Source organism: Arvicola amphibius, chromosome 6, assembly GCF_903992535.2.
Source record: "Arvicola amphibius chromosome 6, mArvAmp1.2, whole genome shotgun sequence".
In the NCBI taxonomy this organism is placed as follows: Eukaryota; Metazoa; Chordata; class Mammalia; order Rodentia; family Cricetidae; genus Arvicola; species Arvicola amphibius.
This window is the reverse complement of record NC_052052.2, coordinates 149625606-149697304: the sequence shown is the minus strand read 5'-3', so window position 1 is coordinate 149697304 and position 71699 is coordinate 149625606. Positions and strand designations below refer to the sequence as shown.

At 44.6% G+C, this 71699-nt stretch overlaps 1 protein-coding gene across 1 annotated transcript; it reads left to right on the top strand.

Moving 5' to 3' along the window:
* The first annotated feature begins 22373 nt into the window (after nt 1-22373).
* Sptlc1 (serine palmitoyltransferase long chain base subunit 1) lies at nt 22374-67832 on the top strand. Its single transcript, XM_038334494.1, has 15 exons — nt 22374-22483; nt 25523-25630; nt 26269-26363; nt 31435-31528; nt 32061-32133; nt 45846-45978; nt 51232-51361; nt 54330-54419; nt 56487-56594; nt 57527-57622; nt 58338-58434; nt 59775-59829; nt 61274-61391; nt 64886-64959; nt 66548-67832. Exons 1-15 carry the CDS (start codon nt 22427-22429, stop codon nt 66639-66641), a joined length of 1422 nt encoding a protein of 473 aa, XP_038190422.1. The 5' UTR covers nt 22374-22426; the 3' UTR covers nt 66642-67832.
* The last annotated feature ends 3867 nt before the right edge of the window (nt 67833-71699 follow it).

Sequence of the window (71699 nt, the reverse complement as noted above, 5' to 3'; positions counted from 1 at the left end):
ACTATCTGGGAAGAGCTCTAAAAGATCCATACAGGAACCCCGACAGTTCCCTAGGTGACGTTCTCAAGGCCGTCTCTGAAACAGAGGTGGAAACTTACTGCATGAGACACCCAAGAAGTGCCCTGTGAAGTGTTTCCCTGGTGGGACCAGGAAAGAAACAGCTAGAACACTCCCTGAGAAACCACCCAAATAGTAAATGGAGGCAAACCAGGGACACTAAGGTGCCCGGGGGAATCTGTCGTGTGATGTGTGCAGACCATGCATTGGTCCCTTCTGAAATCTCAAAGCCAAATATGGAAACTTGAAAAAAAAATCATCCTTCAATGATTCAACCACTAGTACGAAAACTACTAATGTGCCTTCCTTCCTAGATCTGGACACTCAGATGCTGGAAACACATCTTCCGAGATACCTGGTGAAGCACAGATGGAGCCCGCCCCTCAGAGGCCTCACACCATACTTGTTTTCAACGTGAACACGGCTCCAGGTTTGCCCTTGCCGCAGCCCTCCAATGCCTCTTTGCACCTCTGGAACTCTCGGGACAACTCCGTTGTCCAAATGCCCAGTGTCCTCAGAGAACCTTTTAAGGACGCCTCAGAGAGAGTGAAGAAAAGAGCTTCCACTGTGGAATCTGTCCACACAGGACTGTCGTCCTGGCCTCCAGTCCAAATTCCTGGGAGAGACTCCACCTAGTGACTCTGGGCCCTCTGAACCCCTACACCTAACCAGGAGGACAATGCAACTTTGGTGCCCATCCCACAGAGCCTCATGGGTGCCCATCCCACAGAGCCTCATGGCAGAGGCTGGAAGAGTGGAATGGTTCTCGGATCTTGGACAGGCAACCCATTGCCGAATCCAGGCCTATTCAAGGAATCCTGTGAGTCACAGGAGGGTGAGGGTGTGGTGGATACCGAGAGGTGTGACTTAAGGGATGGCAGTTTGGAAGATCAGTGTGGCGTCCCAATTACCAAGTAGCAGGGATCCCAGGGAGCTGGAGGAGGCAGAGGAGGAAGAGTCCTGTGAGTGGGAACTCCCCGCGGAAGCTGGGGAGATGGCTAACTAACTCGCACATCAATTATGAATCACTGGAGACCATTGGAAGTCTGTTCCCTTCAAGAACTATATCCAAGGATCCAGAAGACTGGAGCCTGAGCCCACCTCACTGCTCGGCCACTGGCATTGTCCTACAGGACTGTGGCACACAACGTTCTTCTAAGGTTCTGCTTGCTACAGATATCCTGGCCTCCAGGGCATCCCAGTCCAGCTTCAAGACTGTGCCCTCTACAACCAAGTCACCCTTCCAGGATAGTTATCCTTTCTTCTTAAGAGAAGGGAATGTCTCCAAGATTTCAAGACCCCAAGAAGCATGGCATAGACATATCTTTGGTCCAAATAATGAAAAAACTGAATATAGAAGTACAGGCAGGAAATATGGCTTAGAGGGATGAGGCCTATCCAAGCCTACAAATCAAAGATGAAAAGAATTTTGGAGACAGGATAAAAGGCTTTTTGTTAGTTTTGACCCCGAAAGTCAGTGCAGGAAAACTCCCCACAAAAAGTCAAGGGCTTATCAGCCATGACACAAAGCTGAGGGTCTGTCTAGAGCAGATTCTTCGTGCCCTGGCAGGTCGCTGAAGGAAAGAACTTCATGACCTCTGTTTGATGGATTCTAGAGGAGAAATTGGGGGTTCACCATAGGTGTGCTCCCTCAACGAAAAACTTGCACCATGACCCATCCCAGTCTCCAGTGAGTAGGCCTGTCTGCCACCACGGCGTCCCTACAGCCCAGTCCAAGATCACACAAGGAAACACTAGCTGTGTTCTCCAAGCCAGCCGCAAGGTCAACCTTCCACAGACAGATGAGTGTCCTATGGTAACAACCAGGCCCTGGTGTCCAGAGAACCTGTGTCCCGAGCCAGCCTTTATCACCACAGTATAAGACTCCACATGTCTCAGGACCCCTGTCCACTGTCCTCAGCACCGCCTCTGCGGAAGTGTACTATCTGGAAAAGCAACTACTTTTCCAAACTTCCTTAATAAAAATTAATCCCATTCAAAAAAAATCTCCCCCCCCCACCACAAAACAAAAGGTGCTGTCTTCATCTTCCAAGCTAGGTGTTACTACCTTTGTCCCAGCCCTGCAGACACTACCTCCACATAAAATAGTGACAGGGACATGCCTGCATCTGGTCCACCATAGAGTCCTGTTTTGGAGGGGTTATGGCTCCACAAAGACGTGACAATGGTATTTAAGGTGTCACCGTTTTCCGTCCTTGATGGAGGACTCTCATTGGTTAATAAACTGCCTTGGCTTTTTGATAGGGCAGGATTTAGATAGGTGGAGTAGACAGAACAGAATGCTGGGAAGAAGTTAGTGAGACACCATGCCTCTCCTCTCGGAGACAGACGCCATGGATCTAGCCACCAGGTCAGACATGCTGAATCTTTCCCGGTAAGCCACCACCTCATGGTGTTACACACATTACTAAATATGGGTTAAAGCAAGATGTGAGAATTAGCTAATAAGAGGCTGAAACTAATGGGCCAGGCAGTATTTAAAAAAATACAGTTTCCGTGTAATTATTTTGGGTAAAGCTAGCTGGTGGCCGGGAGCTGGGCGGCAGGAAGCAGCCCACTGCTCCTTTCTACACATCCTTGTAGTCGGTGTCAATCATGTTATTACAAAAATAAAAGTGTTTGCTACTTTTTTAGGGGTTCTAAGTCAACCTTACAAGACCCAAACAAACAAGGAGTCTTTAGGTTGGGGGAGTCAGTTGTAAGTCAACCCTCTAAGACCCAGAGGAGAAGTCATTAACATGAGTGGCTAAGTCAACCTGGTAAGACACAAACAATATTTCTTTGAGGTGGCACTAACTCAGCCCTATAAGGCACCACCCTATGGGCCAGGTCACAATGTTTTTCTCCTGATTTACAGGAAACTATCCTTGGTGTAGCTGTGTACAAGGACACCAGAGAGCCAGCCCAGTGTTTCCCAAGTCACAAAGAGATGAAATACACACACAGAAATACCCTACAAAGATCCACACTGAAGCCCTGGTAAAGACCCCCTGACAAAGAGACTTCTGATGGTTGATACATCTTACAACATGCAAAAGTCACAAACCTCAGAAGCCGCACAAAGTTTTCAAAGAGTTTTTTTTTTTTTTGATAGAGACATTAAGGGAGACATTCTGAAACTTCCCAGAGTCCTAAGGTATAGATGTCACTCTGTTACTTCTGGGTGCCACACAGCTCTCCCTCACAGAGATATCACCCAGCCTTTCAGACCTCACACAGCACCCTCAGAAAGACAACCATAAGACCCCCAGACCTCTCATGATGCATAAAGATCATGCAGACTTCCAGAGACCTGGCATCATCCCTTGGAGTTCCACACAGATTATTGAGAGGTCTCCCAGAGAGATACCATGGGAAGACCTATTGAAAAGTCACACACAGTCACCAGGTGATGGCAGGCAGATTGTCATCGGGGCCTCATGCAGCCCTGTGACTCAAGAGAGACACGGAGATGGACTGCTTGGGGCATGGGGTTTATTAAACGAGAGATCCATTCCTTGGGCATGCAGACAATGTCTGATGGATGCTCTGAGGAGAGTTAAGGGTCTGCACCAGAGAGAGCATAATGGTGTTGGGGAGGGCACTGAAGGGAGGGCTCCTACTACAGACAGGGACTTCTCCTCATGCCTTTTTGAGTATGAGGGAGGTTTCACTAACAAGCCCACAGCCCGGCATTCTGATTCCCAGGCAGGAGGAAGGGAAAGGGGCAAGGAGCAGGATATGTGTCCATCAATACCCCTATGCTGTAAAATCACTTGTCATATGAGACATCCTGCCTGGCACATGAACTCTGTCGGCGGGGAAGTCAGAGACAGTGTCAATAGGGTGCTTCTCACTACTGTGAGAAGGGAAGGGCTGCTGTGGCTGCTGTGGCTGCTGTGGCTGCTGTGGCTGCTGTGGCTGCTGTGGCTGCTGTGGCTGCTGTGGCTGCTGTGGCTGCTGTGCCTGTTGTGCTTGCTGTGGCTGAGCAAGAGCTGGATTCTTACATCATAGTCTCACACAGCAGAGAGACCCTCCACAGATTCTACATGCTTTGCAGAACTGTCCACCCAGAAGATGAGAAAGTTCCACCTGACTCCTGAGTTCTGTCACAGAGAACATGAGAGAGAGAGAGAGAGAGAGAGAGAGAGAGAGAGAGAGAGAGAGAGAGAGAGAGAGAGAGAGAGAGAGAGAGAGAGAGAGAGAGAGAGATTCCACAGCGTCCCAGCCTTACAGTCATCCAGGCTCTTGGACACCAATGTAAAAGCAGTAAGAATGGTGGGTGCATTTAAAACCCTCAGACCTCTCCTAACCTCACACGGATTCTCAAGAATCAATCAATCATCCAGGGTCAGATTATGTGCTTTAGTACTAAGAACAACTTCTAGAGTAGGAGTTATGCAAACCACAGATCCTCTCCATGCTTCACATTGTCACAGGGGTCCCCTCCATCACTAGAGATTTGAGAGCAGGAGGATTCTGTACAGCGGGAGACATGGGTTTTGACTCCCAGCACCATCAGCTTCATGACTGGTTAAAAACCATTATCCTGTTTTTAAAGGAAAAAACAATGTTCACTGACTAAAAATTCCCTAACATGACACTGGGGCCTGAGAAGATGGTCCAGTCAGTGAAGTGATTGTCACACTAGCATGAGGACCCAAGTCTGATCCCTAGGAGGTAGAGGAACATCCTGTCATCCCTAAAGTAAAGACACATGTATCCCTAGAGCTTGCTAGTCAGCTGTTCTAGCCGATTCAGTGAGCGTCGGAGAAGAATTCATGACAACACTTGCTCCCTATGCCTTAGGTTCTTTTCTGTTGCTGTAACAATGCCACGATGAAGGCAACTTATAGATGAGACAGTTCATTTGGGGTTCACAGTTTCAGAGGAGGAGCCCATGACTATCATGGTGGGGACCATGGCAACAGGAAAGCAGATATAGTGCTGGAGCAGTAGTTGAGAGCATGTCCTGATCAACAAGCATGAAGCAGAAGGAGAGAGAGAGAGAGAGAGAGAGAGAGAGAGAGAACGCAAATGCTAACTGATGATGATACTGACTTTTGAAAGCTTTAAGCCCACCCCAGTGCCACACCTCCTCCAACAAGACCATACTTCCTAATCCTTCCCAAGGAATGTCATTAGCTTTGACCAAGCTTTCAAATACGTGAACCTATGGGGCTATTCTCATTCAAACCACCACATTCCTCTCCTACTTAGACTTGCAGCCACATCATAATGCAAAAATACGTTCAGTCCATTTTTTTAAAAGTCTCCATAGTCTCTAACAATCTCAACACTGTTCAAAAGTCTAAGATTTGGGGCAATATCTTAACTGTAATGCCTGTAAAATCCAAAAGCAAATCATACTTCCACATGCAATTGCACAAAACATACACTAGGGGGCTGGAGAGATGGCTCAGAGGTTAAAAGCGCTGGCTGCTCTTCCAAGGGTCCTGAGTTCAATTCCCAGCAACCACATGGTAGCTAACAACCATCTGTAATGAGATCTGGTGCCCTCTTCAGGTCTGCAGGCATGCGTGCAGACAGAACGCTGTATACATAATAAATAAATAAATCTTTTAAAAAACATACACTATCATTGCAAAAGGGAGTAAAGGGAGCAATGTGAGGAAATGTGGGCCAGAGCAAGTCTGAAATCCATTAGACTGGGAAACTCCGGGCTTAGATGGCTCTGTCCTTGTAGCTTTTCCAACTGCAACACACTTCTCTCTCTCGGCCTGTTTCTAGAGCCAGTTTGCAGCTCTTCTTAGCAGGTATCCGAAGGCTCTGGCATCTTCAACATCTTGGGGTCTCCAGCACAGTTCAGTCTTTACTTTCATAGCTTCACGCGGTGGCCTCTTTAGGCCTTCATGCAGGAACTCGCCTGGCCGCAGCAGCTTTCCTTAAGCCCAGAGGGAGGTTTTACAAACCACTTACTCCTGTGTCCTTCTTTAAAGCCGGAACTGCAAGGCTGATGCTGCCAAATTCTGCTGCCTGCCTGGGATGGGCTCTGAAGCCTCCAAAGGCTTTCCTTTTTACAAACTGTAATGCTAGCTGGGTGAAGTCTTGCCCTGAGGGTACCATGCCCTTTATTCTAATTCTCATCTGGCCTGTTATCCGTCTCAGTACAAGCCTTGACTACAGAGTTTTCCCCCTCCAACTGTACATTTGCATTTCCTTTGCCCTGCTTGCTCTTTTTCTTGAAGATGTGCATATCAGTGATTGATCTCTAATGGCCACATAAGAGAGCCAATAGTAAACTATCTTGAAATCTTCCCTTCCTATTAAAATCTATGAAATTAGTCCAGAGCTTTTCAATTCAGCTTCAGGAACATTCTTAGGACAAGGACAGAAAGCTCTCATTTTTTTTTTTTTTTTTTTTTTTTTTGCCAAAATATCACAACCAGGTCTCTAGCCCAGTTGCTAATATTGTTCCACCCTGGATTCTCTTGATCTGGGCCTCTATAGTCACATTTATCTCAGCACTGCTGTCTTCCAAGCGCCTGCTAGGACTTCCCTTAAAGCCTTGTTTACAGCATTCAGCCACTTTCCTAGTCCAAAGTCTCAAAGTCTTCCACAGTCCTTAAAAAAACCCAGCGGGGTCAGGCCTGTGGCAGCAATTCCCCACTTCGGTACCAACTTCTCAGTTATTTCTTACTGCTGTGAAGAGACATCATGACCAAGGCAACTAATAAAAGAAAGTTTATTGAGGCTTACAATTTCAGATGGCGGGTCCATGACCATCATAGTGGGGAGCAGCGCAGCAGGCGTGGTGCTATTGCAGAGTCCAAGATACCAGGGGGAACCTCACCAACAAGACTTCAATTGAAAAGTTAAAAAAACAAGTTCATCCTATTTATAGCAATATTGCGCCAACAGCCTCCTTTGCAAACCTGACAGCTGCTGCAAAGGGGGAGATGGGTTGGAGTTTTAAAGGCTTAGACCAAAACTGTCTCAATTCCAGGGATCTTTCTGCTACGTGAGATGTTATCATTTTCTTTTTGGCTGGTCGGTTTTGGTTTTGGTTTTTTATTTTCCTGAACAAGCAGTGGTTATGTGAGATTACAGAAGCAGAATGTGTGTCTGGCTGATATTTCTGGATAATAATTATACAATAAGGGGAAGATGAGCCAAGTGGATCTGAGATTGGTCTCCTCTTTAGACTGCTGTCAAGACTCAACTGTCGATGAGGATGACCTTAGGATCATGGTCTAGACATCCTGTGGTTAAAAATCCTTAGGCTAAGAATAAGGTTCTGCTGACTCCCAGATCTTTTCTTTTTATACAGTAACTTAATTTGAAACTGATTTTTTACCATTGCCTTGCTGGAGCAGTAGCTGAGAGTTTACATCTCTAAAGAAAGCTACCAGGAGGCAGAGGGAGCTAACGGGGAATGATGTGGGGTTTTGAAACATCCAAGCCCAAGCCCAGAGATGCACCTCCTCCAGCAAGGCCACATCTTCTCAGCCTTCCTAAACAGCTGCACCTACTGGGGAGCAAGCATGGAGGTTCTGCAGGTCCTCACTCAAACCACCATGCCTCCCCAGGTCCCTTTTCCCTAAGTACACCCACTTTCTGAAGGTCTAATTTTGGGTCTGCTCCCAGCTTCTAGTTCTCCTGAGAGAAAGGGAATGAGTTATGCAATCAGTTCACACTCACTGTTCACTCACTGCATGTCAGATCTTTCCTGGCCAGGTGATAGGTCCAGGGATGAATGGGCTGAAATAGTCCTAACTCTAGAGAGCTGGCATCTTAAAGAAGAAGTGGCTATCTTGAGAAGTCTGATTCTGTCTTGAGTGTGTACTGTCCTTTTCCTTTTCCTAAGGACCCTTCTCTACCCCTATACCTGTGTTTAAATCTATTTAAATTTTTTTGTCTTAGTCAACTCTAAATTCTCATCACTTAGAGGGTCATGGTTTTTAGTAGCTCCTTTTGCTTCTTGGTAGGCTAAAGATCATTTCCCCTCATTTGAGTCGGCTTCTGTTCCTTGCACTGAATATGTGACAGGCCATTTGGATCACGAAATCGCTACAGTTTTCAGTTGTACTTTCTAGAGTTCCTCAATATAATTTCCAGTCATCCAGTTTTGGGCTTACTTATCTGTTTTGTTTTCCTTATTAAATATCTTGCCCAAATGTCTTTTTTCATAGTACCCAGTTGTTGTTCCATTGATATGAATCTCCTCTCCTAGGAGTCAAGTTTTGGGTTCGTCGTGTTAGAGGCCAATACATCATCTATTAATCTAGTAATGATTTCAATAACGTTTTCATCTGAGTGTATAGTGTGCTTTGAACTTTAACCCTGTGTTGCCTGTCTTACTCTCCCTACTTCTGACATCCCCATCTTTTTTCCAATAAGGTACAAAACTCAGCATATTTCCCAAGCCCCATCCACTTCTTAGCTGTATGCTATGTTGCTTTGAAACTTTATGAGCCAAACAAATTTATCCGTCACTTTTGAATTCAACCTCACATAAAACTGTAGTGTATCAGCACCATGTGGCCAGAGTCTCTGGCAGAATGCAATGTGAGTGGCCTTTACTTCTATTTCTGCTAATGCCCTTTTCTTTCCTGGAGTCTCATGAGCACAGACTTCATTTCTCTCAGTATTCTGGTCTTCCACACTCTGTACAGAAGTGTTGTTTTGAGCAGATCTCCAATTACTAATAAAACTATGGCATGGAACATTAATGTTTCTGTAAAAGACAAAAGGAATGTACTCGTGAATATGAGCAGGTACGTTCTGGAAAAGATCTCAGAATGTGCAGACCCGAGTGTGCGAAGTCTCTGCTGTCTCCAGAGAGGGAGTGAGGAGAACGTGTGCGTTAGGACACACTAGAGTTTCTTCTGTCCCTTGTTCTATAGCCTTTCTTTCCCATCAAGGATGCACATGACACACAAGACAGTGGAGGCAGAACCCAGAAACAAAGATGGAGCCTTTGCCATCACTGTTTTACCATGGTTACAGGGTCATTTTCCTCTCCCTGGAGTGAGGTGTATTAGAATAGTCCTAGTCACCTGCTCATTCTCTTGTCAGTTCCAGAAGGCTTAGAATTCCTGTCACCTTAACAATGGCTTATATGGAGAAAACCCTTACTCCAACATAGATTCTGTTCCAGGATTTAAATAATCATTTAATTTTAAGAACAAATGGAACATTGGTGTGCTAATAAAAGCAACACATATACAGAAGGACATCCCACATCAGAACACATGAAGACATAAAACCTAGGAGCTGTTGTGCAAGCCTGCTCTTAGGAAATCTAGGTCAAACAACTGCAGCAAGAACAAGATGTTGCCAAACACAAGCTGCTCCTGTGGACCCCATATGATCTTACCGAAGCCCGTACTTGATTCTGGAGGAGACACTTGAGAAGACCTGAGGCTCCTGGTTTTCCCTGTTTCCTTCATTTCCTTCCCTAAGCCTGATGCTTTAAAGACTATCCTTCCCATACATCTGAACGCTTGGAATAAAGAAAGAGTGGTTATTACTTACAACCCACTAACTGTGACATTAAAAACAAGTCAGCCTGAGAGCCTGGGTTTCCAAACACAGAGATTGGCCAGCATTTCAGAATAAAAATCTAATTAGGGGCTATGGAGATGGTTCATTGGCTAAAGTACTTGTTGAAAAAGCATGAATGGCTGGGTTTACATCACTAGCAACCATGTAAAAACCTAGATGTGGTGGAGCAGGGGTCCATAACCCAAGTGCTAAAGGGCAGAGAGGGGCAGATCCTGGGAGCTCACTGGCCAGCCAGTCTAGCCAAACTGGCAAGCTCCAGGTTCAGCGAGAGATTCCATCAAAACATATGGTGGGAAGCAATCAAGAAAGACATTCTGAAGTTAGTCTGTGGTCACCACACGCCCCCACCAGGGGGAGTGCTCTTGCACACATACACATGCATATACCAAACATATAAACTCCAGTTTACCACAGCTCAGTCTAGACTCCATCTGGAAAAGGTTAGAACATGTGCACACTGCATCGGGGTGAGGACTGGAGGTGGGGTGAGGAGTTTAGCTCAGTGGACTGTCTCTAGCTCAGGCCCAGCCCCTCCTCTTTGAACCTTCTGGTCTCTGCCCACTGAGCCAGCAATATGGCAGCTTATGATATACTCTTATTTGTCCTCTTCCTTTGGTGTGTCTGACTGCCTGTACTGTGTTTCTCCATGCAGGTTGTTTTTTGTTTGGTTGGTTTTTGTGTTGTTGTTGTTGTTTTGTTTGTTTGTTTTTTGGGGGACAGGGTTTTTGTGTGTAGCCCTGGGTCACTCTGTAGACCAGGCTGGCCTCGAACTAACAGAGATCTATGTGCCTCTGTGTCCCAAGTGTTGGGATTAAAGGCGTGCACCACCACTACCCAGCAGGTTCATTTCTGTTTAACCAATCCTAAGCCTCACCAGTGGCAAGAGATGGTATTACCTGAAAGGTGAGCCAGAAATAACCTGTCTTACAAAACACCTGGCAGAGTCCCTAGGCGCACACTCCAGGGAATTCAGGCCAAGAGAGGTCACCTGACTCACCTGGGAACACCAAGGGCAGGAAAGCAGATAAGGAGATCGGGTCCACAGAGTTCACCCTTGGGACACTCATTGAGTCAAAGAGAAAGACACCAATGTTTGCCAGGCTTGACACTGAACAAGGGCTGTTATTGTGAAGGAAGAAGAGAGCTGAAATCCGCAGCTTACTTTGGACGCCTTTTGTCTTACCAGTGGTGCTCAGGTCTGCTCAAGTGTGAATGCTTCCTCATCTTGAATGACCCAAATGACGTCATCAAAGGCAATGAGCCATCCCTGCTGGGGATCCTGTTGTGTCACCAGGAGGGAGTCTCCCCAGAACCAGGTCTGGGCTCGTCCTCTGAGGTGCTTTAAATGCTCCCAGTCCTCTCTCCATTCATCCTGAGATTTTAGAATCCTAACAGCTGCTGTGGGTTCCTACTGCCTGCTGCTGGCTGCTCCTCGAGGTTAAAGAGCTTCGTTTCACAGTTCAACTGTGTTGCACAAAAGAGAAAAATAAAACCCACCAGGCTCTCTGTTGAATGCGCAAAGGGATTTAAAGTAAGGATTAAAGCCAGAACCATGGAGCTGGCGCTGCCTAGTTTAATTGTCCCCTGTCCTGTGGCCATCTTCCCGGTCCAGGACCCCGACAAAGAGCACACCAATGCACTCACCACAACTCATCCAGGCTTTATCCACAGCCCAGTGGTTTTTGTCAGCCTGAGCGAGGGTTGACTCAGTTATTTTCTGTGTCTACTCTAGACAAGAACCAAAGTAGAGAAAAAAGACACAAAAGGAGATAAAGGGAGAGTGTTAAGACAAATCTACATCAAGATTCTTCTCTACCTGGAGATACTTATAGCAGACTACCAGTAGAATATGGAGAGAAGGAAACACAATGCTGTGTGTGTGTGTGTGTGTGTGTGTGTGTGTGTAGATATACACACAAATATTTAACACACACAGTCTGACCTGGATTCCTATAGGTTTCACAGCTGTGAATTCAACCAACCTCAGAACAAAAATATTAGTAAAACAATTTGCCTCTGTATTGAATACATACAAACTTCTTTCCCGATAAATAACCCTTAAATAATACAGTCTAGCATTTGTGCACATGGTACTCACTCTGTCTTAGAAGCAATCTGAAGTGGTTTGACGTGCAGGTCACATGTGCATAGGTTATCTAGAAATCCTCTGTCATTCTTTATGAAGGATTTACTTACAATGCTTAGATTTGAGTCTGCATAGGATATAACTCATTCCTGTAGATGCTCAAGTCCCATGAAGAAAATGGAGTGTATGCAATGACCAGGATGTTCTTTCCCTGCTCTATGATAATCTTTTTGTTGTTCTCATTGGTTTAATAAAGACCTAAATGGCCAGGAGCTAGACAGGAGAGCCAGGCAGAGAGAACTCTGGGAAAAAGAAGGGTGGGGCCATCAGTCAGGTGGAAATGGAACAAGACATGCAAGAGAACAGGTAAATGTCATAAGTCATGTGGCAACATGAAGATTGATAAAAAAAAAATGGGTTCATTTGAATTGCAATAGCTAGTCAGTAACAAGCCTAAGCTATCAGCCAAGCTTTTATAATTAAGAAGTTTCCATGTGGTTATTTGGGAGCTGGATGATGGACAGAGTCCACCACCTACATCTCACATAAGTCTTAAACCCTCTCTAGATCATTTCAGCTCCTAAGGCTGTGTTCACATTGTGTGGACAGCTGTCCCATTCTATTGCATAAGAACAGGAAACATTTACACACACTGAATACAGAAACATCTTTTTTGACTATTTTTTACAGTCTCTGTGTGTATGTGCATTCACGTGGTATATGCCTGTGTATATGATCATGTGTAGGTACATTTCTTGTGGAGGCAATGTTGGCCATCCTCTGTTACTCTTTACTTTGCTTTTTAAGGAGATGTCTCTTATTGACATCACCTATTCCGCTAGACTAATTGACCAATAAACCCCTCAGATCATCTTATCTTCGCCCTCAGTAGCAAGGCGATTAGAGTCATGTGCTGTTATGACAGGCTTTCATGGGTCACCAGGGATCCAGACTCAGGTCTTCATTCTTCCACAACAGGCACTTTATTGACTGAGTCATCTCTCTGGCCATGCTTCTGAATATCTTCATCTTGTGGTTGTTTGAATGCACTGGTGTGGTACCCGGAATGCACAGAGAGACTGGGCAAATGATGTAAAACACAGACTCCTGTGACGGCTTTCTTTTTCAGCCAGGGCTCTGCTTGTCCGTCTCCCACCAGTTAGATGTCTTCCATCAGTCACTTTGTTCATTCTCCGCCAGCCATGACTTTGCTCTGAAATGTGACTGAACTTGAAGGTTTCCACGTTCCCTCCTGCACTACAGTCCCAGTGCTTGTGGACACCTCATTTTTATATTTTAAAAAGCCAGAAATACACACCAGGATAATGACAGCATCTTCAGTAAATGGTACTGCTTAAACTGGGTGGCTGCAGGTAGAAGAATGCAAACAGATTCACAAACAATCACCCTTCACAAAACTCAACTCAAAAGGGATCAAAGACAGCAACATAAGGCCAGGTACACTGAATCTGACAGAAGAAAATGTGGGGGATAGCCTTGAACTCATTGGCACAGGAAAAGACATTTTGAACAGAACACTGTTAGCACAGGCTCTAAGAACAACAATTAACAAAGGGGACCTCATAAAACTGCAAATGTGTATTTCAAAGGACACTGTTATTCAAACAAAGGAGCATGCTACAGAATGGGAAAAGATTTTTTTACCAATACGCACCCAATAGAGGGTTTATATCCAAACTATATAAATAACAAAAAAGAGACATCAAGAAAACTAATGGCCCAATTAAAAAACAGGGTACAGAACACAAACAAGGAAACAAATAGCTCAGAATTACTTAAAGCTCAACATCTCTAGTCATTGGAGAAATGCAAATCAAAATTGCTTTGAGATTCCATCTTATACCAGTCATAATATCTAAGATCAATAAAACAAGACAGTTCATGTCACTGAGGATGTGGAATAAGAGAAACACTGATCCATTGTTGGTGAGAGTACAAACTTGTACAACTACTATGTAAATCAGTGTGGTGGTCCCTCAGGAAGTTAGTAATAGATCTCTCTCGTGATCCAGCAATACCACTCATAAATGCAAAAGACTCTACATCCTACCCCAGAGATACTTCAACATTCATGTTCATTGCTGCTCCAGTCATTAAGGCCAGATTAGAAACAGCCTAGATGTTTGTCAACCATATAATGGCAATAAAAATGTGATACAATTACATAATGGAATATTATTCAGCCATTAAAATTTTTAGTCATGAAATTTGCAGGTAAATGGATGGAGCTAAAAAAATCATCCTGAATGAGATAACACAGACTCAGAAAAACAAATATAGTACATTTTGGGGGGATATTCAATATTAAATCATTGATAAGCAAGCTATGATCCATAAAACCACAGAGGCTAGAGACAGAGTAAAAGTCTAGAGTGGAAGGATGAATCTCCCTAGGAAAGAATAGACAGATATGGATGGATGGATGGATGGATGGATGGATGGATGGATGGGTGGATGAATGGGTGGGTGGATGAATGGGTGGGTGGGTGGATGAATGGGTGGGTGGATGAATGGGTGGATGGATGGATGAATGGATAGATGGATAGATGGATGGAAAAGCAGGAATGAGAGGATCAAATGGGGTGGGGAAAAGAGAGGGTCAGGAGGGAATATAGGAAGGGACAGCTAAAACTAGAGGCCATGAGGGGTTATATGGAAACCTAACACAGTAGACACTTCCTAAAACATTTGCATATATGAAGGCAATCTATTTGAATTGCCAAATAACAGGAGAGATGGAGTCCCAAGTGGACAGCTATAGTTAGCAAATGAAGCTTCCAATACTGGAAATTGGTGAAATCTAATTGAAGTGTTGGTCAAAGTGGCCCCGTGGGTACCCCCAAATAAACTAGGCTATGTCAAGGTTAATGGATGTTCTCCACAAACTGATGGTAAGGTCCTGTTGCTGAGGACAACACCTACACAACCCAATGAACACAGAGACGTCAAGCTGTTGCCTACCTAGAGCCTTAATCCATACCGACTAGAGCTAGAGGTTCTGGAAGGTTAACATCAACCCAGCTGCAAATCCTTCCATCTACAATGATGAGGTGCACTGGCGCAATTGTGACTCAAAGCTTGTGGGAGTAACCACCCAATACCTGACTAGATTAACTGGATTACTGGATGTAACCCATACCTGCCACATCTTAGGTGGCCAAGAACCTGAGCCTAGATAAGCCAAGGACATAGGGGAAACCAAATACTGGTTCTGCAAAAGGAATGTAGCAATAAAACATTTCCCAGTGACATTCTGCTATACTCGTACGTAGAGCAATGCCTTCCTCAGCCATCATCAGAGAAGCTTCCCCCTGCAGCCAGTGGGAACAAATACAGAGACCCACAGCTGAACAATGTGAAGCCGAGGTCCCGCGTGGATGTGCACAGTTGACACTGGCACAACCACGTGTCTCACTCACGGGAACGCCAATGCCTTCCTCTGGCTGGAGGACAGATATTGACAAGTGAGTGACCTGCAGCAAACTCAGCACGTGCAGAAAGTACTGGCTGCAGCGTCAGCTTCTATGCTGCCCTGAGACTGCTCCAGTATAGAGACCCCCTCCTGAGATTAGCCAACCCACTTCCTAGTTCATGCTGTGTATGATTACTACAATTCAGGTCCAGAGCCTAACTACTATTTATCTTGGGCTGTCTTTATCCCTTTATTCCTTGCCCACTTCTGTGTCTGACCCAATCCTTGTAACAAAATCTTATGTAATGAACTAACTTAAGTGACCAAAGACATCCAACAGTCAAAAAGGAATTTAAAAATAGAGTAAGTGGGGTGGGTACAATGAGACATTTTCGTTGATGTATGCATTCTCTAAACACTCAAAGTAAGGTCATCAGCATACTTGTCATATGCATCATTTCTGAACTGAGTCTTTCTTTGCAGTGAGAACTTCCAGAATCTTCTATTGTAAGTGTTTTGAGACATAGAGTCTGATATTGTTGGTCATGGTCAGCTCACTGTAGAAACAAACACAAGCATTTTTCCTGCTGACTGTTAGTTTTTACCCATTGTCCCCCCTCTCTGACCCTTTACTCCAGCCTCTGGTAGCCTTTAGTCTACTATTCACTGACCATGAGATCGGTTTCTATGCTTAAATTACACATACGAGTAAGATTATTGCTTTCAACGTAAACTACAACTTTCACTTCAAAAGGGATAAAAGAGAGTTTATTTTGTAGCCAAACATTAGTGATCAATACTTAGAGCACAGATCCAGGTTACCCCAAATTCCACATTCCAACAAGAAAACCATTTGGTGAAGTTTTTATAGTAATGGAACAAGGAACCCTTAAAGAAGGCACTTTACAAATACATTGGTGGAAACACCAAGGAGGTGGGTTGAAGCAAAGCTGGACTACCTCTATTGCAGCTCCCAGTGGCCATCTGGTGACACACTGGCCTTTTGGCTGTTGGACGTTTTCAGTCACTTAATTTAAAAACAGCTGGCTTCTTGGACAGTTACCCAGAGTTTCTCTGCAATGATGGGACATCCATCTTCAGCCTGCAGGCCTAACATATCCAACAGACTTTTCTGTGAAGCAGGGCTGTTGAAGGACTATTCCACCTTATCTGGGCAAGTTCTGGCATTCACTTTCTTTTGTGTCCTGCTTGTCTAATTAGGACAGCATGCTGTCAGCAGTTGAGACAGGACACTTTCTTAATCAGTGGCTTACTTTTGCCACAAAGTAAACTCCATGTGGAGTTTCTTCAACACACTTTATCTTCTCTGAAGTGAATTGGTGCTGCCAGGAGCATACATGTCTCATAAAAAGGAAGAACCTAGATTATTAAAACATCTTAAATGCCATATTCTGTAGATCTATAAAGTATTTGAAGATAACCTGTCTATCTAAAATATATCTTTGTTTGAACTTGAAAACATACCTAATATGACAACAAGTTCGATTGTAATAGGTGACTAATTACTAACCTGCATTTTTTTATTATCCTAAACAGTTAGTAATAATAACTTTTAAGGACTAGAAATTTGTATTACATTGCTAAATGAGCTGTATAGGTACAATACCTTGAACAAGATTAGAAATATATGTACAGTGTGTTTTAACAAAATTGATCTCAAATTTGTAATAATATACAAAATTTGTACACAATACACAAAAGTCCAATCCAATGTAAAACATTCAAAACAAGTAGTTGCTTTTTAAAAGTAGATTCAACAATCTACATTTTTATATTATTGTATCTATAGCCTCCCTTTTTTCTTTTCAAAGTAGATACAATAATCTACACTTTTTAAAATCATATCTATATCCCCCTTTTTTCTTTTCTCTTTTCTTTTCTATTTTTTTTTTTTTTGTTTTTTTTCAAGACAAGATTTCTCTGTAGCTTTGGAGCCTGTCCTGGAAACTAGCTTTTGTAGACCAAGCTGGCCTCAAACTCACAGAGATCCACCTGCCTCTGCCTCCCAATTGCTGGGATTAAAGGTGTGCTGCCCAGCTCCTCTTTTTTCTTTTCAAAACAAGAACCTAGAATCTAATTTTCTTTGTTTAGCTTTTTTCCTGACCATTACCAATAACAACTTGTAACTAATCTCCCTAAACAATGAGAAATATCCATAATCCATTGAATGACCAAAAATCACCCACCCTGCCTATTGGGAACATGGGTATCATATTCTTAAATTTACTTCCTGCTTGTCTGGGGATAAGGGTATCTTTAAGTAATCCTGAAAAAAATGGATTAATTGTCAAGTCCTGAGGGTTTAGTGTGGGCTTTTGAAGTCCAACCCCAGTGACATACTTCCTCCAAGAACGTAATACCCACTTCATCAAGTCCACACCTCCTAATCCTTCTCAAATAGTGCCATTCCCCGATGAATACATATTCAAATATATGAGCTTATGGGGACCATTCTTATTCAAACTACTACACTGACTTCAATGCCACAGTGTTCTTTTGTGTCTTTCTTTCTAGCATTTCTTGGAACTTAATATATTCTAAATTGTTTATGTGCAGGTTCTCTGGGAGAGTATACCATTCAGGAAAATTTTTGATTCATTGTTTATTTTCCCCCTCTTTCCTCACACAGACTTACAGTGGGTACTCAGGATATTGCTTGGATGGGAAATAAAGAGGAAAAAGTAGTCTTATGAAAGATCATGAGGCATTCCAATAAGAGAAATACGTGCTAAATCTTTAAAAACAGTTATATGGTTGAGTAACATAATAACAATGCTAAAAGATGAATTATGGATTGAAACCAATCGTGTGTGGTACAAAAGAGAAGGAGAAGCAAGCTGAAGCAGAATGTAAACTTAAGAAACATATAAGATGAGCCCAGAAGAGTTACAATATTTTAATAGTCAGTTTGAAATAGAGGAACAAGGAAGGTAAATAAGAAGAAATCATCTAAGATATGTTGAGAGGAATTCAACAAATGTGAAGAAAGTTGTACATTTACTCACTATGAAAGTTCAAACAAGACACAATACAATAAATATAAACGGTACAATTAAAATTGAATAAAGGATTTTGATAGAGATTTCTTCAAGAAAATGTAGAGTTGGGCAATAAGTATAGGAAAAGATGATCAGCATCATTAGTCAATATGGAAATGAATCACAATCATGACACACCACTTCCGGTCCACCAGGATGCCTGCCACTAGTAGGAAATTCAGTACAGTGTCAGAAAACAGTGTCTGTTAGCATGTGGGTATGTTTCGTAAATGCGTTTTGAAATAGTCTAAGAACTGACTTAGGAGATGTCAGTGAATTCAAGTACCTAACAAACCACTATTTGATGAGTGTTTAAACATACTGTTTTATACTTATTTCTAGCCATATAAGTTGAAGGTTTAGTTGTAAAGAACATTATTTTAATAAGGGAAACAAATATACACCATATATCTATGGTGAAAAACATGGCATATGTACCATATGTTCACCTCAAGTGCTGCCTTTGAGGATACAAGGTAGCTCACTTTTTAAAAAGTTTTCATTTCCTGAAGGGCTAATACAAAGTTAGTGTGTAAGCCAGTGATTTTATTCCTAGAAAGTTTGTAATGAATGGACTATGCCTTATTAGATGGAAATGGGTCTTTGAGGACCAGGGTAGGATGCTATGATTTTAAATAGACATGCTGGGCTGTCAAGAGGACAAGAAGTGAACTTTTGGTGGTTAATGTGCATTGTCAACGTGATTGGACTTAGAATCACCTAGGACACCCACCGGTGGGCATGGCTAAGAGGGCATTTCCAGAGAGGTTCAAGTGAGGCAGCCACCATGAGTGTGGACAACACTGGCCTGTGGGCTGGGTCCTGGACTGAATAGAAAGAACAAAGGAGAAAACAAGCTGAGCACCAGCTTTGATCTCTGCATCCTGACTGTGGATACAATGTTATCAGCCACTTCACACTCCTGCTGCCATGATCTCCCATGATGGACTGTATCCCTCCAAACTGTGAGCCACGGGAAGCCCTTCATTCCTCAAAGTGCTTAGGGAGAACAGACTCCTGTATACACACACACACACCGAGAGAGAGAGAGAGAGAGAGAGAGAGAGAGAGAGAGAGAGAGAGAGAGAGAGAGAGAGAGAGAGAAAGAGAGAGAGAGAATTTTTCACAATTCAAAACATGTAATGAGCCACAGTTCAATTTAGCTGGAAAAGTGCTTCCTACCATTCATGAAGCTCTGGGTTTGATTCAGATGTGGTGGTTCATGCCTGTATTTCCTTTATAGACAGAGCAGGCAGACGCATACAGTACTCTGAGATCAAGTTCATTCTTGGTTATATGGGGAGTTGAAGGACAACCTAGGTTATATGAGACCCTGATTAAAAAGAAAGATCAATATTGCACATGATAGCAAAGAAAAGCCATCAGGATGCCCATAAACATATGAACAGAGAAAGAAAATATCATGTACATTCAAGGACCCCAGCCTTAAAAATAAGGAGTCCTGTCATAAAGTATAGTATAGTTGAAATTGAGGACAGAATTCTAAGATAAATAAGAGAAAGATACTAGATGGCTCTATGTATAAGATTTCTCACTAAATTCTTAAAACAAAGTAGGGTGGTGGTTGTCAGGGGCTGGGAAGAGATAGGAGAACTCTTTTGGGGACTCTTTTGTAAAAGCATTGGTCCGAAGAGTGGGTGCTCCACCCTCATGATCTGATTACTTCCCAAAGGCCCAAGCTCCTAGTATTACCTGTCTCCCTCTATCCTCTCCCCACAGACTAATTTATAAAGGTAGGAAATTGAACTTCCATAGTTCAAGAAACTAGAAGTCCAGTGTGTAGGTGCTAGGATCTGATGAGAGCCTTCCTACCTGCCGGAACCTGCCAGAAGCCATCACATGACAAGTGAGAACATAGGAGAAGTGGTTTACATAACAAAGCTGCTACTGTGAAACTAATCTGCTTTCATGGTAATAATATAAACCCATTTGTGAGGATAGAGCCTTTATGCATAATCCTGCCCTAAAGGCCCTACCTCTTAACGACTTAAATGTCAATTCAATGTCAGCATGAGTTTTGGAGGAGATTTAAACTGTAACATCACTGCACTAAAATCAGGTTTGGAAATACAAATGCTCATTTTAGTACATACCCAGTCAATAGAGTAGTGCCTAGAATTATACAAGGAACTCTCAAAATGAAAATAATCCAACTATAAAATGGAGAAAGGACATGAACAGTCATTTCAGCGAAGAACAGATTTAGTTGGAGGATGGAGTGACAGATCAAGCCGTTAGGAGCACTTGTTCCTGCAGAGGACAGGCTCAGTTCCCAGCACCCACATAGCATAACCGCATGGAACTCCAGTTCCAGGGAATTCAGCACCCTCCTCTGGTCTACAGGTACCAGGCACATGAGGGGCACATACAGACATGCCCGCGAACCATACGCATAAATAAAGATAAAAAAAGAAGAAGAAACAATGTCATTCGGTGTCAAATAAACATATAAAGAAGTTTCAGCATCACAGTCTAGTTAAAAACGAACAAATTAAACTAAAGTGAGATATAAGCACAGACTTTAAGAATGGTCAGAGTTTTAAGAGAGACAAATCCTACTGAGGGTGGAACGAAACTGAACAGTGTTACTAGCAGAAATGCAAACCTGCTACAGTTGTGGAAAGCAGTGTGAATATTTGTGTAGTTGAGGGTGGATGTGTGTGTGTGTGTGTGTGTGTGTTCTTCCTCAGGAGTCATGCACCTTGTTTTTGAGACAGGGGCTGTCTCTAGCCTGGACCTCACTAAATGGGCTAGGGTAGCTGACCCAGAGATGAAGGGACACTGGCCCACTCGAGCATGTGGCTCTGGCAGGCCTTGCCCTTCTCCCCCATTCTCTCTGCCTTGCTAAAAATTGTTTGATTACATTCCTAAAGCTAGTCAACAAGGTCTATTACCTTATTTGACTACTTCTTCCTCCTGAGGCTGACTGTCAAACTATAGCAATCAAAAGTCCCTTTTGGGACGCCTAATTAACATGCCCAATTAAAAAACGCCTCATCCTAACACGGAGTTTCCCTCTTGACCTTTATAAACCGCCATTGGCCTATGTGCCACGTTTGACTCCTCTCTATCCTGAGGCAGTCCTTTGTCCCTCTGGAACAAATGCCCTTTTTCCCTTTCCCCTATTTTCTTACTGCCACATCCCAGCCCAATTTAACACAATCCTCCCCTTTTCCTCCTCATAAAAATCACACCTGTGAGGTCTGTAGCTGCTGTTTTCTGCCCGAGTCAGAAAGCAGCCACCTTAACTTTTCTTCCCAGCTAAATAAAGGATCTCCCCGTGAAAACAGGTGTTTGGGTGTGGTTTGTACCTAATCTGGTGTTGGGAGGAAGCCCCTACCTGGGATCTCCTTCAGAGAGCCCCAGATAATTGTTTGCTCCACCTCCCCGGTACTAGAACCTTTTTTTTTCCTTATAAGGGTGCTGGGGCTTGAACTCTGGTCCTCTTTACTGACTGAGCTATCTCTCCAGGCCCAATTTAGTTCTCTCCCCCTTTAAAAACAAAACAAAACAAACAACAACAACAAAAAAAAAAACCTGCTGTACCAATGGCACGTCTGGACAAGTATCACGAAGTGTAAATCGGTGTACATATCAAACGTGGCATCTAAACGTTCACAGCAGCATCTTGACCATATTTCATCATGACAACAACCAGACATACCCACACTATGAAATACGACTCCACATCTTGCCCTGAGGAACAAACTACGTAGATTTCTATGGGTTAATTTTAATAATGCTGAATGACTGGATTCCTTGTTATTAAAGGGGGTGTGTTTCCCTCGTGTTGTTTTAATTTTTTTGTTTTTTGTGTGCTTGTTTTTTGAGACAAGGTCTCACTGTGTATCTTTGTCTGCCTTGGAACTGGCCATGTATAGCAGGCTAGCCTAGAACTCAGGAGATCAGCTCCTCTGCCTCTCAGATGGGATTAAAGGCCTGTATCACCCACCTTCCCCGGCCTAATTTCGTTCATCTCAATCACCCTGTGCACAGCCGACCATCAAGAACAAAGGCCACGAACTGATTCTCTCAACACAAAGTCTACTGAGCGAAGGTATTCGAGTCTCAGGGCTCTGAGCTTCCGACTTCACGTCCTGGTTCAGGAGCAACGCACACCCTGGAGGAGGTCACGCACAACTTCCTGCGTCCCCGCCCCGCGGTACCGTGACGTCACTAGTCCGCGCCGCCGCAGTATTTGACGGGACTGTGACCCGCCTGCCGGAAGCCGGGTGACTGACCATGGCGACGGTGGCGGAGCAGTGGGTGCTGGTGGAGATGGTGCAGGCGCTGTACGAGGTGCGTCGGTAGCCAGAACCACCCGTGAACCCGCGGCCCGGGTCCAGAGACCCGCGGCCCGGATCCACGGTGCTTCCTGCTCCCGGGGAGAGCAGGGGAAAGAGCGTCGGCTGTCCTCGCCTCCTGGAGTCACGCAGGAAAGCAGCTCTTGGGAGGGGTGCCGAGGACACACGAGTCCTCAGAACCACAGTTGGAACTGATGGCCAGACGGGGTTTGTGGGAGTGGGCGATCTAGGTGTGAGGAATGCCCTATCATAAATTACAAACTTTGCCCAGGGCGGAGGAGAGTGGTTTAGAAAGAGGAATAATTAGGAATTTATGAGCATGGAGTAGACATTCTTTTGCCCACAGTTTCTATATAATGAATATATAACGTTTTGAAGGATATTTAAAAGAATAGTTAAAGGGTTATGGTGGTTTCATTCAGCTATGTAAGAAAATGGATAATACAAATGCCAGTCTTGGGAGGACGCTGGTTTCTTGAACAACTGAGCTTCCCTGCTATGCCCTATAGAACTTGTGTGTCTTCTATCTCAGGGACTCTTCAACACGGCCGTCTCTAACTTCACGTGATAATAGACACTGGCAATGCATTTGTAATACCACTTTAATGTGAATGTCGGTGGCCATATATGACTAGTGACTATGTATTAGACCAGACGAATCTGAAGCCTGGAGACCAAGCTATTTGAGCCAGCAGATAAATCCCGGTGCATAGAGAGCTCACATTAGTTGGAAGTGAATTTCACTTTATTTGATAATGTTACCCAAAGTTGCTGCTTATGAGTAATGGCAATGCTCCATTACAGGAGCTATCTGGAATTTCTCTTCCTTCCTTCCCGTCCTCCACCCCCATCTCTCTATGCCACCTTCCCTCCCTTCTTTTGCCATTTCTAGACAGGATTTCTCTGTATAGCGCTGGCTGCCCAGGAACACACTTTGTAGACCAGGCTGCCCTGGCCTCCCAAGTGCTGGGATTAAGTATACAGCACCAAACTCAGATTACCGAGAATTTCTTCATGAAAATTATTTGAGACAGAGGGTACTTGATTTTCTTATTCTATACCAAGGTCCAATATTAGGCTAGTTATAGCTACTGAGTCACTATAATAGTTTTTTTTAAGAAATGAGTAATTTTCTGTTGTACAATGTGACTTCTTACTCCCCAAAAGGGACCAACACATACTTCAGAGAATTCTTTGTGTGTCACATTTCCTAGGTAGAGAGAAAAAAATAAAACTGGTATTTATGATTATTTGAATAGTTTTTTAGACTATTAGTTTTTCATCTTAGGGTAATTTCTTTATGGGGTTTGTTGAGTTGAAGAGATGTTTGCCTGCTATCATCCAATTAGTGAGAAAATCAAGGTTATCTGGACTTACTCTTAATTATGTTTAAGAAGGGTCAGCAAAAGTTTTAGATCATCTTAAGTAGAGATTTCTGTTCTTGTTCTCAGTTTCTGTGTATTTTGTAGAATTTGAGGCTTGTAAAGTATATCTGAAAAATAAAGATCCATGTGCACATATGTATGTGCGTGTCATCTATGTAGTTTTAAAGGTACTTTCACATTGACAGGAAAGCTCCCATGAGAACTGTCAGCAGCTTTCCAGTCTATGGTCTGGTATGGCTTTTGTTTGCTCATTTGTTTTTAGCTATGGTGAAATGTCATCCCTTATTTCTGCCTCACTGCTAATGTATTTTGTATTTAAGTTTGTAAGTACATGTCTGTATTTTGAGATAATGTCTCACTCTGTAGCCTGGGTTCTCCTTGAACAGATGCTCCTAGTATTTCAAGCACACACCATCATGCCTAACTTTTAAAGGCCTGGGTTTACCAGCTATGGTGGCTCATACTTTTACTCCCTACATTCCTGGTCTACATAATGAGTTCCAGGCCAGCTATGGCTCCGTAATGAGACCTCTCTCCAAAACAAAACAAAAGGCCTGTTTTGTTTCTTTTGTTTGTGGTGGTTTATTTGAAATAGGGTGCAGCTATGTAGACCTTCCTGGCCTTAAAGTCAAAAGATCTGCCTGCTTGTGCTTCCCATGTACTGGGATTACAGGTGTGCACCATCACACCCAGATTAACATGCCTATTTTAAATGATTTTTCTGGTGGTAACCCACTGGAATAGAGAATCCAGCCAGTAACTGAAGGGTTATTGCTGTCTAGATTCTTCTACATAAACTCATCCATGCCTTTATTCTGAAACTATGTAGAGTACAAGATAGTAGACTAGCCAAGATTCCATCTTACTATGCTGGCTCCACACTCTGGGAGAGGGTCTGGATTCAGTTCCCAGTGTCTGCATGGTGGCTCACAGCCATTTGTAACCAGTTCTAGGGGAATCTTCTGATCTCTGCAGGTGCCAGGAACACATGTGTGTGAAGCGTGTGACATGTGCAGACAGAATACCTACACACATAAAATAATAAAACATTTTAATAAAAATAAAGATATCTTTGTGTCTATCATCATGAAACAGGTTTACATCCTTTGGGTCGCATGATAGAAAAGAGAGCCAATTTCCTTTAAGCATTTATTACTGCCACCCCCACCCATCCACGCTGCATTGTCTAAGATCTAAGGAGATTTAGCAGCAGGGTAGGGAAAATACAGTAAGATGTGGAAAACTTTAAGAGTTATGGAAGCTGGTTTACACGTAGTTTTATTAGCTTATCCATGGTGGGTACGGGTGATAGAAGGTGCGTTTAGGTGTGTGCAGTTTCCTTATACACATTTCTTGCCAGTAAAAGTGTAAATTATCTGAAAGACATGATAGAGTTGTTTTAACTGTTGGGGTTGTCAGGTCTTACCTCTTTCTCTTTTTCACTACTGAAAGGTTTTAAAGCTGAAGTACTAGGGGGTTTCGTGTGATGGAGTAACTGCCGGTTGTTAAGGTGGGAAAGGCATGAAGAGCCCTTAAGGAAGCCCTGGCAGTAATAGTGCAACCCTCAGGAGAGGCAGCACTGAGGTGGACTGAATTTCCCTGCAGCCTTTGAGGTGACTACTTTCCTTCTTTGCTTTTCTCCCTCATAGGCTCCAGCATACCATCTCATTCTGGAAGGAATTCTAATACTTTGGATAATCAGACTGGTTTTCTCTAAAACCTACAAGTTGCAGGAGCGTTCGGACCTTACAGCCAAGGTAAGAAATAAAACTTGTTTTATTCAAGATATGTGGCAGCTACATCATCTTTCTAAAGCGGAATGAAACTTGACTCTGTAGTGGATGTTAAAATGTTGACTATAAGGAGAGCAGTGAATAAGGAACATCAGAGTAGATGAAGTTTGAGGAAAGAGGCATAAAGCCTCACTGGAGGAGACTGCAGCCTGCTGGTAGATGGCTTGAGGGGCGCATGTGCAGCTGCCGGACTCCAGTGTCTACACACAGGTTATGTGAGCTGTCCTTGAGGTCAAGAGGAGAGACCTCCATGTGGTCTTCAGAAAGGGGATTCAGAGTTGGAAATACCCACATCCCAATTAGAATTTTTTTTGTGTTATGTGTGGTAAGATGGAAGAAATCCTAAGCATAGAAATGAGATTTTTAAGTTGTCAAGTTGCCCAAAAACTGCATGAGAAAGGGGATGAGCTGTAATTAAGAGAGAGGGAAGAGTGGGAAGTACCCTGAACACAAGAAGGATGGCCTTCGCTCTCCACAACAGCTGGCAGGGGTGTTTTGTGGCACGCTGTTCATTGTTGCAACGTTGCGGTTTGGCATCACCAGAGCCAGTGTGAGGGGACTCGTGCTGAACCACACACACTCTAACGCCTCTTTTTCTGTAGGAAAAGGAAGAACTGATTGAAGAGTGGCAGCCAGAACCTCTCGTCCCTCCTGTCTCAAAAAACCATCCTGCTCTCAACTACAACATCGTATCTGGGTGACTTGCTTGACCTTGCTGCTTGGAGTGATGGGCCTGGCTTTAGTTCTGTTGCCAAGCGTGTGAAGGGTGGTATCCCTTATTAGATGAAGACATTTCTTTGAGTAGCTGCTGTACTTTTCAATGTACAATTTTCTTCAAGGGGTGGCCTGGGACTCTTTTAAACTCTAATTTGGGAATTGAAGATTATCTTTTTGTTTTTCCTTAAAACACATTCTCTTTCTTCCCCTCACTCGTACTCTGTTGTTTCTTAATTCCCCCTTGTTCTTCTGAGTTTTGTTTTGTTTTGTTTTTGATTGGTGGTGGAACTAAAGACTGACTATAAACACAGCAGATCTCAATGTCCCCAGGACTCCAGCATTCACTATCCAGTCTCTGCATAGATTAGGGAAAGGTGTCTAGAGCAAGTACAGTGGCCTGCTGTGGTCCTCTACTGTCTCAGCAGTACCTGCAGGAAGAGCCTGAAGCTCAGCCATACACATCTCAGCTGTGTGCACTGCCCTGTTCCTCCGTTCCCTGTTAACTGCAGCATAGCATGTCTGTAGATTGTGCTCTGCTTCAGTTTTCTGTCCCTGGCCATATTGCCACTAAAGAAGCCCGTGCTGTGTGACTACTTTATCATACACTTCTCTTTGTTTTCCTAGCGTTGACATCATCCTTGGTTTGCTGTTGGGCTCGGCAGTCCGCATTCCATCTGTGTCTTCCTCCGGGACTGTGTATCTCCATTGTTCAGTCATGCCATCCATTAGGTTTCTTTTCTTTTTTCTTCTAGAACTCCCTGCCCTGCTCCTGCTGCTCAGAGAAGCCTTATAATTTTGTCAGTTGGCTTGAAAACATTGGCCCCTTCTTTTCCCCTTCCTCCACCCATTCCTCTCCCTCTGTCTGTCTCTCTCCCAGAGTAGGTAAGCAGGTAAGGCACACACATCCAGTGCTGACATATACAGATATTTGGAGGTCAGCGGTCGAGTGTCTTCCTGCTGCTCTTGCCTTACTCCCTTGAGACAAGTCTCCTGCATGAAAAGCTGTCACTGATGTTTAGCTAGGCTGCCTGACCCAGAGATCTTCCTGATGGAACAGCCCAGCACTGCACTGGGATTATAGGACTTCACTGTTCCAGGCCTTCCTTTAATTTTCTCCTTTATGTCATTGGAGTACAGACAGACTCCTAAGAGTCTGGACTCTGTCTTGTGCTTAGCTTCAATTTGTGTTTATTTCACACTCGTGTACTCTACTGATCCTCACTGTCCATCATTGTTTTTTTTAACAGTTTTTATCAAAATCAAGTGCATTATGTACATTGCTTACAAAAACTACAAAAGGCCAGGCCTGTTGGCTTAGGAAGTCCAGCAATACAAGAGGCTGAGTTGGGTGCATCTCAAGTTCAAGCCTTGCCTGGGCTACAGAGTGACTTCAAAGCAGCCTGTCTCCATAAATTACTTTTTAAAAAAATAACAATAACAAACTGAGATTGTAGCTCAGTGGTAGAGAACTAGGAAGAGGCAACACAGTAGTTAGTTTTTAATTTTTTTTTTTTGTTTTTTTTGTTTTGTTTTGTTTTTTCGAGACAGGGTTTCCCTGTAGTTTCTAGAGCCTGTCCTGGAACTAGCTCTTGTAGACCAGGCTGGCCTCGAACTAGTTTTTAATTTTTTCAGTTTGATTAGTTCTCTCTCTTTGTGTGTACATGTTTGTGTGTCCATATGTGTGATAGAGAGAGAGAAAAAGAGAGAGAGAATATACAGAAGTGTTTGTATGTGTGGGAGCCTGTGGTGGCCAGAAAAGGTTGTTGGGTCCCTTGGAGCTAAAGTGGCAGGCAGTTGTAAGCTGCCCAATATGGATGCTGGGATCTGGACTCTGGTCTACACAATGGAGCAGCAGACTCTTCACCACTGATCCATCTCCCCAACCAAACACACTGGTGATTTTACTAGTTTTTGTGGTGGTAGGAATGGAACCTGGACCTTGTATGCTAGACAGCATTGTACACTGAACTATGACCCTGTCATGAGGCTGTTTCTTGTGATGTTGAGAAACTGGATCTTACTGCTGTTGATTTAATGCCTGTTTGCTTACATATTAATTTGGCATGAAAGTGTTACTTGTGTTTAGTTTTATTCTTTAAAATCGAGCTTTACTGAACATCCACATAGCATAAAATTCATTCTATTAAACTATTCTCTTAAAATAGTAAGTGTTACTGTATTTACAGAGGTTTGCCACTATCACCATTTTCTAATCTAGAACATTTTCTTCCCTCCTCAAGTAAATCCCAAGCTTTTCCTTCCTGCCCCACTTGTTGCCCAGGCCCTGACAGTATTCATCTACCCTATGAGCAGGCTTGACTGTTGTAGGTATTTCATAAGAACGAAAATGTGCAAAGTGTGATGTTTTGTGTGTAGCTCATCTGCTGATCTTAGTGACTTCAGTGACTTACATCCATGCTGTAGCAGCTGGCAGTATGCGTCTCCTTCCCTTAGAGGACCAAGACGCTTCTTTAATTGCTTCTGTCTGTTTTAGAGTGTCTTTTAAGTTCCCTGGCATCTGGAATTCTGTGGCGCATGCCTTTAATTCCAGCATTCAGGAGGCAGAGACAGGTGGATCTCTGAGTTTGAGGACAGCCTGGTCTATAGAACGAATTTCAGGGCAGCTAGGACTACACAAAGAAACGCTGTCTCAAAAAACCAAAAAATAAAAGAAAAAGAATCTGGAATTCACCTTTGCATATCATGTATCAGCTTTGTCACTGGGAAATACTGGTACATGCCCTAATTACTCTGGGTCACATATTCTACTTTGCAGTTGTCGGCATGTCAGGTTCTCACCAGTGTTTCTGCCTGCCTGTATTTTATTACACATTGTATGCCATTTCCACCAACAGTTCCAGTAGTTTTGTGAGTGGAGAGTCTACACGTGATGTGATCCAGGGCTTGTAGGTGATAGTGTGACTGTTTTTGTTAATGTAAGTGAAGTCAGTGCACACACTGATCTTTTGTGATAAGCTGGGCACTAAGAAAGTATGACGCAACTTTGGTTTCTGTTCTCAGAGAGAAAGCCTTCATTGTCCTCTGTGTTATCTACATAATTTAGATAGTCTTATCAATTTGTATATCCTTCTTATCTTAAGAGTTTAAATACCCACACTGAACTTTATCCAGGTTCATCTCTTCAACAGTGTTTTTAAAATTGAGTCCTATGCGGGATTTGCCTTCTTTTTGCATTTTTAAGATTCACCAATTTAGTTGAACTCAGTTCTACGTGTTTACTTTTTCTAGTGAGGATTCAGTCTTTTTTCTGATACCTTCGGAGCAGACATTCGGATTTGTAGATTCTGAAAAATACTGCATCTACTTCTCACATAATGAGCATCGTCCTGTGGCCTGGGAAAGGCGCGAGCACTGCCACCTCCTCTCTGCTTGGGATGGGTTTGCACCCAAAGAGTTTTGTTGCTTTAAAGCTTTAGAAAGTGTAGACAAGGGGTAATGATCTCTGCTCGGGGCTGTAAGTTCTTCCTAAGATCTGACCAGCTATAGCCCCTACTTTTACTATGTGCTGTTAAAAGAGTTTGACACTTTAAACAATATTTCTGTTATATTTGAAGTGTGCATGCATCCACATGCGTGCCACAACATGCCTGTGGAGTTGAAAGGACAGCTTTCAGAAGTCGGTCTCAGGGACTGACTCAGGCCATCGGCCTTTGTGGTGAGCACCTTGACCACTGAGCAGTCACCAGCCCTTAGCATTTGCCTTTGATACCTGAATGCTCTCAATTTTTTATTTTGATTTTTAAAAAGCTTTCTCTTCCCTTTTAAACCAAGAACGTCGCTTTCTTTGGACTGTCTGTCTTTAGTGCTTTGTGATTCATTGCTTTCTTGTTGGAAAGTGTGTTCCTTTCTGAACAATTCCTGTGTCCTTGCTGAGATTTGCTTTGTGTCTTTTAGGTTTTGCTCATATTATATATTAGAGTACACAGTGTTGCTGGGTGTGGTGGCTCACAGCTGTAGCCAGTCATACCACTTGAAAGGCAGAGACAGGAGGAGTTCAGGAACTGAAGGGCAGCCTGGGCCTCATAGTAAGTTTGAGGCCATCATGAGAAAGTGAGGCCCAGTGAAAATACCAGTGTTTTATAATACTAAATATCATGACATGTATTTTTAGTATTTTTTAATAAAGCAAACATTTTATTTATTTCAGGGTGTTTTGCCCCCATTGCATCGTGCATTTTATTGTTGCTAAGACATTGCATCTCAGAGATTTTCTGTCTGCTTGACTGCCGGATGAGTGGTAGAGGGCAGAGATGACTACCTCCCTGCCACCTGCTACATGTGTCTTATTTTGTTTTGTTTTTTTCTGGACTGTCTCCTCACCGGACTTGTAACTTTTCCGCTCTCTCCATGTCCTTATGTGCTCTTTCATATTTCTGTAGGTTCTTTTCTTTTGCTTTGTTCTGTTTTCTTAAGACAGGGACTCTCTATGTAGTGCTGAAAGACCTGGAAGTCCCTGTGTAGACCAGGCTAACCCCAGATTCACGAAGCGCCTCCTGCCTCTGCCTCCCTCAGTCTTCTTTCATTTTGTATGTTAGTACTGTGAGTTAATTTCAGGTAGTCTCTTCTCTGGCTTTCTAGAATTCTGTACCTCTTTTCTCATGAGTTACCAGTTCTGTTAAAATTAAATAAGCGGTGTCTATGGGAGCAGTGCACAGTCCTTCTGGCTCAGCACAGACAGACAGGCTCTCAGCAGTGTCACTGAAGCCACAGTTCCGGACACAATCCTTCTCCTTGCTTGGCCCATGCTTTGATGGTGTCTCTCTGTTCTGTCATGTTGTGCTGTCTCCTTACATCAGCAAAGAGCTGGCTTTCCCACAACCCCCTACCATCTTACTCTTTTTTAAGTACATGGAGCTTATTAAAGAACAGAGCCAATGGGAAGATGTTTGACTTTTAATTTACCATTCCCTAATTTATAAAAAAGTACAAAGGAGGGCAGATAGAGTGGGATGGCTGCATAGCTGTGTTGTGCCTTCACTCGTGTGCTCAGATGGGTGCTGAAGTAAACCCCTCTCTGTCTCTTTCCTCAGCCCTCCAACCCACAACATCGTGGTCAATGGAAAAGAATGTGTAAACTTTGCATCCTTTAATTTTCTTGGGTTGCTGGCCAACCCTCGGGTTAAGGTGAGTAGCACGTGATACTGAAGTGGGGCAAGACCTTGCTAGATGCAGAAATGACATAAAAATCAGGTGGGGTCATCTGAGAGGGACAGTCTCACACTACGGGGTCTGACAGAATCAAAATCTGGACTTGACCCATTCAGGGCAGATGGAGACGCCCAGAGAACCTAGGAAGCCCGACCCGGGCAGTAGTGAGAGAGCGTCCACAAGTTTCCCAGTCCTGTGAGGACTGGGGGACTTGCGGATCCTCAGGAGAAACTAGTGGTCTTTGAGCTTTTAGAGGTAGGCGATGTCACCTCTCTGTGCTTCAGTCGTGGGTCTCCCTAATCTGTTTCTGAAACCCCATTAGAATTGCTGTAGTTACAAGAAAGGGGAAGGTAGGAGAGGGAAAGAGGAGCCACATGGGCCCAAGAGTGGGAAGTAGTGCCTGGGCTTGTCGGAATTATCATAGTTATAGGGAAGAAAGGAAAGTTGGGGGGGGGGGGGTCATCAGGACCACGCAGAAGAAATCATTAGCGCATTTGCTTCCATAAAGGCCGCAGCTTTAGCATCTTTAAAGAAGTACGGCGTGGGTACCTGTGGACCACGAGGATTTTATGGCACATTTGGTAAGTTACATTCTTTTTCAGACCCCATTGAAAGATCAGTTTGCATTTGCAGCTCCTTAGGAAGCATTCTTAACCCTCAAGCTGAAAAAGCGTGCGCTTTCTTGCTTTTCACTTAGTTGTGTTTGGGAACGTGGTAGAAGCTGTAGGGGAAGAGCTGTCGGGCCTGAGGATGTGCCCTGAAAGGGTGTGCTGACCGAGTCCTGATGCATGGGCCTAGGGGAGACTGAGTTGTGCGTTGCAGTTGCTGGGTGAAAGGTCCAGTTTCTGGGGGCTGCTCTTTGTAGTCCTATGGCGATCGTGTCTAGTGTCACCATGTTGTGGAACGAGAGGGCAGGCAACAGTGCCGTTCCCACAGGACAGGTGGCCTTGTACCTCACTTTCCCACTGTCTACTGGCAAGCACTAACAGCAGGCCGTACCTGGTCCATTGGCAAGGCTGATAAAGAGCCCTGGGCAGTCAGGATCACAGAGAAAGGCGAGAACACATTTACTGGGTTGAGGTTGTAACTTTTTTTTTCTTTCTGCGATGGAGGTGGAGAGTCACCCATGTCTTTGTGTGTGAGACCCTGGCACAGGCTCTCTGAGTCCTTAGGTGGTACAAGATAGCAAGTACCAGAAGCTTCCCAACTCAGCCTTCAGAGACTTCACTATGTACATTGCCCTCTGCTTCTGGAATGCCAATCAGTGTTCTAGTGGCTAAACCCTGAAACTAGCCTTCTGGTTTAGGAGGCCAGGCCGTCTCATTTCCATTTATGGAGTTTCTGTGTCTTAACCCCAGTGGGTAACATGTTTTTATGAAAGAGACCCTTCCTTTGTTTCTTTGTTTGGTGTTTGCCTTTTTCATGCTGGAACAGATGAGGACAGCTGGTGCTCAGAATCCCAGAGCTAGAACTCAGAGATTCTTTCCCCCATCGTCCCAACTGTTTAGAAGAGAAAGGATGCCCAGGTAGTTACATTTTCTCTGCAGTCACACAGTTTGCAGATTTCTCCCCTAAGCTTGGGCCCAGTGTCCCAGCTGCCAGCTCAGACTCAAGTGGCAGGATCAGAGCACTGAGCTCAGACCCGAGACTCCCACTACTCTAGAGTCTAGTCTAAGGCAAGCAGGGCAGCTTGGTGCTTTTTACTGGTAGGGACTTGTTTATTTTCATAGGACTAGAAAACAGGAAAAGCTGCTTTTCTTTTTAAGGTCTTGGTGGCTGCCACCTGATTCATGAAGCTTGCTCTCTGTGAGTTTGTCTGAGTATAAAAACTGCTTTCTTCAGAGTCTGTGGTAGCTTTTATTTGTGGACCCTCACTGCTCCTTAGGAGTTAACCTGGGAAGGCAATTGAGATATATTGCTCTCAGAGGAGGGGTCAAATCTTTAAGCCTAATTTTCTCAGAGCTATGGGAACGTAGTTTAAACGGCCCAGTTCTCCCTCTCTGTCACTTGTCAGGTGTGGACCAGAGACTGTTCAGTTAACGCTCCTCTAATCTGGTCCAGATGCAGATTTCAGGCCGGGTTCTCCCAGCTGCCATCTGCCCACAGTCAGCAGCTGTCAGTCACTTGTTTGCCACGCCACAGGCATGATTTCTGTATGTGCATGTTTCACCCATTTTTGTAAAAATAGAACTGTTTTACACATTGTTCTATGCTCTAATTTTTGTTTTTCAATTTTTTTAAAGATTTTTATGCAGTATATTTGATCATGTTCCGTCCCCCAACTCCTCCCAGATCCTACCCAAGTTCATGTTTATTTTCTCTCTCAAAAGGGGGAAAAGGTAAGACAAAAAGAAATGCCCAAACAAAACAAAACAAAATAAAAAAGCCCACCGCTTCCCTGCCCCCCCCTCCAAAAAAAAACCCAGAGTTTGTTTTTGTGCGCCAGTTATGCCTGAATATGGGACCTGTCCCAGAGCGTGGTCTGCAGACCTGGTGACTGTCCATTGGAGAGAATGCACTTTCCCTTTGCCAAGCAGGTGTCGGTCGCCAATATCTTCGTAGTTGGTGTGGGCTGTGCTTTCATGTGGATGTGAATGTATCTGGGTTTCTGTGATGCTTGGAACAAACTACAGCCCTGTGCTCCGAGCACACACTTCTCCCCTGAGCTCCGAGCACACACTTCTCCCCTGAGCTGCACCCATCCCCCAAATGAGTGTATTTTAGATTTAAATTGGATTTGATTGTTCGGGTTTCTGAATGGCCACCCGCAGCAGATAGTGAATATACAGTGTATAAATACTTGCAAGCAAGCAACTCCCATCCGTCCTAAAACCACAGCTGAAGGCTCAGTTGACCAGGGCTGCAGGCCCATGTGACGCAGGGCAGTTATGTAATGGTACTGGTTGGTTCATTCCTTGTTCAGCTTGTTTCCTCTGTGTGTGCACATGGCAGACTTTGTTCTTTCTTTTTCTGTTTTTTAGCAACTTTTTTTCCTGGTTGCTTGGTTGGTGTCTCTCTCCTCATTCTGTTTGGTTTTTTTAACTTTCTTTTGAATTATTCTTGGTGTCTTTCTCATCATGTGTCTCCATCCCATTCATTTCCCTGCTCCTTTGTCTCTGCCCTCTGGCCTGGAAGCCTTCCCCACCCCCAAGATAAAACTTAAGAGGAAAAAAGAAAATGAAAGAAAACAGCCTCATCATGGAAGCTGCAGTGTGACACACTGAGTCACACAGTAAACACTTTTGTCCGTAGATCTTTACTTGCGTGTATTTGCTGTGGAGTCATTGGTCTGGTTTGGGGCCCCTGACTTCTGCACTATCGATGCTGGCCCTCACTGGAACTCCTCTTGGTTATCCTGTTGCTGCCCTGTGTTGTGGAATCCTGCAGCTTTGGGTCTGCAGGACTGGTCCCTTCACATGCTCCAGCAGATCACAGATAGAGTGGATGTTGAGATGGGCCAACTCATAACCCTGGTTCTGGGCCTTGGTAGTTGCAGAGTTGGGTCAGCCAGCCAGCTGTCCACATACTCTCCACCAGGAAGAGCCCTTGGGGGGCTAGTTAACCTCTTACAGCAATGAGAAAGGGGCGTGGCCAGCTCTCCTGCTTTCACAGCCTCAAGGTCAGCTCTCTCACACCTGTACCTTCAAGGCCAGCTCTACTGTGTAGCCCAGGTGTGTATAGGGCCCACTCTCTCCAGTGCTGCAGCTGATGAGAGGCAGGACCAGCTCTTCTGCTCTTGTGACCTCAGGGCCAGCTCTTCCACCTACCTCAGGTTTTATGTGTAGGGAAGGGCGACTCTTTCCCACCCATGCTGCCACATGACAGATGAGTGATTTCTTCCCTTATTCTGAAAGAATTATATGAATAATTATAGTGATCTGCTTTAGAATTTTAGCATTTAGTAAAATCAGAGGAAACTACTTGGATCATCTCAGACTGAATTTCAGACCTCAGCAATAGCCCTGCAGTTAAATAACCCTGAGGGTGCAAGCACATGGCTGGCACCCTTTGCACTGAGTCCTATAGCAGATGTGGGGAGCCTCCTCTTCTCTATACTTTCCCTAGGCCCACAAAGGTTGCTCTTAATTTGATACTTTCCCCTCCTTGGTGATCATTTGGGCATCTGTTTTCAACAATCTCTGCCTTGTAGATCATCTCTTAACTTATAGATAATGAACAAATTACTGTGGGCAGAGTCTTCTGTCCCACCAACCCACTCCCAAGTAGCTACACAGAGAGTGATTAATTATAAATGTTCAGTCTATAGCTTAGGATTGTTACTAACTAGCTCTTTCAACTTAAATTAACCCATATTTCTTATCTATGCTCCGCCATGCAGTGGTACCTTTTTTCACCGTGACATGTTCATTTCCTGCTTCCTCTGTCTCTGGCTGGTGACTCCTCATGACTCCACTCTTTTTCTTCCCTGTGCTCTCTTTTGGTTCCCAAATCCCACCTAACCTCTACCTGCCTAGGTGTTGCCCTGTCACCTCTTTCATTAAACCAATCAGAAAGCACCTTGGCAAAGACACTTCTCAGTATACAAAAATATTATCCCATAATATTTCCCCCTGTTGTCTAATTAAAAAGGAAGGTTTTAACTTTAACATAGTCAAATTATGTACAATGAAAACAGTTACCAAGTGAGAATTACAGTTAAAATATCCAGTTCTTTTTGTATTTGGCAAAATTATCTATCTTAGAGTCTAAAGTTTTATACCTAATTTACCTTTTACCATAATTAAGGAAAACCTTAATTATTTAGTTTTTAACTCTATCAAAGACCCCACAAAGCTGTAATGTTACTTAATAACAAGTACATCTGGTGACTGGATGGTCACCCAAAATTCATCTGTAATGTTGGCTTAACCAACTTTGACCTACAGGCCTAATATATTTGACAGACATTTCTGAGAAGCAGGGAATTTTGAAGGACTTTCTACCTTGTCTTGGCAGTGTTGGCAGTCACTTTCTTTTGCGTCCTTCTGGTCCAGTTTGGACAGTATACTCTTAGCACTTGAGGCGAGGGCAGTTTTGTTGCCTAAATGGCTAACTTTTGCCATATAGAAAACAAACTCCATATGGAGTTTCTTCAGTGCCTTTCATCTTTTCTGAAGTAAATTTGTGCTACAAGGAGCAGGTGTGTCTCACTGTCAAAAAAAACTTGTTATTAAAACATTTTAAATGCCATATTCTATAAGTCTTTGTCATGTTTGAAGACCATCTAAGTATATCTCTTTAACCTTTAAAACACACCTAATAAAAGTTTATTATAGGTAGCTAACTACTAACCTGTATTTCTTAATTATACATTTTTAAGTGAGCTACAGAAGCAGCTTACCCCCAAAAAGAGTAGAAATATCCATACAGTAAGCAAAATAACTTTAAATTTATACCAATAAACAAAATTCATACCAATGTAAAAGATTTTTGAGATTAATATTTATTTTTGAATTAAAGTAGATTAAATAATCTACCCTTTTATCTCATCATTTCTATATCTATCCCCTTTTTTCTTTCATTAAGTGATCCTTGTAGCTAACTTTTCTGTTTAGGTGTTTTTGGTTTTTTTTTTTTTTTTTTTTTTTTTTTTTTTGGTCCATGATCAATAACAACTTGTAAACACCCTCCCCCCCATGACAACAAACAGCCATAACCCATCTTTTGGGAATGTAGGCATTGTTTTTCCCTAGACTACTTCATGCTGTTTGGTGGTGCTGGAGTTTTGGGGGAACCTGGAAAAAAAATCAGGATTATGGTCAAGTCTTGGCTAGAGTAGTCTGTGAGGCTGGATCATGTCACCTAGCAGTCTTGAAGCTGTTCTGGATATAGAACGTTGAGGAAACTGCAAGGAAGGTGATTTTGAGATGTTGGATCACCTGCACCTTCTGATTTTATTGATGTCTGCTACCCTTGTTCTGAAAATACATAAACTTTTAAAGGTAACATACATATCTGCATTAATACAAGTATGACTGTGTGTTGTACACAAGTTAGCCAAAGATGATTTGTTGTTGTTATTGTTGTTGTTGTTGTTTTATGCCCGAGTAGGATACGTGTCTTGTAGTTTTTCTAGATTTATTTCTTTATGTCTGTAGCCAGGGTTTTCAGGGGGTTTTCCTCTATCAAACCTGATCATCTTTAACCTTGAATGAATTCACAGTCTTTTGTTTTCTGTGGGAACAGAAGCACTACCTCTTCCCCAAAGCAACACATCTTTTGACTTCCATTTTGAAGTCAAGACATTTTTAAATTTCTGGTTTAAACCAGAACCCTTCACAATCGTTGTCTCTCAGCAGCTATCATTTGTTCATCAGCAATCAAAAAAATCCAAAGACAACACAATACCATATGATATCCAGGCTCCCTGTGTAGTTTCCATTTTTATCTGGCTCTTTTTTCTCTGTAATTACTTTACTCGTTTCTTAAGGACTTTATTATTTTTAAATTGTTTTTTTTCTATGACTGTCTATGTCCTTTCTCTTTTCTCTGCAAAGCCTCTGAACCTTTTTAAACACAGTGTGACCTGTTTAGACATTTCTTTTGTCTGGATCTGTCTTTTTTGAGCATCTGTATTGTTTTCTGATCATGAGATGAATCTTGAACTGCTGTGTCAGCCACCGGTGGGACTAGGCTTAGTGCATGGTGCCAGTGCAAGGGAGCCAATGGCTGACTCCATCCCATAGGCAGCTGCTGGGAAACTCGTCTCTGTACTGCAGCTGCCATGACACTGTGAGACTAGAAAGCCACATTTGGCTCCATTTTTGTGTGTTTGGAACCTTTTTTTAAGCTTTCTCTGGTTTTATGTGGAAATTTGTGTTCCACTTGTAGGCCAAGTTTTTTGTTGGGACTGCCAGCTCCCCCCAATAACCACACAGAGACTTATTATTATTTATAAATGCCCAGTTGATGGCTTAGAGTTGTTGCTAACTAGCTCTTTCAGTTTAAACTAACCCATATTTCTTATGTACACTCTGCCATGCAGCAGTTCTGTTTTTCAGCACAGAATGTGCATCTCCTGCCTCCTCTGTCTTCGACTGGTGACTGCTCATGACTGCACCCTCCTTCCCTGTGATCTCTTTAAATCCACAGGTCCCAACTAACTTCTAACTGCCTAGCTATTGGCCAGTCAGCTCTTTTGTTGAACCAATCAGAAGGTGCTTTGACAAAGACACATCTTCACAGTGTACAAAAAGATTAATCCATAACAAGCTACTGTACTTTTACCAGAAGTAACTTTGCTTGCTCAAATATCTTCCCAGGCCTGCAAGATGGCTCAGTGGGTAAAGGCACGGCTGCCCAGCCCCAAGGCCTGAGGTAGAGTCCTAGAACATACATGGTAGGAAGAAAGAGCTGACTCTTTTAAGTCATCCTCTGACCATGACACATGCACCATGGTACACCTCTACCCCCCCCACACACATGCAAAATAAGTTTGTTTGCTTTTTAATGCTCTTTTTTTTATCATTGTCATAACATATCTGTTAGATGATTAATACAGACAAACAGTGGAGCAGTGATTAAGCTAAAGTTTGTCTGTTTTTAGAATAAACGTGGCCTTCTTCCCAGAAGACGGGCAGAGGGAACTGAACACAGAGTTCTTGCAGTGGCCACCCTCACAACACACATATCATGTTTACAGATTACACAAGTTATCTGCTACTTTGTACAGCTATGTATGTTGTTAATTGTGGTTTACAAGTAAATAGAAAGTCATGAGTGGACTCTTTCCCTCCCGCTTATTTATGGTTTAGAGCTCAGAACCTCGTCTCCCTCTGGGGTAGTCAGGTCCTGTGTGTTCAGGAGGGTGGGCTGTGACTATTTGTTCCAGTGCTTTCCTGTTTGGGTACACAGAAGCTGTATTGACACGTAATCCTCACTGGCTTCTTGGTCTTGCCCTGACCAAAAGGCATCATTATGTGGCGTGCTCAGCAGTGAACATTCCGTGCCTTCCTTCATTCATTCCTTTTTTGTATGTGAGACTAGTCAACTGGGCTGCGGCTGGGGCCCGGAAGATCACACACTCTTCTGACTCCTAGATCGGCTGCTGCTTTACTTCATTCATAAGACAGTGGTTTTGTAGGTGTGGGGAGCAGTCCTCAGGCTTGTAGCTTAGAGCATCTCAGTAAGAATCCCACGGTGTTCTGGATATGAAACATTCTTCATGACATTTGAATACAGAAGTGCTGCTGTTTTTACTTTTAGGAAAAATTGTGTGTGCGTGCGTAAGTGCATGCACATGTGAGTTGCTATGACTTAAACTCCAGGGCCTTGCAAGTGCCGGGCATGCGCTGTGCCAGTGAACGCTGTACCCACCCTTTTCTGTAGTTTTATTTTGAGGCAGATCTTACTAAGTTGTTCAGGTTGGCCTTAATTTGAGGTTTCTTGCCTCGGTCTGCTAAGTGGACAAGCTAATATCTTCTCTGGTGTGTGCCACACCCTGTAGGAGGTTAGGAAGCACTTGCAGGAGTCAGTTCTGCCCTCCACCATGTGCATCCTGGGGCTCAAACTCAGGTCATCAGGCTAGCAGCAGGTACCTTTACCTGCTGAGCTTTCTCGGTTGCCCTGGAATATTTTTTAAAGAATAGTAGTTATTAGGATGGACAGTGGTGGTGCATACCTTTAATTGCAGCACTCAGGAGGCAGAGGCAGGTGGATCTTTGTGAGTTCAAAGTGAACCTGGTCTACAGAGCCAGTTCCCGGACAGCTAGGGGGAAAAAACAGGGAAAAGAATAGTATTTACACAAAAATACAAAGTTCTTAACAGAAAATATGGCAAATTGAATTTGAACTATTGTGAAGTTGGTTGCTTTCTAGTCGTTCCTTTGAAAACAACCATGGGGGTTGCTGTTTCCTCACTGTAAATGAGGCTGGACAAGTGACCCTACAGAAGATAAACTTTAACTGCTATCAATTCATGTGACTTTGTTGGAAGATAAGGGATAACGGGACTTTTCTTTTCTGAAATAAAAGCTTCTTCCTAGACTTTGGTGCTCAACACTGTTCTGAGTGTTTTATTCATGCTAAATGATTGTCCTCCCAGAAGTCCCTTGAGGAAGGCGTGGCTCTTAGTCATGTTTGTCATTGGAGACATTGCAGGTGTGGAACAGTCTCAGAGTTGTCTGAATGTACACCCAATGATGAGTGCCCAGCCTGAACCTCCCAGGGTTCTGGTTGCATCATGAGCTCTTTGGATAGCTCAGTAGTTGGACCTTCTGTCTTAGTTTCTTGGAGGTCTGGAGTACCTTGAAGCATCAGAATCTTTAGGGAGTAGGGGACACAGACCTCTCAGTGCTGGTCTCTTCTCTGCAGATGTGAGTTAGAAACTGTAGTGCTTGGGTTTTACTCCATGCATAGTTGGGGCCTCACTGGCCTGGGTGGATCTGTACTTAGAAGTCAGTGCCATCAGTAGTCACAGAAATGCCCTTGGTGGTTTTTCCTGCTGCCTCCCTCCCTTGGGTGGGGAAGAGTTCACCCACAGGCTCACATCAAGAGAAACGAGTTCTGCACTTACCCCTGTTGACCCATCACAGAACCTGCTCTGCAGGACTGACACCAGCCAAAATCTGTGTTGTTAGATAGAAGGAAAGACTGTGGTTTCTGAAACTTTGGGAACTAGACATCAGTTTATTACTCAGATTCTCTATCCCAGACCACAGCATCTGTATGTGTGTGCCATTCAGTATACACAGTGATGAGCGTGCTCTCCTGCAGCTGTGTGTGTGGCCTTCAGTGTACACAGTGATGAGCGTGCTCTCCTGCAGCTGTGTGTGTGGCCTTCAGTGTACACAGTGATGAGCGTGCTCTCCTGCAGCTGTGTGCGTGGTCTTCCGTGTACACAGTGATGAGTGTACTCTCCTGCAGCTGTGTGCGTGGCCTTCCATGTACACAGTGATGAGGTTGCTCTGACACACTTTCCAGTAGCCGAGGTTCTTCTAAAGCCCTGGTAAGTCCAGCTTTTCAGTCTTATCCCTCACCAGAACAAGAGTCTGGAGAGCTAAGAAGCCTACATAATAATCGGTAGTAATTCCTTTCAAAGTCAGTAAAAATATTGCATCTGCCTCCAAAGCATGGTGTGATGTTGGTAGAGTTCGCTCAGATTTGAAATAATCACACAGAAACTATTATTTGCAATACTGTTTGGCCAATAGCTTAAGCATGTTTTTAGCTAGCTCTTATATCCTAAACTAACCCATCTCCATTAATCTGTGCATCACCAGAAGGTTGTGGCCTACTTGCAAAATTTCGGCAGCCTCCAGTGGAGGTGTCTGTCTCCTGTGGGCAGCTACATGACTTCTCCTGATTCCACCTTCTTTTCTTCCAGCATTCAGTTTAGTTTTCCTGCCTAGCTTTACTCTGTTAAGCCATTGCCCGAAAGCAGTTTCTTTATTAACCAATGGCAATAAAATGTATTCACAGCATGCAGAGGGGACTCACACATCAGTGTGACAGCCTGCATTGTGTTCTGAAATGGAGATCAGAAATGAGAGCTGTCAACCCTGGTCTGGTGGCCTACACTGTCCACCTACCAGCTAAACCCTGAAAGTTATGGTAGACTCCCAGCCAGAAGCAGGGCTATAGTTACAGGGGTCTTTTTCCTGGACTTGAGAGGCACAGGCCATGATGCTGGGGACCCTAGAGAAGGGAAGGAAGATGTCTCAGACTCATCTGTGCTCAGTAGCTTGGGGGTGACCGGCTATTAAGTCCTCATAGCATTCCTCTTTCTAGCCATTGTTTTCCTGAAGCCTTTCTCCAGTGACATTTCTCTAGAAGCTGGGCAGCCCCCTGCCTTAGGCTCTGTATGGGGTTAATGTCCTGAGTCTACGACTTGCTGATGAACTTAGGCATAGTCCTGTGAAGCCACATTTATTTACAGTTGATGTAAGGGACTGATAGTTGTGCTTTGACTGTGGCAGTTGGCAGTGCATGTTCCTTACAGTGCTATTGTGACCAAAAAGTGGGCAGAAGCATGCTGCCTCACCACTTGCTTGAAATGGGAGCTGCTGTTTATTTTCACAAGTCTAGCACCTTTTAAGGAATCTAGCTGATCTGGGATCTGCCACTGGCACTCCCTGCCATCCTTCACTTGGAAGAGTCTTGTTCTGGTCATTACCCAGAGTATTCTCTGTGGACACACCCTGATTCCTTCCTCCACTGCTTTGGGATCTGCCTGTACTCCCCTTCTTGCCCCTGATTCCTCCCTTAGTGTTCAGGAGCCAGAACCAGCTTCCCTCCCTGAGCTGAGTGCTCCTTGCACATAGCATGTGGTGAAGCCGATCTGGTCCTCCAGGTGTGAGCCCACTGTGGTGAGATGGGAAAGGGTGCTCACATTGCCAGTTCTCTCCTCAGAATGCCTCATTTTAAAGTGACCTTGAAGCTCTAAGACTGAGCCAGTTGGTGGCAGGCTGTCTCCGAAGGCTGTTGTCCTTCTCTGGAGCACATGTTAAGGGCTCCAACTGTGTTTTGAAAGCCGTTAAGGAGCCATGATTGACTAAATATGTCAGTGAGTAAATATGTCAGTTCAGTATTACATTTTCTGCTGTTATACCAGCATTCTTTCCCCCTTTTTATTTACTCATGTAATACATTTGATTACAGTTTGCCATCCCATGTGGATCCACTCCCTTTCTGTCTCTCATAGGAAAACAAACAGATGCCAGGCAGTGTGACACTTTAACCCTAACATTCAGGAGGCAAAGACAGGTAGATCTGTGAATATGAGGCCAGCCTGGTTACAGAGTTAAGTTCCAGGACAGCCAGGGCTATGCAGTGAAACCCTGTCTCCAAAAACAAACCAAAACTTTTTTTTTTTTAAAAAAGACTTTTATTATTTAATGGTAAAATAAAATAGAGTAAGATAAAGCAAAACTAACACATTAGAGTTGGAGAAGACAAACAAACAGAAGGAAAAGAGCCCAAGAGAAGGCACAAAAATCAGAGACTTGCTTATTCGCACACTCAGGAAACACTAAACTGGAAGTCGTAATATATATGTAGACAACCTGGTGCAGACCCATGCTGGCCCTGTGCTTGCTGCTTCAGTTTCTGTGAGTTCATATGAACTTTGTTCAGGTTGATTTAGAAGCCTTGTTTTCTTGGTGTCCTCTGTCCCCTCTGGTTCTTAGATTCTTTCTGTCTCCTCCTCCCTGGGGTTTGCTGAGCCCTGAGGGGACAGATTTTCTAGAGACACCTCATTTAGAGCTGAGTGTTCTAAGGTCTCTGACTCCTTATGATGCCTGCTTGTGGATTCTATTAGTCAGGGTTGTCTAGAGTAGTGGAACTTACAGAATGCATATAGAAATTGGAATGACTTAGGACTGTTGTCCAGCTAATCCAACAATGGCTGGCTGTGAACAATTCAACTGTTGGTCAGTCCATGAGGCTGGATGCCTTGTCTGGTCTTCATTTCAGTATATGCTGGAATCCCAAAGAAGTGGGTTCCGATGCCAGTGAAGGAATGGCTGTACTAGCAAGGCCAGGGCAAGGACACAGCAAGTAAATGCTTCCCTCTTCCATGTCCTTGTGAAGGTTTCTGGCAGAAGGTGTGGCCCTGGTTAAAGGTGTGGCAAAGGGCAATACTAGAAGTGCATTCACCTACTTCAAACCAAACAGAAACAATCAGTCTCTCACGGGTGTTCCCTCCCATGGAACGAATACTTGTAGTTCATTCCGGATGTAGTCAAGTTGACAACCTAGAATAGCCATCATGTGGGTCTCTGTATGTGTTCCCATATGCTGTAGGAGAAAGCTTTTCTAATGATCACTGAGCAAGGTACTGATCTGTGGGTATAGCAGAATGTCTGGTTTTTGATCCCCTAAGTGGTGTTGGATATGGGTCCCATCTTGTGGAGTGGGCCTCAGTCCAGTCAGGTATTGGTTGGTTTATTCCCACAAGCTTTGTGTTAGCAGTGCCCTAGTACATCTTATAGGTAGGACAGGGTTGTAGATCAGAGGTTTGCAGCTGGCTTGGTGTTTAAGATTCTCCTTTGGTGGTGTGCAGAGTACCTTCTTATACCAAAGATGCTAGAAGATGGGGATCGAGGCTCTCTATGTAGGCGCCAGTTAGACGTCTTTATGTTCAGTGAGTTGTGTAGGTGGTGTCTTCAGCAGTGGGCCTTCCAGTCAGATTGTCTTGGCAACAGCCTGGATTGTTTGAGGATTCCCATGGGATCCCTTTTGCCAACAACTCAATTAGATGTAACCCAAACCTGGTGCTGGAAGCTTATTTTGGTGATAAGAAATAGCCAGTTGGGACTCTGTCTTTCCCATTATTTGGCAGTTTCATTTAGATGACCTTCATATATGTATATATTTTAGGAAGCTTCTACTGTATTAGGTTTCCATACAAGTGACCCTTCATCTTTGCTGTCTTAACCTGTATCACCTCCCTCAGCCTCCTGTCCCAGCACACCCCACCCATCCATAGCGGTCTCCTCTACTTCCCTTTCCTGTGCCCGCTGGTCCTTTATACATACCCTCTGTGGTTCTGTGAACTTAGACCAGCATTCTTAAGCTGCTGCTACACAAGAGCCCTATTTCTGTCAGTACTGTGAATGTGAATTCCCTGGTGTACTTGGGGGTGGCATTGCCACATCTGAGCGCTAGCCTGGACTGTGAGAGAAGAGGCCACTTGAGTGTGTCTTGGTGCAGAGTGTGTAAAGGTCTTTTTGTTAAAGTGTGAGGGCCGCTTGTGTAAGTGGTAAAGCCTCAGTAAAGTGGTCAAGGGAAGCTGAAGTGGGTAAGGTAAGTAAAATCAGGGGTGTGGGATTCCCACCGCAGAGGGTAGGAGGCAAAGGCCCTGCTTCGTGGTCTGTCACTGCTCCAGGGCAGTGCGATCAGCTCTCCCGGCTTCTTGTAGCTAAACTGAGGTCTCCATTTGCCATGCGTAGAGACAGGGAACTGCTTTCAGCTCACATGTCTCAGAAGAACTCTGGGTCCAGAATTATTTTAATCTAGAGGTTTTTGTGGATTTGTTGTTGTTGCTTCTAATTCCATTTTAGGGACTGGTGAAATGGGTCAGTAGGCAAAACACTTTCTATCGATCCTGAAGACCTGAGTTTGATCCCCGGAACTAAACTGTTGGATGGAGACAGCGAAGTCTCAAAAGTTGCCCTCTGACCTCCACACGTGGGCTGTGGCAAAAACACAGACATAAATAACAAATATTCTTAAAATTCCATTTTATCTATAAGGTGAAAGAGGCAGTAATTAAACTATTAAAGTGCTTCTTTTCTTTTGTTAGTAAAGGAAAAAGAATTATAAGATTAGCTATTTTACTTTTTCTGTAAAATAGATGTCCATCTGGATTTGGAAGAGCGCCTTGCAAAATTTATGAGGACCGAAGAAGCCATCATTTACTCTTATGGATTTTCCACCATAGCCAGTGCCATTCCTGCGTACTCTAAAAGAGGGGACATTGTTTTCGTGTAAGTGCCTTCACCCACCCTTCTATCCAGATTCCTTCTGAAGCAGCACTGTGCTGCCAGGCATGGGAAATTACCTCCTAAAAGGAGAAGGAATCGTCTGGGGTTCTTTGTTTTGGTTTGGTTTTTAACTGTTTGGTTTCCCAGGCCCAAAGCTATAAGACCCTCACCAAAAGGTGCTTGACGGTGATTTAGCCACTCTCCTGGCACCATGATTGTTTCTGTTGATATCCAAATGAGGCTTGCCATCTCCTTCCCTGTCAGCTCTGTGGCCCTGTCATGCCCTGAGTCATGATCACAGCCTCACATTGCTTACTGTGCCTGGCAAAGTCATCCGCTCCTCATCACTTCTTACTCTCCAGGTCTCTGCTTATTAAGGATGTAGGAGCTGAGGCAGGGGCAATGGCTCAGTGTTTAAGAGCAGTGGCTACTGTCGCAGGGGACCCAGGTTGGTTCTCAGCATCCACATACCAGCTTACAACTGTCTGTAACTCCAGCTCCAAGGTATATGATACCCTCTCCTGACGTCCTTGGATACCAGGCACACATTATATACATATGTCTGATCAGACAAACATGCATGCACATAAAATAAAATGGAATAAGTCTTTTGCACAAACTCAGGTGAATTCCCAGACGCATGGTGTGGCTGTTCATTGTGAAGGGAAAGCTGCCAACCATGCAGATTATGTCAACAATTTCAAGCATCTTTGCATTTACCATGAGGTTTACAAAAACATCTCTTCATTAATATAAGCTGTTTTCAAATGATTTCAACTTAAACATCATAAACATAAGACCGAAACAAAAATAAACCAGTAAGGAAACTGCCCTTGTATTCCTTCCTCGCATTTAAATGTTTCTTTTTTCCGTTTCTGTGTATGCTTGTATTTGAAGTTCCTAGGTTGATGTTTGCAATTACTCTGGGTTGTTCTTCTACTTCTTCAATGAGCCAGGGCCTCTCAGTCAAACCCAGATGTCACTGATACAACTAGTCTCGCTAGCCAACCTGGTCTGGGACACTCTCTTTACAGGTGGCATTTCCATGTGTTCTGGAAATCCAAACTCCAGTCCACAAGCAAGCACTTTAACACTGGACCGTCTCTCCAATCCTTATTTCCATTTTTGGGGTATCATATTTGCATCTTTCTGTGTTGACTATTTCAGCCTACTAAAATAGTTATTATTTCAGGGTTTTTTGTTCTGGTTTAAAATTATTCTGAAGATAATGAGTGGTTTGCACTCATTGTTTACAATGTTAGCATCTCTGTCCCTGTGCAGAGCCCCTCCCTTTAGAATTCTTTCAGGAGATCTGGGTGACATGGATCCTTTCTGCTCTGCTTATCTGGGGTCATCTCCATCCCCGTCACCTTCTCATCCCTTCTTTACCTTCTCTTCTTTTCCTTTGGGTTTGAGATAAGAGTTTCTCTATATAGTTCTGCCTGTTCTAGAACTTGCTCTGCAGACTAGGCTGTCCTCAAACTTACAGAGATCTGCCTGCCTCTGCCTCCTCAGTGCTGGGTTAAAGGTGTGCGTCACCACCACCTGTCAAAAAAAAAAAAAAAGATCCGTCCTGAGAAGTTCAGTCTTTTTGTTTGTTTGTTCAGTTTTGTTTTTTTTTTTTTTGAGACTTCACCTTCATTTCATTTCCTTTTTTTAAACTAATTTATTTTTGTTTTATGTGTTACTTGTGTTTTGCCTACATGCATGTCTGTGTGAGGGTGCCAGATGCCTTGGGACTGGAGTTATAGACAGTTGTGAACAGCCATGTGGGTGCCGGGAATCAAACCCATGTCCTCTGGAAATGTATCCAGTGCTCTTGGCCACTGAGCCAGTCTCCAGCCCCTCCCCTTCATTTCTAAATGATAGCTTGGCTGTATAGAGAATTCTTTATTGGAAGTTTCTGGGTGTTTAGTTTCTCCTTCTAATTGAAGACCTGCACTACTCTATCCTGGCAGTAAAGTTTCTGTAGCAAATTCTGCCCGAGACTGAGAGGCCTTGAGGATCTCACTTTTACCTCTTTGCGATGTGCTTCCAGCAAGTCTTGACTCCAGTCATTTGTTTCGCCATGACCGTTGGCTTTCCTAGACCTGTGCTTTGGTGGCCATCTCTTTGGGAAGTCCTCTATCCTGGTGGCATTCTCGGATCCTTTTTTCCGCCAGCCTATCCCACCCCACCCCCCATTGGCATACCTATTTGGTTTTTAAGGCTATTCCAAAGCTCCTGTGAGCTACCTTCATCACACCTCACTTTTCCCTGCAGATAACCGTTTGCAAATAGTCTGTCCCTAAACTCAGTAATTCCTTCTTGTATTTGACCATTCCTGATGTTGATACCTTCTACCAATTTTTTTTCACTTTGTGTGTGGGATTTTTTTTTTTGTTTGTTTGCTTTGTTTTGTTGCTCAAAGAGTTCTGTGAGTTTGTTTCCTCTTCTCAGGTGCCCATATTATAGTACTGAGTGGTTTATCTGTGCTTCCTCTGAGCTCCTTGGCTTTCCTTAGAACAGTTGTTCTGAGTCCTCCTGTGAGTCCTCCTGTGAGTCTTCCCCTGAGTCCTCTTGTAGTTTCTCCAATACTGATTACAGTGTGGTCAGTTTCTGGAACCTTGTTATGATGTAGTGAGTTCGGGGCGGGGGGGTGAGATTTTTGTTGTTGTTGTTTGTTTTTAAAGATTTATTTATTATGCATACAGTTTTCTGTCTGCATGTGTACCTACAGACTAGAAGAGGGCACCAGATCTCATTACAGATAGTTGTGAACCTCCATGTAGTTGCTGGGAATTGAACTCAGGACCTCTGGAAAAACAGTCAGTGCTCTTAACCTCTGAGCCATTTCTCCAGCCCCTTATTTGTTTGTTTGTTTTAAGATTTCTATTTAGTGTGTATATGTTCATGTATTTATGTGCACACCATGTGTGTGCAGTGTCCACAGAGGTCAGAAAAGGACATCATATCCCTTGGAACTCGAGTTAAGGGTGGTCACTAGGCACCATGTACTGTTAAGAATTGAACTCAGCTCCTCTGCAAAGTCACAGTGCTCTTAATGGCTGAGGCGGTATTCCCACCCCGAGGTCTTAGTTTATTGAAGGTTCTTGATGCTGTTGGTGTGAAACATCAGCTGGCACTGAAGGAGTCATGACTCATCTTTTCAAACTGACTTTGCTGGTGCCTCTCTTTCTAGAATGAGTATTGTGATCCCCAAGACCAGGCTTACCTGAAGTGGGCTGATGTAGCACTACTCTTTGAACACTAGAGGGCGATCCAAGCCCAAGTTCATCTCAAATTCATAGTTGGTAGGTTAGGGATGAATCAGGAGTCTCTAGGCCCGGGCATCTTGTCCTCTTAGTCACTGGCATAACTACAGGATTCCGTCCACCGTGGCAGAGTTATTGTAGACAGATGCACTCTACCTCCTGTGCTGCACTTGTGCCATCAGCAGTGCCAAGCTATGTGACACCATAAGGCCCCAAACCTGCACATCTCTGGGGACACACAAGAACACAACTGCTCTAGACTAAAGGTGATGTGGGCTCCTGCTACCAGGGAAATCTCTGTCCTTAGTCCTGAAGAGGGGCATTGGGTGGAGGGAGTTAATGACTTTCCTGTATTATATGTGTCCCATTTGATACTTCAAAGTCGTGTCTCTGCTTTTCTTGTTGTTCCTCCATGAATGGAGTCTTGTACCACGCTGTAATGGGTGACGGCTATCCTTTGGCCATCTAGACATATGCTGAGTGTCTGGCACCAAGTTGGATTGTGCATGCATTTGACAGCCTTGAGAGCCTGCAGAGACTTGGGGTTTCACTGTACCCCCGTGACTCTTCATTTGACCTTACCTGTTTGAGTTTTGCTCACTGTCTTTAACCTGTAGGTTTAAGTCTTTTTGGTGGTGGTGGGGGCATTAGTAGTAGGGGTTTTAGCCAGCTTGTTTGTGTCAGTTAGCTGTTCTAGTGTCTTTCTCCCATGACTCACTGACACGAATGTTAGGTTGTTTTATCCCTCCACCCCCCGAGTCCTTGGAGCTCTGCTCTCTTCTTTGCTGTCTGTTTCTCTGTCTCTCTAGCGCACACTGACGCATTTCATTGTCTCTCTGTTCCCCGGTCCTTTCCCTCTTGTCCGCTCTGCATCTCGCTGGTGTTTCAGAACGCTTCCTCCATAGGAGAGGACTCTCTGTAGCTTCTGTTTTGCTCAGCTTTCTGTTTTAGTCCCTTGTTTTAGTTGTGTTGGTGACTGCTCATTTTTATCCTGGCTGCTTTGAGTTCACCGCTAGGTCATCTTTGGCCCTGTTTTCTCAGTAGTAACACTTGATGGGCTTGATCCCCAGCTGGACCCCGGCTTTATGTTATGTGCCTCCGGTCCGTACTGGCTGTCCAGCCTGCTGGCCACAGGCCACAAGTACCCAAGGTAGCTGTAAATATGGCCCACCACAGAATTCTAAACTTAAAACGTTGTGAGATTTTTTTCCCCCTTCTAACTTGGTTGTGTTTCTGGAACATGGCCTTTGCAGGTGGCAGTGTTGTGGAACCGTCTGTTAGGGTCAGCTTTCTCTGACACATGGGAAATGGGAAGTGGGAGACTACTATGTCATTCCAAATGCCAGGCACGTTCAGTGCTGGTCCATACTTCAGCCTGGACACCTAAGGGTGTCAGAATTTCTTCATTGCTGCTGGGTGGTAGTGGCAATCTTGATTTCCCTTGAGTTTCCTCACCTAAGAGGAGAATGTGGAGGTGCCTCATTGTTACCCTGTTGATAAGAAGTTTGTGTACCTAGGAGGGATGCAGAGTTCCATTACAATAACCCTTCACTCGGCCCCAGCTGGTGTGAGTGAGCTTAGACCGTTCCTTGTGCCCTTGTCTGTAGTCACGTGCTTATTGCCCAGAAGCTGTGCTTCCAGCTGACTGCCAGTGATGCATCAGCCGGGTAAGCAGAGATGCCACTGATGGTGAGGTCACCAGCGTTCTGCAAAGTTCTTAGAAAGAGGAGCATGTGAGTAAGCTCAGATGCCAGCCACAGCATGCATCCTGGTTTCAGAGAGGTCATGATGCGGCTAGCTGTTTTAAGTAGCCATGTGGAAAGGACTTGCAGGGTGAAGAGCAATCAGTGGCTGTGAGTGCTCAAACACACTCTGTGTGTTGTGTTTCAGGTAACAATTGGAGGCTGGTCGACGGCAGGTTGACATACAAAAGCAGGCATTCTTCTTCTGAGAACGTTGACAAGGCTCTTTAACCCCAATTTGGTGCCTCTCCCCCTTGCAGGGACAGTGCGGCCTGCTTTGCTATCCAGAAAGGATTACAGGCATCACGCAGTGACATTAAGTTGTTTAAGCATAATGATGTAGCTGACCTGGAGCGACTGCTAAAAGAACAGGAGATTGAAGATCAAAAGGTACGATCCTTTTGAAGAGCGTTGTGCAGCTCTTTGTACTTCCTAAGCAGCTAAATTATAGATGAAATGGTAATTTGTCACTGAAAACTGGCCTGCGGATCACATTTGGATACTAAGTAAGGGTGTTCCTGCTTATTAATGTATTTCAGGTTGGAGAGCCTTGTCATATTTGGGGGAGGCGGTTGAGGCGACTTTCTATGGGGGCCGAGGGAAGAGCAGCAGCTTGCCCTTGAGGAGACGCAATACTCTGAGTTCTGTGAAGGAGCTCTGGAACACACCAAGGCTGTAAGGAGGTGCATAGATTAAATTCAGAATATTCTTACTTATTTTATCAAATCTTAAGCCCTCCTGAAGCTCCAGACAGCTGCTGCCTGTGGGGAACAGCCTCCCTGAAGAGGGGGTGCCTGGGAGCCTTGATATGCCTAGTGGTAGTGATTAGGCCGTGTCTCCCTGGCATGATTGGAGAGCTGCACAGAGGAAATGTGTTCAAAGCATCATGGGAGGATGTTGACTTACCTTCAGGGCAGTGTGGGTAGGAAAGGCCGAGGTGGTGGTGCTGTGTGGCTCTGCAGCAGGACCTCGTGATGTGTGGCCTGTCCTGGGAGCCTGGTTGTCACATCTCAAGCCCCCTTTCAAGTGGACTTTGCCCCAACAGCTCATTCATAACTAGAGTAACTGATGAAAATGCTTACTGCCTTCTTTGATTTTTGTATTTAGAGTTTCCTAAACATTTGGGTTATTCACTCAGGATTCTGTCGTCTTTGTTTAGGAGTCAGCCTGCGTGATAGATACTTGGCGAATATGCACATTATCATATTGAATATGATGAACTCACCATTGAGTGCTCAGAATAGTATCAGCCAGTATTCCATATTTACACGATTAAGAAAAAGCTAAAGAAATTCTGAAATTGAGGCTGTCTCACAGATTTAATTCTTTCAGCAGACTAGAAAGATGACCTTAGTCTGATTAAACACTCGATCCCAACCACCAGAATAAACACTGGTTTGGAAAGTGACTACAGAGTCAGTGTGCTGGATCTAGATGCTGTCATGCTCACGTTTCATGTGTGTTTCCCATAAGATAATCTATGGAGCTCCTGTGGGTAACAATCAGAAAGCTAATTATGTATCTTAGAAATTTAATTTCACATTTTTACTAATTAATTTATACCTCATTTTTCTGCCAGGAGTATGCTGTTAAATAACTTCACATTTAATTTTAGAAAATTCTTCTTGAGATGCTGTCTTTAGAATATAAGTAGAACTCATGTCAAAGATTGGCACGTACTAACAATGTGATGTGAAAAGCAAAATGAAGGCAGCAGCTTGCTTCCAGCACTGAGCATGGACAGGAGGCAGTATGCTCCCAGAGGGGATGTCTCCAGCAAAGCCGTGTTGTCACAAGCTGGAGAGATGCCTCCGTGGTTAAGAGTACTTACTGCCGTTCCAGAAGATCCAGGCTCATTTTCCAGCATTGTGACTCCAGTTCTAGGTGTCTCATGCCACCTTCTTCTGACCTGTGGACATTGCACACACATGCACATGCATATATGCAGACAAAACAAAGTAAAACTTTTAAGTAAAACTGAGAAATGATCATAAGGTAGTATTTTTTAAAATACGATTCTAAAATTACTACAGTAAAATCCTGATTTTGAAAAAGTGATACACACATAAATATTCAAAAGAAAGACAAGCTATCATTGCATAGAACGACTAATCTTTAGTAGCTTCCATGTATACTTTTGCTCGTCCTAAGTCTCTTCCATTGAATATTTGGAAATCCTAAGCAGGTACTTGAATTGGTAGGACACTTAACTAGTGTGTGTATAAAGAAGCCCTGCCAAAACTAAGGAAACAAGATATCTTTTCAAAGGAGATGTCAGGATGCTGCATGTTGGCATGCAGGTGTCCTCTTTCCACCAGTGATTCTGACAGGTTCATACTGCCATCTAGAAATTCTGTGAGCCGCAGCATTCAGTGACGAGTCGCGGGAGACCGGCAACCTCTGTGATGTGTCTCAGCAGAGCAGAAGTGCTTCTATGCAGACAGCAGCTGCTGGTCCTGAAAGGCCCCATAGCATTGTTGTAATTAGTGATTGGAGCACAAGTAAGAAATCTTTGAGTAGGAATGTGGGGATGAGTTCTAACTCTGGTTTTCCAGCCTGTCACACCTGCAGCATCTTCAGGTTCTTAGGTGTGATAGACTCATGGCCTTCTGGACACAAGGAGGAGGAAGACACATAGTGTCTGAATTGAATTAGGCTGCTCTAGTCTACCACCTTGTATTTGATCAGACAAGGTCACATTTGGATTTTACCTGACTCACTGAGCAGGCAATGCAAACAAGGAGTTCGTTATATTTTGATGGGTGAGGAAGGTTAGAGATTACCAGCACACAGAGGAAAATACAGTAGTATAACTCACATGTGTGCGTACACACGCGTGTGCGCACACTTGCTATGCCCCTCCCATACTATTATCAACCTCCCACTACACTTGCACCACCCTTGCCTCTCCCCGCTCCTCAGGCCACACCTGTGGTGGTGGTGGTGGTGGTGGTAACAATGGTTTTCATTCATTTGTAATTCTTTCTCCTTTTACACTGAAATGTGTAAATCCTAACTGTGTAATTTTTAATGTTTTCATTCTGGAGTCTGTGCTTCATCATTAATTTCCCTGGGCTTTCTCCCAACCGTCCCCAACTGGGACATTGTTTAATATTGTTCGGGCACCTCCAGTGGTGTGTGAGGTCACCTCGCTGACACTGTCAGCTAAAATCTTCTGAGGAAAGAAAGCTGCTTCTTCTCACAGTGTTTCTGTCAAAATAATAGGATCGCAAGAGCCGAGTTTGAATTCATTATGGCCTTCCCCCCCTTTTAAATAAACCCTTTATGAGGTGCAAGCTCTTGGGAGTAACAATTTCTATTTGGAGTTACGACAGTTAAGATGTCTTGTTTCTTAAAGAATCCTCGGAAGGCCCGTGTGACTCGGCGTTTTATTGTCGTGGAAGGATTGTATATGAACACCGGAACCATCTGTCCTCTTCCGGAACTGGTGAGCAGCCCCGTTAGTCCTTATTTTAGTGTGCTGATTACCTGACAGTTAGGCCTTTCATCTGTAATCATATTTAAAGCGTGATACCTGGGACACAAGGTTGCGCAGCAAAGGAAGGTGCTCGCGTTTTGCCTGACCTGAGTTTGATCCCCAGAACCCACAGGGTGGAATAAGAGAATTGACTCATGAGAGCTGTGCTCCAACTCCACACACAAGCTATGGCATGCACACACATGCACAAATAAATAAGAAATATTTATAAAAAAATAATAAAAGTATGATGTGTCGTTGTCAGACTTTCCTTTTGGGTCGCCAGCCCCCAAATAATGACGTGGGGATTTGTTATTAATTATGAAAGCTTGGCCTTTAGCATAGGCTTGTCCCCAACTAGTTCTAATAACTTAAATTAAACCTGCTTCTATTGGTCTACATTCTGCCAAGTGGCTTTTTACCTCTCCTCCATTTTGTATGTCCAGTTTACTTCGTGTCTCCCTGGCATTTGCTGCACACCTAGATCCATCCTGAATTCCTCCCTCTGCCCGAAAGTCCCACCTACTCTCTCCTGCCTAGCTGCTGCCATTCAACTCTTTATTAAACCAATCAGGTGCCTTAGGAGGTGAGGCAAAACACAGATACAGCCTCACGAAGTATAAACAAATCTCCTGCAACAGTGTGCACAGTGGTGCTCACCTTTAATCCCAGCACTCAGGAGGCAGAGGCAGGCGGATCTCTGAGTTTGAGGCCAGCCTGCTGTGCAGAGTGACTTCCAGGACAGCCAGAGCTACACAGAGAAACCCTGTCTGGAACAAACAAATTATTATTATTATTATTATTATTATTATTATATTATTATATATAATAATAATAATAATAATACATGTCTACAATGTGTCTTGATCATATCCACCTCCAGCTTCTGTATTTTTTTTAAAAAAAAGATTCTCAGAACAAAATACAGATAAGTACACATCTAAAACACTAGAAGGTAAAAGATTTTCTTCTATGCCCAATGACAGAGAAGAACAAGCCGTCCATGCCTCTGCCCGCCTGCAATGCCTGTGTTCTAGCACTGAACAGACTCAGACGGGAGGATCAAGTCTTTAGGCCACCCTGTTCAGCATGAAAGGCTAGCCTGTGTTACTGAGTGAGATCCCTCTCTTAAAAGTAAATTAATAAAAAAAAGTAAGAGGAAAACAGAAGAATGAACCATAATAATAAATATAATAGAACTTTTTACATTCAAACATTTCTGCAAATCCAAAGTAAAATAACTACTGAGAAAAAAACACTATACTTCCCAGGAAGTCTTATATGTAGTCTGACAAGTGTTTAATTGAGAAGCTGTATGTCTACACACACACAAATGTCTTAACATTTCCCTTTTGAAAACTAGGTCCTGTGCTGTCTCTTACTAATGTGAGTCATTTCAGAGACTGAAAGGTTCTCATTATTCAGTGTACTTACATTCTGAAAAGGTAGCACACACAACGACAAAGGGACCTAAGGGAGAGCCATTGCTACTGGGCTCCTGTGAGCTGCAGTCAGGACACAGCTGGTCTGTGTGTGGTTCTGTTTAAAGACACCTTCTCTAATACCTACTGTTGATTCACTCACACTGGACTCCTGCCCACAGCTCTCTAACTCATGCTGAAGGAAGTTTCTCCAATGTCCGTTTTCCCAGAATGCATTTCTCATCCTTTCTGCATCTGAGAATACTTGAAAGCTCATTAGCAAGGACAGTGAGAACATCAGAATCTCTAGTGATGGCACAGAGATGTGAAATGCACACTTCTTCAGAGGACAGTGACCTCTCTCAGCTGCGAGCACCCGCTGGCAGGTAGCTCACTCATTTCTTGACCACCGCACACATGAGCCTTCTGAAGGATGGATGCATGGATATTGATTTTAGAGTCAGATTTTAACAAGTAGGTAAATTTAAAAATGCAGAATTCATAGATATTGAGGGTCAACTGTCAGTACTTTTACAAGTTTAATTTTTTTCTACAAAAGACCTTCTGTATGTTGTTAATGGTGGTGGTATTAAGTCCAGTTTTATTTATCACCTAGGTTAAGTTAAAATACAAATATAAAGCAAGAATCTTTCTGGAGGAAAGCCTTTCATTTGGAGTCCTTGGGGAGCACGGGCGCGGAGTCACAGAGCACTATGGGATCAGCGTGAGTTCACACTGGGGGGTGGGGAAGCTCTCCCCTGTAGGAAGCCTGTCAGAGGCATGAGAAACAACCGTTAATGAATCAGAGGCTCCTGGGGCTTTAATGTCTGGGTGGATCTAGGCAGCCCAATCAAGGACCATATCTTCCCTCTGAGATTTTTGTTTACCTGGGATAGGGGTACCCTTGACTCTTCATGTTTTGTATTGTATTATTAAGGTCACTAAGAATTTCCGTAGGAGCTGGACATGGCGGCACATGCCTGTAATCGCAGCAGCTGGGAAACTGAGGCCTCCGTGAACTACATAAAAAGATGCCCCACACAAAAAGCAACAACAAAAAGGGTTCCCTTAGTCCTTTAGAAGACAGTTTAGTGTTTAAATTCTCCATATAATCTGTGGAAGTACATATGTACAATTGTACCATATATGTATTGTTTGTGTAGGTGGCAGTGTGTGTGTACATATTTAATATATAATTATGATACACACACATGCTGTCAAAAACACTGCCAAAAAATGGCTTCAGCAAAGCAACTAAAGCTTAAACAGTTGGGATAACATTGACCCCTTTCCTTTCACCGAAGGGAAATGGAGTCAGAGAGACCAAGTACCCTGGGCTGTGCTCCTGGTGCCTCAGGCTGGTGATAGGCACCTTGCTGGCCACTGTAGGGTAGAGGTACAGGGCGCCTTTTCTCCAAATGTGGGTGGTGAGTTTTGTGTCACTCAGCTGACGGTAAAATGCAAAGTCCCCTTAGTTATCTGCACCCCAGCACTGCACTGCCCCAGAGGAAAGCTGCCTGAAGTTAGCTGGCAGCTGACGTCAGCATGGGTGTGGGTGGGGGCGTAGTGAGTGTAAGGATGGCATGGAAGTTTACTGAGGGAAACCTCCATCCCCAGATGGCTTGACGGGGAATTGCCCTCTGTTTTTCCTGGCAGATTGACGACATTGACCTGATCAGCGCTAACATGGAAAACGCTCTCGCATCTGTCGGGGGCTTCTGCTGCGGCAGGTCTTTTGTGGTTGACCATCAGGTAGGTGATGCTTCAATGTCGGGGTTTTTGTCTTGCCTGGTTCCTGAAGTCATCAAGTCCCAAAGAAATCACACAGAGGTCTACATTAACTATAAACTGATTGGCCCATTAGCTCAGGCTTCTTATTAACTCTTATAACTTATATAGCCCATTATTAGCCCATTATTCTTATCTGTGTTAGCCATGTGGCTCAGTACCTTATTCAGTGGGGCAGTTACATTTTCTTCTGTGGTTGGGTCAGGACTGTGTCCTCTACCCAGAATTCTCCTGTTCTCATTGACCCGTCTCTACTTCCTGTCTGGTTGTCCCACCTATACTTCTTGCCTGGCTACTGGCCAATCAGCCTTTATTTAAAGTATAATTGACAGAATACAGACCATGGTCCCACACCACTTCTAGAGATGAAGCATAGTCACAGACGATTTTCCCTACTGTCATTGCAGAATGATGTTTTCAGTACAAGCTTTATGTACACTTTAACTCATAATTTACCACACTGTTTTTACTTAAAAGCCTGTTTTTAAAGCATAACTCAAAGTGTTTACAGACACATAAGGACCCTATCTCTAAGACAGCATATTGGGTTTGTTACACTGTCCCTCAGCTGCCCTCCTGGTGCACTCAGTGTGCTTGCCGTTCATATGCCTGTGGATATGTGGTGGCTTCCAAATGTCTTTCCAAGGAGAGATTATCTGTTTATTTTGTTTCTCCTTAGCGGCTCTCTGGCCAAGGATACTGCTTTTCAGCATCGTTGCCTCCCCTACTAGCTTCTGCCGCCATCGAGGCCCTCAACATCATGGAGGAGAATCCAGGTACAGCCTTGTAATTTCTGGTTCTGTTAACTGTGGTGCCAACTTGCTTTCTGGAAGAATTAGCACTATAGAAATGTTTATCAGACAAAACTCTAAATTACTTTCAAAATCTTGTCCCCTAATACAAAAACCAATATCCAAACTTGTTGAGCACAGGTGCTTCAGATTCAACCAATAGTCTTTGAAAATGCCCCAAAGTCTGAAACACCAAGATCCGAACCATGCCTCACCCCAGAATTTAAGTGGGTGTTCTTACCAATGCCTGACATTGTGGGAAGATGGCAGTGGAGAAGCCACCCCTGCCTCAGGACTGTGCACGGAGCTTTAGCTCTGAGTGTGGCGCTGGAGCCAGAGTGGCTGGCTGCTGCTCCAGGTTGCGTTAGTGCCAGAAAAGTGAGGACCTGGGTCATTGCCAGTCCTGGGCGCTTCCCCAAATGTGGTGGCGTATAGTGTTTGGAGAAGCTGGCTGAAGTGTTCTGATGATGCCGTTTTCTCTCTTGTTTTCCCCTTCAGCCTTTGAATCATTGATTAATTCAATGCTAGCCTGTTTTTGTTACCAACAACTCAGTGGGCAAAATAAAAGTCAACTAAGGTTTTTGCGAGTGGCCTTTGACTATAATAGTGCAGCCTTTAAGATCAAAAGTGGGCCGCCAAGATGTCTCAGCAGGTAAAGGTGCACGCTGTGCAACCCTGGCAGCCTGGGTTAGACCCCCAGGACCCAGATAAAGATGGTAGGAGAGAACTAACTCCATAAAATTGTCCTCTGACCTCCACACGTGCCCACTGATGCATGGCCACCCAAGCCCCCCACGCACACCAATAATGAGTCATTTTAAGAAGTAGGAAAGGAAAAGAGGCCTTCCCTAGCTGTCAGTCCTGAATCTCCAGCAGGGATGTCTGTTCCCAGGGTCAGATGTGTCTCATACATTCATGCACACACCAGGAGGGTGTCAGGCCCCAACTCCCAGTCACATGGCTTTCACTTTGAGCTTTCCCTGAGTAGAGGAAACACCCCCTAAATTATTTTGCTGCCCACTTGTTTCGAGTTCAGACTGAGTAAATGGCACCCTGTGATCTTAGCGGGACTGTGCAGATCCTGATAAGGACAAGAGCCTGAGTTAAGTTCAGAAGCCATTGTCCCTGGTCTGGCTAGTTGGCAGCACCAGTGAAAAGGAACCGTTGATGATGTCAGAAGCCCAGACCCTCAAGGTGTGGTTGCTGAATGTCTGCTCACATCAGGAGCATTCACAGCATTTCAGACTACGGATGGGGCGTGTAGAAGAAGTCATGAGCTGGTCCCGCCAGATGTCCTAAGTAGCCATCACCCGTTTTCTCTGCAGGCATTTTTGCAGTTTTAAAGAAGAAATGCCAACACATCCATGAATCTCTGCAAGGGTGAGCATATAACACACATCCTCCCCACACTCAGCAGCACTGCAGTTCTGAGTTTTATGGGCTCTGGAAGTTTCACCCACACTGCAGCCAGAGAAGCAAAATCTCAGTCCATGCCGCTTCAATACAACTGGACCAGTCATTTGCCGCTGCCGTAAAAATAAGGCCTTGTTGTAGAAGTTCCATGGTGTGTAGTGGACACTGTACTAAACAGGAGGAGAATAAGCTGCAGCTGCTCTCAGGGGTGACCCAAGTGCATGTGGTTCATCTCCCCAGAGAGAGGGAGGCACTGTTCTGTGTACTGGACAGCCCCAAGTCCTACTGTCCATGCTACCCTTAGTAAATTAAAGTTAGTCACAAGTGGTCTTTTTTTTTTAGAAAAGAAAATGAAATCTTCAGGCTGATTTTGGTTCCACGGGAAATGATCTCTCATTGTTTTAGATCCTTTCTGGGGATTCATTTCATCCTGAGAGGAAACCTGGGCCTAAGAACAAGGCACTGAGCAAAAGCAACCAAACTGAAACAGGGAGCCTGGTTTCACACAGGCCTGCATCCCAGCTGTGCCCAGGAGATGGCTAGCGTGGGTGAAAGTGAACCTGACTGAGGGCCACTCAGAGCTGCCCTGCAGCTCATTCAAAGAGACAAGATTTACCAGAAAGGAATCTGTCCTCTTTCCTGACAGCAGATTTCTGTGTGTTACTCTAAGAGGAAAATCTTAAAGTGCATAAGATGTAAAACAAATCACACAGAGAAGACAATCATGCCCCCTAAACCTATTGTTGATAGTCAAATATGATGTTATCACTTCAAGTCTCTATGACATTCTGAAGCCTAGATAATAGGCAAGGCAGCGTGATAGTACACAGACCTACAGGAAACAAACAGGACGTGTCATAGAAAATGGTGGTATACGTCCTGCTGGAAGTGGGTCCCAAGGGAGGTCCCTCCAGAAAGGCAATGTGATCTGGACGTCAGTGTGGACAGCTTTCTTGGGAACAGGAGAGTAGTGTATATCTGGTGAAGAGGTGGGAGGACCCAAGGGCAGAGGGGCTGTGAGAAGAGGGCCGTGTAGGGCGAGCAGCAGTGATGCCCAGGCTCCCACAGGAGACTGCGAAGGCCACAGCATCCCATGGACAGGAGCTTTCAACCACAGGCCTTTCCTGGACTGGGAGGCACTGCCCAACACATGGCTTCTCAAGATGGAATCCTGCCATGCAGTGTAGCTCCTTTCCACATCCCCAGATCTGCTGTTAGTCCAAGGGCCTTGACAGGGCTGAGTATTTATCTAGTTACTATGTTTTCTGTATGGCACTGGGGACTGAACCCAGGGCCTCACACATCTAGGCAAGCATGACGCCCTGAGCCCCGACCCCTGCTCTGACAGACACTGTGTGGGGATCTCTGTGAGCCTGCAGGGTCCCGATACAGTGTTTGTTTGTTTCTGCAGCATTTCTGGTTTAAAAGTGGTGGGGGAGCCCCTGTCCCCAGCACTTCACCTCCAGCTGGAAGAGAGCACTGGGTCTCGGGAGAAGGATGTGAAGCTGCTTCAGGAAATCATAGTTCAGGTAAGTGTGCCCTTGTGTAGTGAGCCTCGGCAGCCTGTGCACCGCTGCTCACCTCATTTCCAGGAACACCTCCCTACCGCAGACGGTGGGGTATGCCAGGAGGAGATGGTCACCAGGTCACCATGACCCTCCAGACAGCCCTGCTGAGCTCACATGGTGCCAGAAGTGCTGGCTAACGGTCTTCTCTCCCCTGCGTCACTCAGCTCCTGAAGTTGTGAACCTGCTGCCTCCTGTGTTATGTCTGTGCTCAGCTTCTCTCCTGACTGTGCTCAGCTTTTCTCCTGAATAGCTCTGCAGAACACTCCTGCTCAGCATCTGCATCTTCTGAGCTAAGATGTCTCTCTGTCATCACCAGGCTGACCTGAAACTCACTGTGTAGTTAGGCTGGACTTCCCTGCCTCAGCTTCCTGAGTGCTGGGGTTGCAGTGTGAGCCACTACTCCTGACTAAACTCTTTACTAAGTTTACCAATGTTTCACTTTTTGTTTTTACAAATTACTACTAAGTAGTTGGCTCTATGTGCTCACTGCACAGTTGCTTGGCCCATCCTTCCAGCAGTAGCTGCCTTCCTGAGGCCTTCCTGCCTTTCTTTCAGGCTCCTGCTCTCTCTTGCAGAACTCCAGTGTGCTACAGCTCTGGGGATGTGCACATCTGGGGTCATGCAGCCTCCCTGTGGAACCTGGCATGGCCCCTTTATGCCTTTGAGAAGGAATAAAGATTTCATTCCACCCTATTAATGCCCTGAGACAATACCACTGGCTGGTCACATGATATTCAGTGTGCAGCTGGTATGTCAAGACCTCTTGTGGTTGCTTAAGCTTCCTGGGTCGCCCTTCATTCTACCATGTTTTAGTTGTGTGATCTGGAGTGAGTCTGCAGGGCTGCACATGGTAAACAACCTCTTGGCCTCCACTGTATTAAAAACAAAAAAAGCAGAATCTAAAATTCATAATTAAGGACACATGTCAGAGCATGATGATCAGGCCAGCAGTACTTGACTGAAAAAGGGCACATCACACACAGGCTCAGCTCTGCAGGCCTGAGGAAGGACAGACTTCCTTAAAGGGACAGAGCATCCCTCTAGCCTTTCACTGCCTCAGTACTTTACCCTAGGTATATATAGATGTGAAAATAAACTTGTACTTGGAGTTTTTAGACAAAGGTGAAAGCAGATGCACACATTTAGAACAACTAAACAGACAAGCCAGGGCAGCTCAAAGGACTCCACTGCATCCACGTGGCTGTTGAGTCTGCTGTTTTCAACAGGATTGTTCTCATTGGTAGGACCACGTTAGTGGACACAGAGCAGAGGCCCTATAAAAGCTGTGTGCCTCTGTTGGGGCCCACGAAAGGAGCCCACTGTTTCCTGTCTCCCCTGGCCTGTGACCTATGCACTGCCCCGTAGTTGGAGTGACCCTCGTGGCAGCACATCTGCTCTCTATAAGCCCCACTCTGCTCTCTTCCTCAGCACAGGGAAGCTGCCTTTCAGAGACCCGGGCTCATGTCCACGCAGTGAACATGAGCAGACTGCATGCACAAACCTTCTCAGAAGAAAACCTAAAGATGGGGCCTGAGAGATGACTCTGTGTGATAGTTACTTTTCTATTGTTGTGGTAAACCCCCACAACTAAGACAGCTTATGAGGAAGTGTTTAATTTGCGCTTGCCATTTCAGAGAGTTAGAGTCCATAATGGTGGAGAAAAGGCATAGTGGCAGCAACAACCGAGAACTCATATCTTAATCCACGAGGAGGAGGCAGAGATTACACTGTGAATAGCAGGAATGACCACACCCAGTGACACACCTCCTCCAGGAAACCCACACCTCCTAATCCTTCCCAAATAGTTCTACCACCTGGGAGCCAAGTATTCAAATATATGAGCCTATGGGTCTGTTCTCATCCAAACCACAACACTTTGGGCTGTATGGATCTGATTTCTATCGCTTTTGGTTTTAAGCCGGTCATAGCAGCACATACTTGTGGTCTCAGCATTGGAGAGCTGGGCCTACCTGGTAAGCATCAGGCCACTGAGAGACCCTGTCTCAAAAAGGTGGATGGTATGTGCAGAGGAACAGCCAGGCTGTCCTCTGGCCTCCAGATGCACACACACATGTGTGCACACACAGGAGCCAAATAATACTAAGGATGCAAGGCCTTGAACAGTTCCCCAGCTCACGTCTGGCCTGCAAGCTCTTATGTCACTGGCTATCTTGGGAAATGACCCTGTGAAATCCAGCACGAAAGGAGAGCCTCACAGCCTCTTCACAGCCTCCACTCTAAGTCTTCCCAACCCCTGCCCCTGCTCTCCCTGTATTTAGAGGGTTGGGGTACAGTAACCTGCATTACCCTTTGCAGACCTGAGAACTTTTGCCAGTTTTGTGTTGAGCTGTTGGTCAGGACATTGTTTTCACAACAGCTCTGGTTTGTGATGTCTCTTAACCAGCCAGGCTAGACACACAGCCAGGCCAGATGTCCAGATGATGGCACACTTCCAATTTCTCTCCCTGGATCTGAAGTGAGTGCACGGCTCTGATGCCATCTTCATGGTATTCCATCTTTCCTCGAAGCTTGTGGCCACCTTTCTTTGGGATGATGCTTTTACTGGTGGGCAGTTGGAGTCAGCCTTCCCTGTGCACCACGCCTTGCATTGTGCACCATGTGTGCACTTAAGTGTGCACATGCACCCACAGGGAACACAGTTGATAGAACCCTGGGAAGCCTGCCATTCAGAGGCCTAGTGTGCACTTAAGTGTGCATGTGCACCCATAGGAAACACAGCCGATAGAACCCTGGGAAGGCTGCCATTCAGGGGCCTAGGCTGTATTCATGGGTTCTGCAGTTCTCACTGTCTAATTCCAGAACTTGCCATCACACAAAAGGAACTCTGTACAAACTGCCGCCTCGCTCAAGAGTCTGGGCTTCCTGTGTACAGTGGAGGTCTTTTCAGTTAGACAGGTAATCAGGGGGTGCCTAATGCATAGGTCAGCTCAGAACAGTCGTTTTCAGTGCCAGACTCTTGGGGCCTGGGAGCACTTTTTCCACATGGAACCATGGACGGTCTCAATGTGGCTGTCGTCCTACACTGAGGCAGTCCTGCCAATACTGTCTGCACACGGGGCTTTGTTCCTGGCCTCCCTGGGTCCTCACTCTATGTTGTGTGAAATGTTGTCTCTAGCTTCTGTGTCTGTGTACCTGAAAAATGGGTCAAAGTGTATAGAATCAGATTTGCAGTTCTAGGGAGCCTAGTCTTTTCTCCCAAGTGTTCAGACATCACACAGGGTCTGTAGCTACCAGACTCCATAGCCCAGCACATCCACCATCACAGGAAAGTCTGAGTCCAAAGGAAGGATTCACCTTGAGAGTCCAGTGGGGGCATATGTGCTTTGTCTCCTAGAACTCTGCATGGAACTATGAACGGCCAGTATTTTGAAGGCAGCATAGATCTCTGCACTGTGATCTAAATCTGGATTGTTAATATCCCTTTCTCCCTGCAGTGCATGAACAAGGGCATTGCGTTGACCCAGGCACGCTACTTGGACAAGGACGAGAAGTGCCTTCCTCCTCCAAGGTTGGTTAGCGTTGAAGCACAGATGTGTTGGGAAACATCACAGACTATTGCAGGATAAGAGTGTCCTTAACGTACAGCACATCCATGGGTTTGCTCTCAACTAGATGGTTTTCATTTTCCCTGAAGAGCATCTCAGGACCAAGTGTCCTCCTCGGTGACTGGAAGGGTCATCTGGAGACCCAAGAGTGAACAGATGACTGACTCTTGGCAGCTAATGACAGTTGGAGTCCAACCCTAACTTGGACTCTTGAGACACTCTTGAGGGAGGGAGCAGCCTGGATGTGGTCACCTTCCTAGCTGCCCTGGTGGGAGTCTGGATGCATCATGCTGTGGACCCCAAAGCTACCTCTTTGCAACTGCAAAAGACTGCAAAGCAAGGGAGAGATGGGGATTTGCACATAGGCTCTTAAGACACAAGTCTGACCTCAAAGTGCCTACGCTGTTCAGAGGAAGTATACACCCTGACCACCAAAGTCCTAGGTCAGAGGTCACAGGGGAGACTGGCATGATGCTGAGACTTCCTAGAATAGGTGACACCCTGACCTCGGAGAGCCAATGTCGACAGTCCCTAGCTTCTGATGGTTTCCCCTCTGATTTGCTCTCCCAAAAGCATTTCATTGCTCATATTAGTAGGGGTCTCATAGCATGACATATAAAGTCGGGTTGTTGTATGTGACATTTCCATGCTGTGGGCTAATGCCCTGAGCTCATAGGCCTTACAGTGCTCTGGTTGAGTGTGTTAGCTGGATGAGATTTATAGAGGGTTTGTTGGCATGTCGTCCCACCCTGGGCCAAGCAGTATCTCCTCAAGAGGACCCCGGTGGGCACCATGATCTTCAGCAGATAAGACACTAATTGGCTTGGGTGTGCAGTGGTTGACGACCTCAGGTACAGCCTGGAGCACAGAGAATAAGATGCATGGACCTGGACACAGACTCCCTACTGGGTGGAGGGTCTCACATGCAGAAGGCTCCATCGGGACTGAGCTCACTCAAGAACTGCTCAAAAAGAGTTAAAGTTCCAACTCTGTCCTATTTGTGCCCACTGTCCCTGTGCTTCTGTGCTTCCTTATCAGAGCACAGGGCTAAGACAGGAGACACACTTGTTCTATGTCCTTGGTGGCCATGCCTGGTACATAAAGCCAATGTTGGCAGAGGACAGAAGGAGCGTTGCCTCATCAGCTTCTGTTTCCTAAGGAACTTGAACATGTCTGCTTTGCTCTCTGATGTAGGCATTCATGTTTCCAGCTGAATTATTAAACAGGTGTGAGAAATGCTGACTTCTTGCTTTGGGGCAGGACTGATTAGAGTGGTAGGTTGTTCAGAGGACTTTCCCACTGAGGCTAGGAAACACAGTACAAACCCTCGGAGTAGTTGCAGATGAGGGGGACGGCCAGGAGGCATAGCTTCTGCCCATGGCCACAGAGATGGTGTTAGGCCGCAGATACCTCTCACAGCTGCTCCCTGCTGCTGCTGCACGGTAGGAAAGCAGCGGCAGGTGGGAGGACCACAGATGGGCTCCCAGAAGAACCGTAACAGTCTCCAGCACGGGCATGTGACCCCACCTCACTGTGTTTTGTCTTTCTCAGCATCAGGGTTGTGGTCACAGTGGAGCAGACAGAGGAAGAGCTGGAGAGGGCTGCGTCCACCATCAGGGAGGCTGCCCAGGCTGTGCTGCTGTAGGCTGCAGCCCCATGCTTCCTGCCACATCGCCTGCAGGCAGAACTGCTTGGAGACCTCCAGTTTGCCAGGGAGTGGATTGCTGCCCCGTGGTGCAGCTGTGGCTTGAGCACAGCCTTAATCAATGGATGGATTTGTTTATAGTGCAGGAGCTGACTGTAGAGAAGACAGATGACAACGTATAACTGTACAGTGTGCCATTTGGTCTGTTTGGATGCTTCACTCTCTGTCATGTGTATTTGTTTAAATTGGAGCTTCAGTTTTCCTCCTGCCGCCTGTGGTAATGATTTGATAAGCACTCCTCCGTATTTCATAGAAAAGGACGTGGCAGCTAAGAGGAACTCTGTGTGTACCACAGTTACTGTGGAGAGGGAGTCCACTGAATCTTCCCAAGTCCCTCATGTAAGCTCAGTGGTAACTGCTTGCGGAGAATACTTCCTGCGAGTTAGAAATTTCATATAGTGTATTTGAATTCCAGAACCTTCTATGCATTAGTTGCTGATGTTATCATTTCTGAGCTTCACTAACTGAAAATATTCATAGTGCTTCCTAAGCAATAATCTGAATTGAACATTTGTTTATTTTTGTGTAATTGACTTTATTTTTTTAATATTCTCTCGTCAGTTTTGGAAGAGGGTTATTCTGGTCCCCAAATATGAATCATGCCCTGGGCATTTTTTAATATGTCAGATGTCTGTTTCATGGTGGTTTTGTCCAGGAGCACAGAACTGTGGGCTTTTCCTAAGCTGAGAAAAATAAGAACTTCTTTCATCCTTATAAATTCCAGATGCCTCAGAAAAACAGGGATGCTCTGAAGGTGACTTCCGAGCGCACACTGGCTGCTGTTCTCCTTGGCGAACATGCTGAGTGGTGTAATGGCTTGTGGTCTGTGCCATGTAGCGTGTGCGTGGAAGGCCGTCATTCCTTCTCTTGTTGCACAGGCAGAGGAATCGGGTCGTTTAAATGTCATTTTATGATGTGCATCCATATTAACAGTGGATCGGCATCTGTTTAAGTGATCTGTGACATTTTGAATGTTTCTATTTCATACGTGCCTTGTGATTGCTGCTGCTGTGAGGGTACGGTCCTGTCGGGGATGGGTCTGTTCTGTTTGGTTTTTAGTGAAATAAACCTCCAAGAGCCTATTCCTGAAAATGAGTCTGCTCAGCTCAGCAGGCTCTCTTTTAACCTTTCTGCAAGTCTAAGGCACTATTCATTTTCCCTGTGTGTTTTTCTTCTGTTTTAGAAAATAATTTAGTTTCTTAGTCCCATTTCCCTGCTCAACCAAAGAGTATATACTATTTTAAAATTCTTAGGTTCCTACTAACTTAAACATTGGTTAAGGAAGAATCTAAAAATGATAGCGCAAAGGCTGGACACTTAGTTCAGTGGGAGAGTACTAGCAAGCATAAGGCCCTGGACTTGGTCCTCAGCTGGGGAAGGAAACCTGGATGAGAGAGAGAACACAAAGTTTTCAAAGACATTTACAAACAGCAGTTACTTCTGTTGTTGGGAAGAAGAGATCCAGAAACAATGGGTTAACTTAACTCCTGGCTACCTCTTCCAGTCGGTGCACTCCCTCCAGCTTCAGAGGGCCCACGTAGTACAAGCAGGAAGTTCACAGTTCAGGATCACTGTCGTCCCCAGATCAGGCCCAGCTAGTGTGTGAGCTTCGGGCAAGACTTGAACAGACATCTGTTCACTTCAGACAAGACAGCAGCAGACCAATGAAGCTAGGCTGTGGCGGCACAGGTCTCTAATCCCAGCGCTCAGGAGGCACACAAAGATGGATCTCTGGTTTTGAGGCCAGCCTGGTGTACAGAGGTAGTTCTAGGATAGCCAGGGCTACACAGAGAAATCCTCTCTCTCTAAAATTAAAAGAAAAAAAGGTGGAAGGAAGGAAAGAAACCAGAGAAGCAGTTTACTTGTGTCTGAGCTTGGTAAACGAGCGACTCCTGCAGTTACCTACTAGCACAACAGCAAACTAGGCCATTGAGAACTGCTTATATATCCTTAGGAACACTGGGCCTTGTGAGCTCAGGCCCATCTTCATAACATGCTTACTGTTAAAAACTCAATTTTCTGTGGTCTCCTGTTGGGACTCACAGCTGCTGAGGCTCGAGAGAACAATGACCATGTCATTCATGGGAACATCGCAGTCACCAACACACACATTTAGTCCTCCAACAAGGAAAGCTGATGCAATAATGAAAAGTTTCCATAGGATACAAACTCCAGAATCTCAACAGACTCCAAATTAGACAAGCCAGAAAAATACGAGGTACAGCCAAGTTAGCCTGCTATAAGACAGAAATTAACACAAAAGATCAACATGCAAATAAGGCTAAGTTCCACTGGGGAGGGGAGTGGGTAAGAAGGCATTGAGATGAAACAATCAAAGTGCTGAAACTCAGATGGTATCAAGAATTCTCTATCCAGCTGAACTATCTGTCAGTAATGAAATGAACAGAAGGGGTCTCCCAGACAAACACAACAAACCTGCGGCCTGCCTCCTAGTAAATACTAAGACAGTCTTTCAGTGTGGAAGGGAAGGGTACCAAATGGTAAATCAAATTCAAACAAATAAGTAGCAGCAAGTACAGAGGCAATAAAGACTGCATAGACTGGATGGTGATCACACTCGCCTTTAATCCCAGCACTCAACAACGTCCAGGAAGCCAAGGCTGTTGCATCGAGAAACCCTGTCTCAAAAAAGCCTTAATAAATAAATTTTAGGTGATTTTTTGGGGGGCCACTAGTTCACAAAAATGACAAGAAGTCTTCTTATTATGAAAGCTTCCTTATAGCTTAGGTCAGTCCAGCATACTCTTATAACTGAAATTAGCCCATCTGTATTTATGTACATTTTGCCCCGTGACTCTTTACCTCTGTTCCGTCTTGCACCTTCTGGTTCCTCTCCGTGTCCTCTGGTGTCTCTCCCGTGCCTAGATTCATCTCTTCCCCTCCCTCTGTCGGAAGTTCCACCTAACCTTTTCCTGCCTGGCTATTGACCATTCAGTATTTTTTTCCCACTAATGAGAGGATGTGCTCTTTATTCTTACACAGAGAATCAAATCTTTTTTTTAATTGTTTTTATTGAGATATATACTTTTCTCTGCTCTCCTCCTTTCCTCCCCCCTTCCCATCTACCCTCTCCCATGGTCCCCATGCTCCCAATTTACTCAGGAGATCTTATCTTTTCCTACTTCCCATGTAGATTAGATCTGTGTATGTCTCTCTTAGGGTCCTCATTGTTGTCTAGGTTCTCTAGGATTGTGATTTGTAGGCTGGTTTTCTTTGCTTTATGTTTAAAAAACACTTATGAGTGAGTACATATGATATTTGGCTTTCTGGGTCTGGGTCACCTCACTCAATATGATATTTTCTAGATCCAGACTTGGCAGCAACTGCCTCTACCCACTGAGCCGTTTCCCTGACCCCTCCTTGTTCCCCCCTCCATTTTGGAATGATGATTTTCTCAGCTATAGGACCTATGGCTGACAGTCTTTTTTTTTTATCACTTGAAAACCTTGCCTGTAACTTCTGGTGTTTCTGACTGCAGATCTGTCGCTCAGCGAGTCTTCCTCTCTAGGTACTGCATTCATCTCGGGCTGTTTAAAGTTGTTTGTTTGTTTGTTTGTTTGTTTGTTTAGGTTGGTTGGGTTTTGGTTTTGGTTTATTTCATTTGGGTTTTGGCGGTTGCGTCACTCCTGTGGTTTTGGTGTCCATTGGTTTGGGTTTATCCTATTGGGCTTTGTTTACCCCTTAGAACTCTGAGGTTTTCCGTCTCTGGCCAACTTTGAGAGACTGACAGACACCATTCCTTTGGGGACTTTTCGAGCCCCAGCTTCTTCCCACTTTCTTCTGGAACTCTCTCTACACGTGCGGCTGTGAGGTGGTCTAGGTGTGGGGGTGAGAGTCCTCCAGGCAGCTAAGGCTCTCGGTGTCTGGTTTATTTTCCCTGTTTTTCTCTGGTTTCCAGATGCATCCTGCGGAGGTCTTCATGTGTTTAGGTTTCATCTCCTGCCATCCCCGCTTGAACACTGTGTCTGTCCAACACGTTTTTTCGCTTCAGTTGTGTTTCTCTGTCCGATGATTTCCATATTTTACAGTGTCTGTTTGTTTGCTGAGAGCTGGGCTGAGGCTGGTTTTCATTTGTCTCGAGGGAATCTGTTGAAGCTTTCTTACTGCAACCCTTTCAATCCTTGGAAGTGATGTCAACGTGATTCATTTCAGGGCTTGCATGGGGAGATTTTGGTGGTTGTTTTCCTCGTTAAATGTGTGGTTTCCCCGGGTGCTCATAGGACCAGTGGCTTTCATTGTATCCCGGACATATCTGCTCTTCTGCTCCGGGACTCTTGCTGTGACTTGAGGTTCCTGTGTAAGCAGAGGCTCAGCTTTCTGAGCCTGCATCTGTGTCCCATGCTTCTAACGCCGGTCGTGTCTTCCCACTCTCGTGATGTTGCTCATTCTCCTACTTTCTCTGGCGTTTCTACGGCTCTTCCTGGGCCTCTGGTGTTGCTTTCTGGCAGAACAGAAGTTGCTTCTCTGTCCCAGCTGCTATGTGGCAAGGCCACCTTCTGCCAGGGCAGATGGGAGGGAATGAAGCCATGGGCCTACATCCCCTCAGGCAATTATGCTCAAAGCAAGGCAACAGTAGACTTTGCTGATGCTGTTTCAATGGCTGACTGGCCCAACAGCCAGTTACCCAGTTCTGCAGAAGGGGTGTTCAGCCCAGTAGGGATTCGAAGACTACTTGTGCCCTGTGGTGGGGTTGGGGAAAGCTCTCCATGTGATTTTTGCCTTCTCCTCCTCTGTGTCTACCAGGTTTTGGGCATCTTTGCCATCTAGTCTGGGGTCCTCTGGGAGACAAAAGGAAAATGCAGGCATTTGAGACCTTGTTTCACCTGGATTCTAAGCACGCTCATCCGTCTGCCTTCTCTAGGTGCCCAGAGTCTTGTACCATTCCCCGGGGATTCTTCCCAGGGTGTTAATTTCTTTCTTTTCGTTCTGCTTTTTTAGGTGAGGTCCAGTCTGTAGTCCAGGGGGACTCTGAATTGT

Bases quoted from the DNA above. Each gene is read 5' to 3' on its own strand.
- Sptlc1 (XM_038334494.1), top strand. From the start codon at position 22,427: ATGGCGACGGTGGCGGAGCAGTGGGTGCTGGTGGAGATGGTGCAGGCG. The intron at 54,420-56,486 runs GTGAGCAGCCCC...TTTATCACCTAG, and splicing joins TCTGTCCTCTTCCGGAACTG to GTTAAGTTAAAATACAAATA. The intron at 61,392-64,885 runs GTAAGTGTGCCC...TTCTCCCTGCAG, and splicing joins TTCAGGAAATCATAGTTCAG to TGCATGAACAAGGGCATTGC.